The 72089-nt window shown below is 42.0% G+C and overlaps 3 protein-coding genes and 1 long non-coding RNA gene across 5 annotated transcripts in view; 2 read left to right on the forward strand and 2 right to left on the reverse strand.

Annotated features, from left to right (window-relative positions):
• LOC113036871 (ATP-binding cassette sub-family G member 4-like) overlaps positions 1 to 7570 on the reverse strand; it is a 21603-nt gene extending 14033 nt beyond the window's left edge. The window contains exons 1-2 of one of the 2 annotated variants that reach the window (XM_026193444.2): positions 7442 to 7570; positions 6652 to 6788 (exon numbers count right to left, since the gene is read on the reverse strand). The gene's annotated coding sequence lies outside the window, so the exon portion shown is untranslated. The remainder of the gene's footprint in view (positions 1 to 6651; positions 6789 to 7441) is intronic. The other variant, XM_080288700.1, reaches the window with a different exon arrangement.
• A 14095-nt stretch (positions 7571 to 21665) lies between these two features.
• LOC113036242 (cobalamin binding intrinsic factor-like) lies at positions 21666 to 24304 on the forward strand. Its single transcript, XM_026192453.2, has 4 exons — positions 21666 to 21809; positions 21903 to 22044; positions 23869 to 24005; positions 24109 to 24304. The coding sequence occupies exons 1-4, from the start codon at positions 21737 to 21739 to the stop codon at positions 24168 to 24170; spliced, it is 414 nt and encodes a 137-aa protein (XP_026048238.1). The 5' UTR covers positions 21666 to 21736; the 3' UTR covers positions 24171 to 24304.
• Positions 24305 to 48394: 24090 nt separating this feature from the next.
• LOC145420239 (uncharacterized) lies at positions 48395 to 51207 on the forward strand. Its single transcript, XR_013901558.1, has 4 exons — positions 48395 to 48739; positions 49222 to 49330; positions 49545 to 49647; positions 51118 to 51207. It is a non-coding gene; the product is annotated as an uncharacterized LOC145420239 (long non-coding RNA).
• Positions 51208 to 52976: 1769 nt separating this feature from the next.
• Positions 52977 to 55616, reverse strand: LOC145419965 (uncharacterized). The gene is made up of 3 exons (XM_080288528.1): positions 55590 to 55616; positions 54807 to 54851; positions 52977 to 54714 (listed from the first exon to the last, which is right to left on the reverse strand). The coding sequence occupies exons 2-3, from the start codon at positions 54844 to 54846 to the stop codon at positions 53879 to 53881; spliced, it is 876 nt and encodes a 291-aa protein (XP_080144654.1). The 5' UTR covers positions 54847 to 54851; positions 55590 to 55616; the 3' UTR covers positions 52977 to 53878.
• Positions 55617 to 72089: the final 16473 nt, after the last annotated feature.

A 72089-nucleotide genomic window follows, 5' to 3' on the forward strand; every position in this document is an offset into this window, starting at 1 on the left:
GGTAAAAAAATAAATCAGCGATGTTATACCACAGAAATGTACCTGGTTAGGTTTACATCAGGACTTGTGTCATAATCCATAGTAAACCTGTATGTTAAAGGAGCATGTTGGGAGTGACAGCCACTAACGCCACTGCACCAGCACAAGTCACAACATGGCACAAACACAGCACTGGAAGCATTCTTCTGATGATGTCATTCCAAACATCTGAGGTTGTATAATGTTCATTATTTATAAAGATTTGCTTTATGTGAATGGGTTACATTTAATTAGGCATAGAGATATAATTATGACTGAGCCTGGAATATCATCTACAAGAGAGTTAAAAAAAATTGAATATGCATCAGAGAGCAGGGCCAGGGAGTCTTCCTCTTCCTCCTCACATGTATTCATCATCAAAAAATGGGGAAAAACAGAAGTCAGAACATGCTGTGGAAGAGAGACAGAGGTTAATAACAGATATGATTCAATGCAGAGAGGTCTGTTAACACATAGTGAGTGAGAAAGGTGACTGGAAAGGAAAAACTCAATGCATCATGGGAATCCCCGGCAGCCTACGTCTATTGCAGCATAACTAAGGGAGGATTCAGGGTCACCTGGTCCAGCCCTAACTATATGCTTTAGCAAAAAGGAAAGTTTGAAGCCTAATCTTGAAAGTAGAGATAGTGTCTGTCTCCTGAATCCAAACTGGAAGCTGGTTCCACAGAAGAGGGGCCTGAAAACTGAAGGCTCTGCCTCCCATTCTACTTTTAAATACTCTAGGAACAACAAGTAGGCCTGCAGAGCGAGAGCGAAGTGCTCTAATAGGGTGATATGGTACTACAAGGTCATTAAGATAAGATGCGTCTGAAAAGTAAGAGTGTGTCCAAAAACTTTGCTCCAAAACTCTGAAACAGCTCGCCACCCTCTCTTTTGCACCCTGTAACGTCCCTAAAAGTTAATGTGTGCGTTCCGGCTCTGCTTTGAGTTTTGTTGTTTCACAGGTTCGCGTGTGTGTGTGTTCATTCTTGCACAAGCTTTGATTAAGTAATTTCTTTATTTCTTTATTTGTTGAGATCCCTGTATTAATTAGGGGCTGATTTCTTGCTCTGAAAAGCACTAATAAATAAATGTTACTTGCTAGGTTATATACTGCTAAGTATTTCTTTGTAAATACTTTCATTTTACGTAAAGTACATGGAAATTCAATTTAATTCTAAGGAAATTAAAGCCTTAGTCCTGAGCGGTGTTATAAAATGTTATTAATAATATTATTAATGCTTCAGGTTCAGCAAGAGGATACTGATAGTTTGCAATCAGTATGAATTTTGTATTTGTAGCAGCTAACAATTAGTATGATCTATTAATCTCTCAGGTTTATATTTTATTAATACTTTCAGTCTTTTGATCTATGTAATGTGATGCAATTAATGTTCCATTTTAATGTTGAAGTTAACTAATCTATGAGTTGTGTTTTTTTAAAGTCCATTTCCCCAAACGCGAGAATCACACAGAAATAATAAAAAAAAATGATGGTTAGTAACAAAGACTGTCTCATCCACTTGGTTTATATCAATCTGTCTTCTCAACATTGACACTCATGCAAATTAGAAATGTCAGGTGATTATTTTAATACTTGCTCTTCCAGGCAGTGATGTTGATCCAGTCTGCAGCACGTATAAAATGCCTGTAATTCCACTTCCTCTCCACTATCAGTTATAACATAAATTACATCCTGGTTGTTCTTCAAAGTTTCATGAGCAGGTTGCTTTATATTAATCATATCATTTCCTTTTGATGCATTTCAGCCCATGATGAATTATATCTTTGTGTTAAAGTTAAGATAATCCCGGGATCTGTAACAACAACAAGTTCTGGATCACAACAAGTGTCAACATTTGTTTTAATTTTCATGTCATCTATACAGAGGAAATTTCATGAAACACTGTAGTATCTAAAAACTACGCTGCAGATAAACAGTGACTCCCAAAGTATCCAAAACTAATACGAGGGTTTCTTCCTGCTACAGTAGGTGTCACCATGGCAACTGACTGGTGAAAAAAACACCACCCACAACTGGTAACAATGGGTGCTTATGAGCTGGCGTTCATCCCCATGGTAACCAAAGGAGGTGATGCTGAAGACGAGAGACCACAAAATCAGCACTTACTGATTTCCTACATAATGAATTTATCGACCAATCAGTTCCAAGAATTATTAGATTAACCGTGTTCCTATTTTTTACCTGTTGGCTACATTCAGTTAAGTTTTATTTATCTGGTGCAGTTGCTTCAGCCTGTATCATGTTTTTAACCTCTCGATATTTTTCTGATATTATAGTTTGTAAAATCAGCTCCTCGGCTGCTGGTAGACCGTTCTATGACCGGGTTAGGTTAATTAGGTTCTGCCAAAAACCCGCCCTTTGATCTGAACACCACATTAGGAATATTGTAACTTATTGGGAAACCCTGGGCTGAGTGACCAGTTGATAAACACCTTTATGTGACCACATGATTCCTGATGTTAATGAAGCCGTATCCAGAAAAAGAAAATATATGTATGCTGAACTTGCTTTGTAGTACATGTACTTGGAGAGCTACGTCATGTCAACAACAGGTTTCCTGTGTAGTTTGAAGTAAGTGCCCAGTTTTGATTAATTATCTGTGGACAATAAGGAATACCCACACTATCCTAGAAAGGTATTACAGCAAGACTGTAACGTTCATTTTTTCCACTACCAAATTTGTTTTATTGGATTGTTGATCCAATTCCCCTTCATATGGTTTAGTGCAGTGGTTCCCAACCCCGGGGCCACGGACCGGTATCAGTCGTTTGGTACCGGGCCGTGAGAGTTGAGGCTTGGGTGTGAAATCTATGGTTTTCAGGATTTTTATCGGTTTTTAGCTTTAACTTGGTTTCCCTGGGTCTTTTCTCGTGTGTTATGAATAAATCTTCTTCTTTTTTTTACCGGTACTGGTTTGTATTTATCTGCGACACCTTAAAGGCCGGTCTGTGAAAACATTGTCGGACGAAAAAGGTTGGCGATCACTGGGTTAGCGCACTAGAAAAGCTTTCTGACAGAAGGTAAAGATCTCCCGTGTGCAATAACCTTATTCTCAGTTGTCAAAGTTGAGATCACTTGGGTGATAAGTCCCAGCCCGTCTGAAGCACTGACAGTAAAGACAGAATCAAGGGTTGCTTATGCTGCCTTGTTTTAAACGATCTCGCAGCGTTGCAGTTTGACTGTTTGAACACAGATAGAGATCCCTGTGTAATTAACACTGTTTTTCTGTCCTGATCTTAATTCCATGTTACAAATACCAGAAATTAGATGAAGAAGATTGATGCTAATCTTACAACTGTATTCTATGAAGTAGGACACCGAACAATAGCTTGGTGTAAGTTCTGAAATCAGTGAGAAAAAACTGTCCTGGGTTACTCCTAAGACGGTTGGCTGCTTTACTGAATACTGCTTCATATTTCCAACTGATATTGCTTTTGTTCAGTTTTGTACATAATGCATCGCTATTCTAAAACACACCAGGACTCACATTAGCCAGAACGTTTTTGATTTCACCATTCAAAAACCTGAAGTACAACGCTGCCTCTGACTGTCTCCCATTCATTAAGCCAAGTATAAAACAAGACATGGCTTGTATGTTTCTTCAGTAAGATGTAGAAGTATTGCTGTTGTGCTCTGAAGTATTACTTGAGGAGCGCAAAAGCTATTGATTTAATCAGTGACAACTGATAATTCAGTATAACTAAGTTGGAAATGTCCTGAATAGATTTTCTTGTGATTATTAGTTCATTAGTCTAGATTAAATGTAAACATCTGTACATTTCATGGGAAAAGACAGCTTAGGCACGACCAGCGTCACACAAAACCCACTTCTACTATCCATGCAGAACTTTAAGCAGCAGAAATATGCAATCTCCTGACGTGACTAATGATCACTGAAACTGAGATACGTCTAATCTACTTTGTTCTGCACACACAACTGTAAAAATGGTTCCCAAGTCTGAGGTGGTACAGTAATTTGTCCTTTTTGAGACAGAAGCCTCATTTAATCACTCATGGGGTTCTTAATCCGCTTGGGGATTAAAATGAACTTTCTTTTATTTCCTTGATCTGCAGGAGGGGCTGTAGTTACTGCCTTGGGAAAAATCTGCAGAGTCAGGCACACTACCAAGCACCCAACCGAGGTAACGTATGGGAATCGACTGCTCCTCTACGTGCCTTCCACGCACATGGGAGAAACCAGAGGTCTTGGTGTCAAAGGGTACAAATGAGAAATGAGACATGTTATGTATGCCAACGTGTCACGAGTCAGCTTGGATGGTCCTGTACCGCTCTGGAGAGAGGGAAGGTCCACGGAGGGAAGAGAGGATAAGGAAAGAACTCCATGACCTGGGATTAGACTGCTTTAGATTATCTACTGTACTGCAGTTACACTTTTTTCTGACTCCAAGGCTTACAGTTAGATGAAATAACTCTCGCTCTGCAGGCCTACTTGTTGTTCCTAGAGTATTTAAAAGTAGAATGGGAGGCAGAGCCTTCAGTTTTCAGGCCCCTCTTCTGTGGAACCAGCTTCCAGTTTGGATTCAGGAGACGGACACTATCTCTACTTTCAAGATTAGGCTTCAAACCTTCCATTTGATAATGCCTGTAGTTATGCATTATCAAAACCCTTTCCTAGAGTCTCCTGTCTGTACCACATAATTTCTCTAAAAACTCTACTTTCAGGATGTTCCACTTTATTCATGCTTTGTTAGCCTTTGGCTTTGTTATAGCTTCAAGGTGACAATTTTTTGACTCACCATTCAAAAGCATGTGTGGAGCACGAAAAAATAGTAATCAAAGTCTCTAATCAATGATATACATAAGTGAAAAGTACACAAGTATCTTTTCTTTGTAGGAAAACTCATATCTTTAATAACACTCCAATAAGTGTCAGTGAATTTGTTTTGAGCTGGTCTACTGTAGTCTGCTTTTGTTGCCTTGAGATTGCAGGTTAAATCTAAGTGGTTTTTCCTCCACGTGCTGGTCCTTCTGACCCCGGGATGATGGATTGCCTAGTTGGCGTTGATGAACCTTGTTCTGCTAATGAGAACTTTCAGCAGGTGAGGACTGCCTCATGCGCCGCTGCACTGAGAACGAGGTGAAGTACACCTACACGATGAGAAACTCACTGGAGAGAAAGACTTTTTATATGTATCGGGAAACAAATCACACCAACAACTGTCTAAAAATAATTTGTATTATAATATTAAGGAGACAATCAGATGACCAAGGACTTAGCAACAGCGAGAAGTAAAAACTCTTTTAACTGTGAGAAACGTGCAGCCACAGCAGGTTCAGAGACGGACTTTTCAGGAAACAGACAGACAGATGGTTTAACTGATTTTTATCATTGGGCTTCATGGATAAACACAACTGGGTATCACCTGCAAAGCAATGACAAAGTTTGGTGTGTTCTGTAATAATAATGTTTAAGGAAGTAAGAAGTAATGTAAAAAGTGCAGGTCCCAGCACAGAACCTTGTGGAATCCCATGACTAACATTTGCACTCATGAAAAATTGTGTGTGGTTGTTTTTAAGCACACGACACTTCCAACACCCATGAACACCACTACAACCACACATACAGAGAGAGAGACCCAAAGAACCAAATAGTGGTGCAAACACATAAACAGACTCGAAACATAAAGAAATTGAAAATGACAACAAAGAGAACAAAACAACAACAAACTGAATCAAACAGTGATGGAGAAATGACCGCAGCAAAGCTGGATCTGTTTGCCTCATAATCCATCCACATCTCACACAAGCAGATCAACCCATTAAAAATAAATAAAGCTTTTAATACATGGCATTACACTTGAGCCAACGAGCATTGTAACACCCATCTGTGGTTGAAATGCCAAAGTACTTGTACTATTGCTCCTGTCTCCTACAAGCAGACATATTTTCTACCAGGGCTGATTAAAGGATCTGAGTTCTCTTTTTTAAAAATGTAAGACTTGCAATTAAAGATATCAAAACTTTAGTGGATAAAAATGTCACTTTCTATACAGTAAGGATAGCTCGCATTATTGCACATGAACAAGTCGTCGAAGAGAAAGGAAAGAGTACTACTAAAAAAGCCACAACAGCTTTTCTGTGTGTTGCATCTCTGTGAAATATGACAGATCCTTACATCTGCTGGAAAAACAGGATTTCTCTTTGGAACTTAAACATGGTCGGATTGTTCTGCTAAAGCTTATAGTAGAGCAGGCTGTTCTTACATGACATGAGAACAGTGACCATAAGGATAAGTTCCAACCCAAGAAAGTATGTTAATACTACTGGTCTCCCACGACTTTGAAAGAATGAGAACTAAATCACTGAAAAGGCTTTGGCTGAGAAAAAAAACATGAAAGCTTGTGCACATTCCTACAGTTACAGCACAGAGAGGCTGATAAGCTATAATAATTTTTACATGTAGGGACTTGAAATTATTTGAGTGAAAACATGAATATGAATCTTCTTTTTTCTTCCTGTAATATGAGAAAATTCAGCTAATCAATTTACTTCTAAGCAAACTTGTTTTCTTTCAGGGCTTCACTTCAGTTTTTACCCAACAGTTCATGTTTGAGCTGCTTTTCCATCCATATCCGTCTTACACTTACCCAATTCAGGGTTGCAGGAGCGCTGCAATTTCACTAAGATTGAGTTCAAATATTCTTCCACCAGTTTTCCTTTCTGTACTTGCATTTCAGTTGCAGATTCAGACAAGTCAGTGTTTAGCTTCCATCTATGATTTTAGCTGAAACACATTAATGAACAAAATATACATCTTATTTTGAAAGTTGTATCCAAGTTTGCATTACTTCCCTGATTAGTACATCCTTGCTGAGCAACATGTTAGCATAACTGCAATTATTGTAAGCAGGAGTAATAAAAATACATAAACTGTGTTTTCATACGTTTTGATTTTCTTTAAATGTTTCTGACCAGGTTTGACTCTAAATGCAGAGTCGGTGTACAAACCGATGCAGCTTAAATTCATGGTAAGGCATCAATAAACCACAATATGTTATTCAATGAAGAGAAATCACCTGACATGCCACTGATACACAGGTATCGTCAGCTTGTTGTCTGTAGATGCAAATCATTAAATATACTAAAATTTTTGTAACAGGCTTTGTTGTAGAACAAAATCTGCTTAGTGTCACTAATGTTAGCTATTGATTATGTTAGACACAGGTTAGCTTTATGAAGCAGGATAAAACTGTCATTTTTGGCTAGGCCCATTCAAAATACAATGCTCTAGCTAAATGTTACACAATACCAACCCGGTTCAAAAAGACATTTTAAGTATTTTAAGTAAGCTTTAATATAAAGAGTGCAACACAGATTAAGACATGGGCAGCCTGTCAGCAGGAGACACGGAGAGAAGAGGGCAAACAAAAAGCTTACAATGACTGCTGTCGGGTGACTGTCCTTCTCGGTGTCTGTCAGTATGTTGTTATCTCTCCGGCTGCAGCATCCACTACCAAACACCTTCCAGTCTGCCGCATCTACAGCATCTCTGCACGCTGAGCAGAGCAGAGCAGACTGGGAGGGGCGGGGTGGGGTGGGGCCTGGTGAACTGATGGAGGAGGGACACTGGATCTGACAGGGGAGGAAAATTCTCCTTTACTTCGTAGAAACGTGGATTTCTGCATTTCTAAGCTTTATCATGAGAGACAGGTGCCGGCTTATGTTTCTGTAACCCACATTTCCAAAGCCTGTAGCCTTATTTTACACTAACCCCTGCTTCACAATGTGCAAAGTGAAGTCATTGGGAAGGTAAAGAGATGATTTAAAGATGATTTATGGTATTTGCAGGTCCTGCTGAACACTAAACAGTAGTAGCCTGTAACTGTGCAGCCTACGTATAATGTAGAGATACAGCAGATCAGAATCAGAATCAGAATCAGAATACTTTATTGATCCCTGGGGGAAATTATTTTTTGTTACAGTGCTCCATTTTAAACCAACATTAAGACAAGACAGACAATACGCTAACTAAGAATAGTACAATATATACATATATATACATACATACATACATAAGTCACTTATAAATAAATATTTGGAAAGAAACATGTGTAGTTGTAGCAGCAAACAGTGTGTTAAGTGGATGCGTTGTACAGGGAGATGGCCACAGGCAGGAATGATTTCCTGTGTCGTTCAGTGGTGCTTTTCGGTAATCTCAGTCTCTCACTGAACGAGCTCCTGTGACTGACCAACATGTCATGGAGTGGGTGGGAGGTGTTATCCAACATTGTCTTTATCTTGGACAGCATCCGCCTCTCCGACACCACCTTGAGGGAGTCCAGCTCCATCCCCACAACATTGCTGGCCTTACGGATCAGTTTATTAAGTCTGTTGGCATCTGCGACCCTCAGCCTGCTCCCCCAGCATGCAACAGCATAGAGCATATATGCCACCGTATCTACTGAGTGAAAGTCAAGGATGGGAATTTTTCAGAGTCTTCAAAGATGTGACAAGTACAGCAACAATGGATAGTCTTAAAATCAAGAAATCATTATCTAAAAAGTGCATTTTGTATTTACTCAGGTTATCTTTGCCTAATATTAAAATTTGCTTGATGATCTGAAATGTGAGTGTGACAAATGTGCAAAAAGAAAGAAAGAAAGTGTCAAATACCTTTTCACAGCACATCCCTCTCTACCTGGGACATGCCCTGAACACACCTGGTGTCAAACAGGGACGACGGGGCCCTTCAGACGTGTTGCTTCACTCCCAACAGTGACGAGATTTAAACACAACAGAAAAAAAGGCGACTTGCAAAGAGACATTTTGAAAACCTGTGTTTACAAAGTGAATGAAAACTTTATTGACTGAGTCAATTTCAGGTGAGAAGTTGCATTTCCACACTCTGCAGTTAAGATTTGTTTTCAACACCGTCATACAAAGGACGCACCAGGAAAATGACTAAGGCTTCCCCTAAAAAGAAGCGAATACTGAGAGATTAGCTCATTTTTGATAGGAGCAAGCTATGCAAGCAGTCATTGTTGCTGTGTGTTACTTTGGACACTAAATGAAGTTTAGAAGGAAGAGTAAAAATCCACACATGTATGTAATCTGTCAAATTCTCCTCATAAAACAACATATACATTAAATATTTTCTGTAAATCCTTGTAGAAAACACTGGTCACAGTTTCCAGGCTTATGTGTCCTCTGTACCCTCATAAAGATGTAACATGTGAAAATGTCACTCAACAAGAGTCTGAAAATAGTTTTGTACTAACTGTCATAAAAGTAATAAAAAATATTTATTTAGTAAAAACTTACAACCCTATTTAAGTAATGTATCATTCAGTTTTTAAATGCACATAGAGTACCCAGTATTAGTAGATCATTATATAGAATCACAAACATGATTTTATTGATTGATTCATGAGTCACTTTAATGCTGTAGCTAGATATTATTTTATTTAATACACTTACTGATGCAATAATACATCAACATATAGCAGTACACCTATAGTTTTAAATCTGTAAAATTATAAGTAAATGAATGCTGTGGTGTATAAGCTACAGTATTCAAGTCCAAAATATTGGGGGGGAAGAAGAACAGCATTACTGCACCACTGTATTCCATCATAGATCCTGTTCATGCTTTCACGACGCTCTAGTCCAGTGGCAGTGATAGCGATGACAATGGTGGGTGTGGTGGGAGGATCTTATTTCATAGTTGATGGTGCCAGCCCGATTTCTCCTCTTCCAAACCATCAGGCAGCTCACACTAGGCGGATTTCTGTCCGCGTCTGGTGTGGATGGAGTGCTGCTGACCTCAAATGAGGATCTAATCGGGTAGTGTAAGAAACACAGGGTCTACAGAGCTAGCAGAGATGACAGAGTCTGGAGATGAAGGAGAGGTCACCAAGGCAGTTAAACTCCAGTGGCTGTGCCCCTTGAGTTCACTCCAATGAGACTGTGGGGCTGCACTGGTTTACCTGCTTATTCAGGTCATTGTGTCCTTGCCTGGCAAACTAGGTGGTTGTCTCTGTTTTCAAGAATTCTTCAGACTCCCTTTGTCAAAAAGGGGCCGGAGGCCGGTAACTTGAACTGAACCCAAGTGCAGTAACCCAGACTGGAGGAGGAACGAACGTTTTATAACAATGTTTATTAAACGAACACAATGTAACTGTCCTGGGTCATTTTTTAAAATATTTTTATTAGGATTTTTTTCATAGAAACAGACAATGACAAAAGAAAACAAACACAAGAACCAGGACAGAACTAAGCTCAGGAAATACAAGATTCTGAGGTAAACCACAACCCCTCAAAACAAATCACAGTAAGACCAATAGTCAGGCAAATTAATTCAGTTTGGGAAAGCCCCGCAACAAGGAGGATGACAGTACAGGTCCAACATATTTCAGATATGGGTCCCAGGTTCTGTGGAAAGAGTCCAAGGTGGAGTTGAGCATACAAGTTATATATTCATTGGGAATACAGTCCATACAATGTTATGCCAGGATTTCTTAGTTGGGATTGCTGGCCTGCCCCAGAGGAGCAGGACATTCTTCCTGGCCGCAAAGAATAACAGCTGGAACAGTCTATTGTGCTTGCCTTTGATAACCAGATTGTCCATTATTCCCAGTGTAAGACACAGAGGGACCACAGGAACAACAGAGTTGAAAATAACTGAAAGCACCTTTGCAACATCAGACCAGAACTGTTGAATTTTCACACATGACCTAAAACAATGCATAAAGTCACCGTCCTCAGCATTAAACTTCGAGCATAAGGGGAGGAGTTTCCATCTATTATACTTTTTTAAAGAGGGTGTGATGTATACCCGATGAACAATTTTTAACTGAATCCATTTAGCCTGATTACAGACAGATATCTTAGAGGCACACGTCCAAATCTCCTGCCAGTCTGGATGTCATGGTCTGCGGTGGGTGGCTGGAATTTCCGTAAGGCTCCTGAACCTACCTGGGATCCGTCCCTGGGCAGGGCCACCTCCTCCAGCTCCTGCACACCTGGAGCCAATGGCAGGAAATCAAGCCAGAGGGATTTAAGCCACACGTTGATGTGCATTCACCACCAGTTTGTCATCAACCCATGTTGATAACAGGCCCTTATGCTTCAAGTTCTCTCTGTGATTTATCTTGTTAACATGACTTTCTTGTGCTGCAGTTACTGGATTCATCTTGGCTCACGCTCTACCTCCGGACTCAGGATACCAAGCAATGATTTTAAAAATCACTCTGTGCCTCACCTGCCTGCCCTCCTGCCATCACACTCCATCTGAAGAACTAAGATCTCAGGTCAGCCTTGCCACGCCACTCAGCTCCCCTGGATTCTCGTCACTCCCCTCTCAACACTTTGTGTCCCTCACTGCAGCTAAGAATTGCTATACTTACTACTTACCACTTCAGCGCTACCTCCACTACTTCCCTAACTCCGCTGTCTTCTCTCTTCAGGGTGACTGTTCCCTGTTCAGCTCCACTCTGCATCTCAGGCCCCGTTCCCTCGCCCTAGCCACGTTTCCCAGGCCACGCCACGTCAGACTCTACGTCTTATTGTTTTTTGTCCTTGCTACGTTTCTAGCGCTTAAGCCTAATAAAATATTGTTAAACCATCTGCTGTCTCTGCTCTGGGTTTCTGCGCCTGAGTTCAGTTCAGTACAGACCACTCGGTCCCGTGACACTAGATCATTTATGGAGCGGCCTAGGTCTCTTTCCTGCCAGGGAGGATGTCAAATGGGCCCGGCCCTCCAAAGCATGGATAGACCTCCAGGCCTTGACAGAGCATAGAGTAATAGGATTGTTGGAGAATTTTTTTCAATTCACTAATCTCTAAAGAGATTTTAGATGCCTCTGATGTTGGCGCCGGCGCCGTCCTTTCTCAACATGGCCCAGATGGAAAACTTCACCCATGCTGCTATTTCTCAAGGAAGTTTTCTCCCACGCAGCAATGGTACGGTGTCGGGGACCGGGGACTCCTGACCATCGAGTGGGCCTCAGAAGAATGGCAGCATTGGCTTCTGGGAGCGAAGGACCCTTTTCTGATCTGGACTGATCATCAGAACCTGATCCATATCCGGACTGCCAAGCAGCTCAACCCAAGGCAGACTCGTTGGGCCCTGTTCTTTGAGTCTTACAATTTCCACCTCGCCTACCGTCCTGGTTCCAAGAACGCTAAGGTGGACACCCTCTCCAGACAGTTTGCCCAGGACGGCCTCAAATCGGACCCTGGACCCATCCTACCTGCTCATCGGCTTGCTGCCCTCCTTCTGTGGCCTCTGGAGGACTCCATCCGGAGGAGCTGGTCACCGAACCAGCTCCTCCTGACACCCCTGCAGGGAGGTTCTATGTCCCCTCCCGGTGCCGTCAGGAGGCCTTGCTCTGGGCCCACTCCTCTCCACTCTCTGGTCACCCGGGGCCCAACAGGACCCTCCAACTCCTCCGTCGTGCCTTCTTGTGGCCCTCCATGACTCGGGACGTCCGTGAATTTGTTTCCGCCTGTGACACCTGTGCTCGGCCTAAGTCCTCGACTCAGCCTTCAGCTGGCGACCCTCTCCCTGTGCCCAGACGTCCCTGGTCCCATGTCGGCCTTGACTTTGTTACCGGCCTCCCGTCCGTGGACGGTCTCGACACCATCCTCACCTTTGTGGACCGGTTTTCAAAGGCGGTGCACCTGGTTGCACTGGCTGGCCTCCTTTCTGCTAGGCGGACGGCCGAGCTCTTCTTGGAACATGTCGTTCGGCTTCATGGGTTCCCCAAGGACATCGTCTCCGACAGGGGCCCCAGTTCACTGCCAGGTCCTGGAAAGCCTTTTGCCGTCTGATTGGAGCCTCTCCCAGCCTCTCGTCCGGCTACCACCCTCAGACCAACAGGCAGGTCGAACGGACCAATCAACAGCTGGGGCGCTTTTTTGAGGTGCTTCGTCTCCGCCCAACCGTCGCTTTGGACTCGTTACCTGCTGTGGGCTGAGCTGTCTCATAACCTTCACATCTCTTCGGCCACCGGTCTCACGCCCTTTGAAGTCTGTCGTGGTTTCCATCCTCCTGTCTTCGACCATCAGGAGGTGGAGGTTGAAGTACCTGCTACTGAACGGATGGTCCGCCACTGTCGTCTGGCCTGGATCAAGGCTCGGGCTGCCATTTCCCGATCCAAAGCTCTGTACGCCAAGCAACATCGTCGGCGCCACCGTCCGGGTCATCCTTTTCGGCCGGCGGATCGTGTCTGGCTCTCCATGAGGCACCTGAGGCTCCGTACCGAGTCCAGGAAGCTCACTCCCAGGTTCGTTGGCCCATACGAGATCACTGCCAGGCTCAACCCCGTTGCTTATCGTCTCTGGCTTCAATCCGCCATGACGGTCCATCCTGTTTTCCACATCTCGTAGCTTAAGCGGTACGTTACCTCCCCGCTGGCGCCTCCCTCCCCGGCTAAATGTTTTTTTTAAAGTAACGCAATAGTTACTTTTCAAGTAATTAATTACTTTTAGAATATTGTAACTCAGTTACTAACTCAGGTTACTTTTTTGAAGAAGTAACTAGTAACTATAGTTAATTACTTTTTCAAAGTAACTTGCCCAACACTGGTTAAATGTGTTTGTAAGCTAATCCGTAACTTAGGTCCTTAGCTAGCTACCTAGCTAGCTAAGATGAGCACTCAGCTGTTTTGTAAAGTTCGTTTAGCTAACCCGTGCAGGTGAATGAATTTACCCCGTCTAAAGAAATCAAAGGAAATGCACTGGGCTGCTCAGTAACTAACTAACCACGGTTACTGTACTTTTATTATGAGTATTATACTGTAAGAGCAACAGGCTGGACTCTGCTTCTGCTCCTGTGTACAGCTTATTATTGAATATGTGTTTTCTGTCGCTTGCCACATGTGGAAGGACATTAACACCAACTTTTAAAAACCTGGCACTTCAGTAACCCCTCATTAGTCAGTAGCTACGGATTAAATAGCAAAGCCTGATATTTATGTACTGAAACCAACAACTTCCGCTTGGCAGCTTAAGTTAAAATGTTTAATTTTTTCCTTTGATTATTTCTTTTAGCACTGACTCTGTATATTTTTTGTTTGTTGCAAATATTCAGGTTAAAAAACTGTCTAAATTATTGTTAATGAGTTATGCTATCACGGTGAATCAGAGCAAACACAAACCCAGGAGGGGAGGAATGTCCCATCTGCCGGATACACGATGGATGGGTGGCATAACTGGAGGGTCGTGTGCCTGGCGGGACTGTCGATCGAAGACGCTGAAGATATCTACCTATTCGGAACCATGATAACAGGGTTTTTGCTGATCGGAGCTGGCTGGGCCCTGGCTTATCGAAGATTAAAGAAAGCAGAATCGGCTGTTCAAACCCTCACAAGGCTGGGATTGAAACAATGGGACGAGTCGTGAGTTCTCAAAATGGGCTCATTGAGTGCAGCACGGATAAGATCTTGGAGAAGCTACGGCTGCCATGAACACTCAGAATAAGACCTCTGAGCGCAAATTGGATTACATCTTGGAGAAGCTCAATGTGGTCGTGAGTTCTCAGAATCTGCTCTTTGAGCACAAGAATGACAAGATCACGGAGCGTAAGGTTGATAACATCATGGAGAAGCTCGCGGCTCTCCAACGGGAGATTGAGAGGCCAGTGTTGGAGTGTTAGAACAGCTTTGAAATTCACATGAGTTGTTCGCACTAAAGTATAAACCACCATCACTTCATGCGGAGACCACTTCGGCGCCTACTGCGCTCTCAAGGCTGGAGCTGAACAACAACACCCTGATAACGACTGTGTTGAGTCTGTTCCTTCCCACTCAAGGCCACCTGGGTTGGCTGGAAGACTGTTTACTTAGCCTGGCAGGGCGAAGGACACTGTCTCAGCTGAACTCTGGACACACACACACACATACACTGATACACACTGATCCCCCCTCCCTTTCCAAACGGCTTCGATGCTTGTCCCCTCCCGGGGAAGATGGCGGTCGACTGGACCAGCGCAGACATGCTGCAGGACCGGATGCGCTGTCTACACCGGCTCTCTTACCCTTTACCCACCCTGTTGCTTATCTTGTGTTTCATGGTGTATTGATAGTCATGTGCTTTTTGTGCTGAGGTGTTTTTTTTCTGTTATCAAACTGTTCTCCCACTAGGAGCTCAGTCTGAGTGGAGTTTTTTCTCCTCCTCTTACCTCATGTTATGTATTGTCGTTGTTTTTTCCTATCAGCCTACCTCTCTGACATGTCTTCCCAATGTGTTGTTTGTGTAAGTCTGGTCAGAAGGTTCCTTTGTAAGTGTGCATGCGCCATTAGCGTGCTGCCTGCTGTAACCTATAATTTCCTTCGGGATTAATAAAGTATTCTGATTCTGATTTATCATAAAGTAATTCAGAGTCATTCATACCAGAGTAACCAGAGAGCACAACATATATTTAACTTTCTACAGGACTTAAAGATATTATGTAAAAGTCCAGACCCTCTGAGGATTATCTGAGTACTTCTAACATTACACAAAGCAAAGGTCTCCATCAGTGTTCATGAAATGCTGGGTTTATCCATCTTCTGGGGTGGGCCTACAGTGGAACTCAGAAGACTTCAATGTGAGGGAGCTGCTGGTGAAGATCACGAGCCCTGCTTGATCCCTGCGATGAGCTTCAGTGTTCCTGGTGTTTCTCAAATGATGCCTCTTATTGTGAGTCAACAGAACATCTGGCACAGGATAACTGTAATGAAATAAAGGGAAGAAATTTTTAAAAAAAATCTCGGAAATGACCTACAGAAATAACTTTTAAAAATGCTGATTTTTTATTTACTTTTTTTTTTGCCAATCAAGATAACTAAAAGTATAATTTTCACCATATAATTACTAACCTTGTCATCTCCTGCACTGTCTGTTTTGGGCTCTGGGCTTGTCCTTCCCAGCGCTCATGAGTAGGGATGCGTATCGTTTAGGTTTTATCCGATACCGGTGCCAAACCGGTACTTTTGAAATGGTGCCGGTGCTTAAACGGTGCTCAAACCGGTGCTTAAAGAATGGAGAACACAAACTTTGTCCTAAACCTCTCATGTTTAACTGTTTTCCAGTTTTTCTTTGGTCATTTTAGCCTTTTTAGCCAGGGTGAAGGGAGTATCTGCCATCAAACAAGAGGACAGCCGCATGTAGCTATGATGATGTTTGCTAGTTCACCTTACATGCATTAATGTAATAACGTGGTTAGCCTACTCAACGTAAATTACACACGAACAACGTTAAGCTACTCGCGCAGAGAAGAACGGCTGCTGCTGCATCATCATCCTCATCATTTCTGCTACACTGGCAGGGCTAGGGGCCAGGGCTCTCGGTGTGAGGTCTCGCAGCAAGCTATCAAATACGGCGCATTTCTGGGCTTTTAAAAAAAAAAACGCTATGCGTCGCCAGGTGTTTCATCGGATTCGAGGTGTTACCTCCTTTGACAGTATCACAGTATCAGCTTAAAGCACTTGTTGCTGCTGAGTTTGCATTCTTTGCTGTGAAGTACAGCCAGACTTTTGACCGCTTCGCCTTGGACATTTTTAATCTGTAGCTCTGCTCTAAAAGAACGTACGTACCTGGCCCCGCCTACTATCCTCGGACACGTAAAATGATTGGCTAGAAGTGTATCACAGCTCAGGAAAAAAAAGCACCGAAATAAAGCACCGAAATGTGCGCTGCTTTTCGGTCTGGTTACTACCGTTTATGTCAGAACCGGTACCCATCCCTACTCATGAGACTGCTTTTGCTGCACTGTGGTATGAGGTGCTAACCTGTTGACAATGTTGGGAAGGTTACTTTTAAAATGTATTCCATTACACATTACAGAAGTAACGTATTCTGAATACGTTACAACTACATGAATGTCCTATTGCTGTGTGATTTATTACTATTACTGAAGGTTACTCGCCATACCAATACCAACTAGATGTTTAAATCTTAATATAAATGAGTAACAGTAGGTGGACATTAGGTAAGGCTGCACTTTTTGCAGCGATCTCGTATAGAAAACTATTCCTCGCGTATATACAACAGGTCCGCGGCTCCGAACCGTAGTAAAGGGACCTCTGGCTAATATGTCGGGTTCGCGTCGGGCTCGTAGCTGAAAAGTATGCCGTTATTTTTGTGCCACTATTCTGACGCATGTAAAAAAAATTCGAGTGCACGTAAAAAAATTTTGCAGGTGCAAGTGTTGCATTTTGAGGAGAAATTTATTATGAGCGAAGAAAAGCTAAATTTGAGTGAAAAAAACTCATTGCTGCGTGCAAAAAATGTATTTCAGTGTTTGCTATTATCCACACACACACACAGCAGCCCCTCTCGCTCAATTTTTCATTCTGGGATATTGCATTTTGTCATTTTGAGCTGAGACCAGCCAATCAGATTTTTTTGCATCCAAGTCTGTGATTGGCTGGTTTTGTGGCACAAATATAACGGTGTAGAGAAAGAGTTGAACGCGCACGGACAGAAATGTTGTGAGCGCGAGCAACACATTGCGAGCGAACGCAAATGCAAAAACTGAGCGAGAGGGGCTGCTGTGTGTGTGTGTGGATAACAACAAACACTGAAATACATTTTTTAGCAATGAATTTTGTTCACTCAAATTCAGCTTTTCTTCGCTCAAAATAAATTTCTCCTCAAAATACAACACTTGCACCTGCATTTTTTTTTTACGTGCGCTCAGAATGGCGGCACAAAAATAACGCCATAGAAAAATAGCTTTACTTTGTTGTCTGGGTCAACTTTGCTAGCGAGAGACAGAGAGAGGCGTTGAAAGGCTGCTCCAACAAAACTAATTGTTTCGGAGGAAAACAGGAACACGGTGTACAGTCGAGTCTTAATAGCTTACTTACAACTGGGCTCGTCAGGCTCTCTTCTTGGCTGCAGTGGTTATTATTATATTTACATGCTTCCAGCTCCCGTTTCTGCTCCGTGACAGCTCGTACTTTTCCTTTTTCTCCCTCCTCGCTCACAGACACATAACAGGTATGGCAGTCCATTCTCCCTGCAGCACGGACTACACTGCCCATGAGGCTACATTCTTTAGGGCTATGCCTGTAACACTCTGCCTTTTGCCTTCATATTAAATCATTTGTGCATAATAATTTTTAAAAATATTTCTTCACTCACTGCCGTAAGTAGTGGTGACATGGGCTGCGAGATTGAGACACAGGCGTTAGAGCTTCTTATTGTGTGTTTTGTTTGGGTTTCCACCGGGTGTTCTGGGAATCCATCCTACCTGACAAACCATCCTGTTTCTGCGAAATTAAGTGCCAAACCATACCTTTGTGAATGTTACCTACAAGCATACTTTAACGGGTAAAATGAAGCGGCAAACCATTCAGGCTTTATGAATATGAGCTACAAGCACACTCTGATGGGCAAAGTTAAGTGGCAGTGCTGGAATTACTCTGTGACAGCAGAAATGTGCATAAACTACTTACAGTAGGACGTTTTGCCAAAGTAGGATGGTTTATCAGAACTGCGTGGAATTAACAAAAATAGATTGGGGGCAGCCTAACATATGAAACAGGAAAAGACCGCCATGTAATCCACTTATTTCAACAAAGTAACTGTATTCGGAATACCACCTTTTTAAATGGTAACTGTAACAGATTACAGTTACTCATATTTTGTATTTTAAATGCATAATGTCGGTACATGTATTCTGTTACTCCCCAACACTGCAGGACATACCTGCTGCAGCCGCACATATTACAGATGACACTGTAAACACTAGACTGTGCACCACAAACCTCATTGCACAGGTATCATTAGGTACAGATGGTGAATATGAAAGTACTCTTGGGACTTCTTTGAACCTCTTTGAATGAGGTTTAGGAAGGTGATAAGCACATGTTGTAATGTGGACTGTGGTAGCTAAACTAATACATACAGTCTGGTACAAATGTATTCGGACGATGACACAATGTTTGGAATTTGCCTCTGTACACCATCACGGTGGATTTTAAATCAAACAAACAGGATGTGATTAAAGTGAAGACCTTTAGGTTTAGTTCAGATGGTTTAACAAACAATCTGAAGCATTACATTTATTCAGGAATTATAGACATTTTTATACATAAACCCACAATTTTATAAGCTCAGATGTATTCAGTCAATCGATCAACAAACAAATTAATGTTTAGCTGAGACATTTTCCCTTCATTTTTCCATTCAAGCAGAATGACCTGAAAGACAATAAAAGACAACTGAAGTGGATAATTCGAAATTTTCGTCCTTGTTAAAAAAATAAAAACAAGACAAGACAAAACATCTTGAGGAGTTAGATCTATCATTATATTCATGGATGGAAAAACAACGTCTTTTTTCCCATTGATATTGATGATTTAGTTTACTTTATGTACAGTTTGATGTTCTATAATGCTCTGCCATATAGTTTGCTATAAATGCCCTTTTATTGTCATCATCTCATGCTGCTGCAACTAAAGATTGTTGAAATCTGAAAAAAACAAGATTAAAACTGGGCAAATTAATAAATGAGACAACTGAGCTAAAACCTGTTAATGTACATCCTCAATGAGCGATGCAGTTCTTTGCAAGCCCGCTGCTATCCCTAATATTAGTCTGCCTGCTGTTCACTATTGTACCACACACTTTTTGCATTGTCTGTTGGTTTTGTTCCTTCTTGAGTTGCTCGATTATGTGTTATCTGCCTGTCTGATGCAGTATTTGTGTTAGATTGGATGTTATTCGTGAAGTGTGTTTTCACATGGTTTGTTTGGTGGGACTTTATGTAAATTAGGGTGTGTTGAGATGTTTAAGGATGTGTGCAGCTTAACTTTGAACTTTTATATCTTTCTTTTTAGCCTTTGCCATATTTTCTCATGAGGCTTGGCTGTTTGGCAGGCCACCATGGTAAATAACCGTGTGCTCTTAATAACTTGCCTCGTTAAATGATTAACATAAATGATGTGTTCTCACATGGTTTGTTTGGTGTGACTGTATGTAGAAAAGGACGTGTTGAGATGCATACGGATGTGTGCTGCTGATCTTTGAACCTTTTATATTTCTTTTTAGCCTTTGCCATATTTTCTCAATAGGCTTGGCTGTTTGGCAGGCCACCATGGTAAATAGCCGTGTGCTCTTAATAACTTGCCTGGTTAAATAATTATAATAGGCAAAGGTACAATAACCTTATTGAACTTCCTTTGCAAGCACATGGTTAATGATTGCAGTTCTGAAGTGTCAAGCAGCATTCATGTATATGGATAAGGACTGTGTAGAATAAAAGATGAAATTTGTCATTTAATATTTAATGTTACACTGTATATAGAATCATCCAGAAGGATGCAGTATTTTCATAGGAGTGTTATCATTGTTATAGGTACCAACTAGGACATGTAGAGACCATACTGAAAGCAATAATTAAACTTTTTTTGTGTTTTTGGACATAAAGAAATACCCAAGATATTAAGAGAACTTTATTAATAATTTCAAAACCCAAAATAAACCTATCTGAGAGATTGCAAAAACTTTAGGAGTAGACAAATCAATAATCTGGTACATTCTTAAAAAGAAAGAATGCATTGGGCAGCTCAGCAACACCAAAAGACCTGAAAGACCATGAAATAATACTGAAGTGAATCATTCTAAATTTCTTCCTTTTTTAAGAAAAAAAACTTGAGGCCTTACGTCTATCATTGCCAGAGCCTACGATCAGGAGATGTATTCATGAATGAAAATACAACAAGATCAGGAAAACCAGATTTGAGTTTTCCGATAAAGATCTAAAAGAATCTGGCGAGAATCTGAAAACAAAAGAACCTAGTTGGACGCAGCAGATGGCCCCGCCCCTCCCTGAGCCTGGTTCTGCCGGAGGTTTCTTCCTGTTAAAAGGGAGTTTTTCCTTCCCACTGTCGTCAAAGTGCTGCTCATAGGGGGTCATATGATTGTTGGGTTTTTCTCTGTATCTATGAAGCGCCTTGAGGCGACTTTTGTTGTGATTTGACGCTATATAAATAACATTGAATTGAATTGACGATGAAACCAGGATAGCTTTCCTTTTCCAGAATGACTGGAAGCTCATGATCCAAAATATACCATATCATTTGTCTAACATAGCAGAAGCAGTATAATGGCATGGGTATGGGCGTCATGTTCATTAGTGTCAGCTGTGTTCACTGTGTGTTTACACTTCCATCATTACCCTTCTGTGTATTTAAGTCCTCTGTTTCTTTTTGTTCATTGTCAGGTTGTCTGTTTTCCCTTGTCTCATGTTTCTTAGAACAAATGAGATTCCTGATGTTGACTGAAGTGTCAAGCAGCATTCATTTATGTAGATAGGCATTGTGAAACAAAAACAAAATATCCAAGATATTAAGGGTACAGAAATAATAATTTAATAAAAACCCTGTAAAACTGTCATTTTTACACTTTTGTTGTTTTCTTTTTATTTCTTGCTGATGTGCACAAAGTTTAAGCAATGTTAAAAAACAGAAATCCCAATCCAGAAAGGTCATGGGAGAGTTCACTGATGTTGGCACATGATGCAGCATGTTGGTACGTCATTGTTCATTGTACAGTTACAAAGTTATCAGTTCAAACATGATTTCACAACAAGGACTCAAGGTGACATTAGAGTTGGTTCAATGGATAACTTTGTTTGCTTTTTCAAGCCAAGATCAATAAAGTCTGTATGTAAACACTGATCAGTGGAATAAAACATGGGGAGTGAGCATCATCATCAGTGAAGTCGAACTCCTAACAGCCATGATGACAATGATGCCCTCTCTCCTCTCTGCAGCCCTGTTGCTCTCACTGATTCCTTGGACTTTGACTGAAGGTAAGTTTCATAACAATAAGTGTAATTTTTATTAGAATGACTGTCATTATCATTTAATATCTATTTTTAACCTTTTGTCTGTGGCTCATTTAGCACCGCCAATGATTCCCATTGCTATAATGGTGAAGAACACCTTACAAAACAAACCTCTACAAACCTACAAGACTGAAGTGATTAGTGGGGGGATCCTGCTGGGTGTGATGAAGAGACTCAATAACTCCGATGCAGGCTTCATGTGAGATAACAGCATCAGTTGGAACCTCAGTCTTTTAATTTACATGCAGAAATTTATGTTGACACAAGAATTTTAATAATCTTATAACTGCTAGGATGTTTTAAAGGACATGTAATCTCCATTGAGCAACTATGGCTAACATACATCTATGAAATCTGGTGCATACATCTAATATACTAAGATATGCACAGAACATCATGGAACCATGCCTTAATCCCAATATGACGCTCACCATATTTTGAATGAAATTTGCAGCTTTTCATTTTGCACTGAAGGACTGTCTGTGGCAGCTTTGCAGCTGTTTAACTCCTGTCCTCGTGTCAGTATGTTGTTATCAACTGTCACATCATTACTGAGTTTAGTTACAGATTCCACAGAACACATCGTCACAGAAGGCAGTAAAATACTAGTATGCAGTACATCGTTTAAAAAAAAAAAGAAATGGTATCTGTTATGACAGTTGCTAATCCTGTTGTCAGATTTATCCACATTTACAATTTATAGCTTAAGCCTGTTTCAATACATCCCCTTTCCAATAAAACGTAGACTACAACAGATGAGGCAGGGTGTACATTAGGGTGTTGCTGCCATTTAATTGACAGTCCAACCCAGTATCACAGGAAAGAGTGTAACAGAGACGCCAGTCCACTGTGTCCATTTCACGCTTTGCCTCTCCACAGACATGCACGTAGCTCCAGTACATTGCAGTAAGCTTCAGTACCAGAAGAGGGTGATAGTTTATTTCAAGCCAACACCAAAATAATCATGGGAAAGTGTTTAAACACACATGTAAATACATATCATCCACGTAGCATAATTGTTTCTAACATCACCCTGGAAAGGACTTCATACCTTCTTCGGTAACGAGCACTTTATGGCTTTAGATACATTATCTCCTCCTGCTGGTATTTCAGCTTTTGCATGTGCATCTATTTCAGACTCTGGAGAGAAAAAGTGTGAAATGGACACATTGGACCTGTGTGTCCGTTACATGCCCCCAAAAGGCCTTCAGCTTCTGAGTCAGATCCATGCCTTACTCTCCTCTACTCCAATCTGCTCACCGAATAATTTCATCATCATCATCATCGTTTATTTATATAGTACTTTAAAAACACACCTGATAGACCAAAGTGCTGTACAAAACAAATATAAATATAGTAATAAAATAGCAAAAACCAAACATAGCAATAAAAGAAATAAAAATGTCAGTGACCCACACAGTAAAAGCCAGGGAATAAAAATAGGTTTTTAATCTGGACTTGAAATTAATTGTATTTTTAAAATCTATGATAGCCAATTGCCAAACACGTAGCTTTAAAAAACACCACTTTGGTGACATAAGGATCTTCTGTATAGTCTATGCTGTAAGTATTTGAGATTATCTGGACATCAATTGTCTACCCAAATTAACCAATCGGATATACACTTTCTTTGAAGTTAGAGTGACCCGTAGCAGCCATACTAATTATACTGAGCTGATGTAGTTGCAGAGCCATAACTCAGCACTGAGAGGAGGTCTTGGTGATGTTTGGGACAGGAAGGCTGCTGTTTGTTTTCAAAACTGATGGTCAGTGTTTTGTCTTTGGCCGTTTCTAACTTTAAGTGGCTGTTTATACTCTTATACATGATGACTTTCATCGTCATGTTACACATACATAACACCAAACCAAGATCGTTCCCTCACCCGAACCACGTTAGTCCAAACAAGAAAGAAGAAATGCAAACACAGCTGCCACGTAACAGGAAATTTGCTGAGGAAGTGAGCTCAAATACTGAGCCTGACTGCTGTTGTTGATCATTTACAAGGTCTTTTCTTTCTCACAGATTCACCTACAGTGACAATGATAACTATGGGCCATATCTGGAGAGTGTGAATGGCGTGGCTGGGAATAATGAAGCTCGTACCTACTGGCAGCTGCTGGCCAATGTCACAAACAGTGAATTCAAACCAACCGAAGTTGGTAAGCTCACTGTAAAATGTTCCATCACATTTCTTGTTGTATTCAACTTATCATACTTTATTGATACATCTATTGAATATTTCTAATACTGAACTGTTTGCAGGTATCGGCTGTATCATTCCCAGCCCATATCAGCAAATTATCCTGAACTTTACAGTGTGGTAAATATTCATCAGTCTGAATGCAACAGAATGACTTCAAAGGCTAATCCTGGAAGTGACTGCAGAGGAATTGATTTCATAGATCAGTAACATGTAGCTGTTTGTTGCTGAGTGACAATAAATTTGAATAAAGCATCATTACAAGTGTTGGTGTTGTTAGTCTGCAAGAGGCATACAGCATTACTGACACGGCAACACCTGACATCTTTGAATTTATCATCATCACTTACAACAATTATATGTATGCAACACAGTTATACAGATGTGCTGAAGGCAGCAACCTGAAAAAAATGCAATATATGTTCTCAAGAACAGATCCTGGCAGAGAAAAGAAACAAAAGATGCTTTCTGCTTGATTTGGGTGAATGATGTGTCCATGATCGAGTCCATGATGTCTGCTAATTATGACCCAGTGTCGTCACTGAGACGATGCCAGGGCTTTTGCATTTTATTTTAAAACTAAAGAACCACTATATAATTACAGTCTTCTCCCATACGTCCACGAATAACAATAACAATTTTTAACTTTGTTACATTTGAACTTAACAAAAAGTGACACTTCAGTGTCATTTAGCAATAACTATTTCATATTCATACACACAACAAAAACAGCAACATTTTCTTAAATTCAATGTGGTTTCCAGATGTGACAAATAATATTTACGTGATGAAATCAATTAAATGATCATTTATCATTACTGGAACCTCAGTCCAGTCCTCTATAATCCAGACAAGTCCCATCTTAAACCTTCTACCCGTACGAAAACTGAAACTGAGACAAGACTTCTTTATTCTTTCATGTCTTATAAAACCATTTCATGTTACTCCTCCCGCAACCCTGGTAAGGATAACCAGAAGAGACTGGATGCATATTTCATACTAGTATTTACTTCTCCAAGTTCCCACTTGTGCATTATGTGTTGCTTTGTAAATTCTTGTGATGTCTCAAGCTGAAGTTTTACTGCTGCCATCAGTGTTTTGAAACAGGATGTAATAAGTGAAGAGTCAATGTGCTTGAGAAATTTGGAGACGTTTTCTTACTTTAATGAGATGATAATAGACAAAATGAACATGTTCAGACTTGAAATTAGCATCTGACATAATTTAAGCACAAGCAAACACACAGACGTGATGGGAAAGTGCAGTTTGTTACACAGTGTGTCTGTGAACTAAAATAGCAAAGCCCAATATTTATGTACTGACACCAACTACGGCTGTTTGGCAGCTTAAGTTGAAATTTATTTTTAATTTAACCACTGATGACTTTTTCAGCACTGTTTTTTTTTTTTTTTAAAAAAGTTTGTTTCGAACATTCAGGTAAAAAAAACAGTCTGAATGATTTTTAATGACCTTCAGTCTTCCGGATGTTTCTGAAATGATGCCTCTCTCAGTGGGTCAACAGAACATCTGGCACAGGACAGCTGTGATGAAAGAAAGGGAGGAGGTTTTCCCAAAGCTCTGGATCCAGGAAACCCAGTTTGGTCCTGATGGTCTCCCTCACTAGTTTCCCCCCAGGGTGGACGTAGCTGTTGATAATATTGTGGACTCTATTATTAAATGAAAAGAATAAATTACACTTCTATGAAACCTTCTGCTGTGTTTTTAATTTAAAGTTTCCATGTTAGCAGGCTGTAGAGTGCTCTGTAAGTGTAATGGATCTAAAACTGTTTAAATCTTCAGTTTTATATCATCCTCAGTCTTATTTTAAAATCCTAAAGGACAACATTACATTTCTGATATTAACAGTAACTCTGGGCCTCTGTGGAGTGTGCAGCTGATGTCATATCTGTCTAAAAAGGATAAAAAAACAACTAAGGAGTGCTGCATCACTCAAAAATACAGACTATTAGAGTAACGGGTGTATGGCACTGCTAACTAGCTAGCAAAACAAGCCTCTAACACACAGTGTGTATGCTAATGGCTAATCTAGGAAACTAATTAACAACAGAGGGATTTCAGATATTGTAGAATTATAAGATGATAAACTGTGTGTCTTTTTAATAATAGTGATGTGGTTGTATTTACCTTAATTTAGTGAGTCGTCAGTAAAACCATCAGCAGATAAACTGGAGCAGCCTGGCTACGTAAGAAGTGTAGGGGGGGCGTGTTCGCGGTCACATCCAGTGAAGGTACTCAACTAGTGATGGGATTTCCGGCTCCTTTTACAGAACCGGCTCTTTCGGCTCCGAACCGACTCTTCAGGTTGTTTTGTTGCTTTAATTAATTTATTATTAACAATAATATAAAATTACGCACAAAAGGAATACTAATGTAAAAAAAAGTTGTTTTATTTATATATGTTTATATATAATTATAAATATATACAGTGGGGCAAAAAAGTATTTAGTCAGCCACCGATTGTGCAAGTTCCCCCACTTAAAATGATGACAGAGGTCAGTAATTTGCACCAGAGGTACACTTCAACTGTAAGAGACAGAATGTGAAAAAAAAATCCATGAATCCACATGGTAGGATTTGTAAAGAATTTATTCGTAAATCAGGGTGGAAAATAAGTATTTGGTCACCTCAAACATGGAAAATCTCTGGCTCTCACAGACCTGTAACGTCTTCTGTAAGAAGCTTTTCTGTCCCCCACTCGTTACCTGTATGAATGGCACCTGTTTGAACTCATCATCTGTATAAAAGACACCTGTCCACAGCCTCAAACAGTCAGACTCCAAACTCCGCCATGGCCAAGACCAAAGAGCTTTCGAAGGACACCAGGAAAAGTATTGTAGACCTGCACCAGACTGGGAAGAGTGAATCTACAATAGGCAAGCAGCTTGGTGTGAAAAAATCAACTGTGGGAGCAATCATCAGAAAATGGAAGACATACAAGACCACTGATAATCTCCCTCGATCTGGGGCTCCACGCAAGATCTCATCCCGTGGGGTCAAAATGATCATGAGAACGGTGAGCAAAGATCCCAGAACCACACGGGGGGACCTGGTGAATGACCTGCAGAGAGCTGGGACCAAAGTAACAAAGGTCACCATCAGTAACACACTACAACGGCAGGGAATCAAATCCCGCAGTGCCAGACGTGTTCCGCTGCTGAAGCCAGTGCATGTCCAGGCCCGTCTGAAGTTTGCCAGAGAGCACATGGATGATACAGCAGAGGATTGGGAGAATGTCATGTGGTCAGATGAAACCAAAGTAGAACTTTTTGGTATAAACTCAACTCGTCGTGTTTGGAGGAAGAAGAATACTGAGTTGCATCCCAAGAACACCATACCTACTGTGAAGCATGGGGGTGGAAACATCATGCTATGGGGCTGTTTTTCTGCCAAGGGGACAGGACGACTGATCCGTGTTAAGGACAGAATGAATGGGGCCATGTATCGTGAGATTTTGAGCCAAAACCTCCTTCCATCAGTGAGAACTTTGAAGATGAAACGAGGCTGGGTCTTCCAACATGACAATGATCCAAAACACACCGCCCGGGCAACAAAGGAGTGGCTCCGTAAGAAGCATTTGAAAGTCCTGGAGTGGCCTAGCCAGTCTCCAGACCTCAACCCCGTAGAAAATCTGTGGCGGGAGTTGAAAGTCCGTGTTGCTCGGCGACAGCCCCAAAACATCACTGCTCTCGAGAAGATCTGCATGGAGGAATGGGCCAAAATACCAGCTACTGTGTGTGCAAACCTGGTAAAGACCTATAGTAAACATTTGACCTCTGTTATTGCCAACAGAGGTTATGTTACAAAGTATTGAGTTGTATTTTTGTTATTGACCAAATACTTATTTTCCACCCTGATTTACGAATAAATTCTTTACAAATCCTACCATGTGGATTCATGGTTTTTTTTTCACATTCTGTCTCTCACAGTTGAAGTGTACCTCTGGTGCAAATTACTGACCTCTGTCATCATTTTAAGTGGGGGAACTTGCACAATCGGTGGCTGACTAAATACTTTTTTGCCCCACTGTATATTCGTCACTTTTTGCTATATCTGCCATAATCTTGCATGGGCATCATGCAAATCCGCTACAGTAGAGACACTCTGGTTTCTATTGGTCTGCAATACACGAACATTTCACCATGTTTAACTCCGGACCTAACCTGGCCAAAGGAGATCCTGAGAGAGAACAAAGGACGCGACCCTAAGCGACGGCCTCGAGGGAAACGAGCCGGCATCAGGAACAGGCCACGGGCTTGCGCACACCGCGCACCCATGCCCATTATCCTGCCAATGTTTAATCCATTGAGAACAAGCTTGATGACCTCAGAGACAGAATCAAGTTCCAGAGAGACATTCGGGACTGCAACCTCCTCTGCTTCACCGAGACTTGGCTGAACCTAGCGATACCAGACCACGCCGTGCAGCCGGCGGGATTCTTTTCGGTTTACCGCATGGACAGGACAATGGAGTCGGGGAAGAAAAGAGGTGGTGGAGTGTGTTTGATGGTGAACAACAGATGGTGCGACAGCACAAACATCTCCCCACTCACACGCTCTTGCTCGCCCAATCTGGAGCTTTTGATCGTTAAGTGTCGCCCTTTCTATCTCCCTCGGGAATTCACTGCGGTCATTGCCTGCACTGTTTACATTCCGCCTCACGCAGACTCGGACACTGCCTTATGTGAGCTACATGAGGCTCTCACACATCAACAAACACTTCACCGAGATGCCGCACTCATTGTTATGGGAGATTTTAACAGATTGAATCTCAAACGGACATTTCACAACCTTCACCAGCACATCAACTGCCCCACCCGGGGCACCACTGCTACACCCCGTTCAAGAACTGTTACAAGGCTCAGCCCCTGCCGGCATTTGGAAAATCGGACCATGCCGCCATCTTCCTCATACCTGCTTACAAACAAAGGCTAAAGCAGCAACCACCAATCAGGAGGGAGGTCGCTCGCTGGACGGTCCAATCGGTGGCCGCGCTGCAGGACGCACTGGATGACGCAGACTGGGACATGTTTCGGCGCAGCTCTGATGACATCAACATGTTTACGGAAGCGGTTGTGGGATTTATCGGGAAACTAGCGGACGACACAGCAGAAAGAACTATCATCCGAATGTTTCCCAACCAGAAGCCGTGGGTGGATAAAAACATCCGCGACGCTCTGAGATCACGCACCGCTGCCTACAATGAAGGGCTTGTCTCCGGTAATATGGACCTATACAAGGCTGCGTCCTACAACGTGCGCAGCGCGGTCCGAAAGGCAAAGCGGAGCTACGGGGAAAAACTAGAGTCACAGCTACGACAGTGCGACTCTAGGAGCCTGTGGAAAGGACTGCGGACTATAACGGACTATAAACGACCAGCTTCTTCAATGATGAATGCCGATGCTTCACTGGCTGATGAGCTGAACACGTTTTATGCTCGCTTCGACGCCGCAGCAATTAAAACAACAAACGGCTGCGCGCGCTCGGAGTGCACCAGTGAAGAAAATGCATTCGTCATCACAGAGCATGCCGTGAGGAACACCTTCAGGAGGGTGAACACCAGGAAGGCAGCAGGACCAGATGCAATCCCTGGCCGGGTCCTTAGAGCCTGCGCTGATCAACTAGCACCGGTGTTCACGGAGATCTTCAACCTCTCCCTGGCCCAAGCTGTGGTTCCCACGTGCTTCAAACAGTCCATTATTGTCCCTGTTCCAAAGAAACAACAGCCCGCTTGCCACAATGACTACCGTCCAGTAGCACTGACTTCAATTGTGATGAAGTGTTTTGAAAGACTGATGAGAGATCACATCACTTCTTCACTTCCTCCCACCATCGACTCACTTCAGTTTGCTTACCGGACTAATCGTTCCACAGACGACGCCATATCTCACCTGCTCCACACATCCCTGAGTCACCTGGACACTGGCAGAGGGAATTATGTTAGGATGCTGTTCGAGGACTACAGTTCAGCATTCAACACAATAATTCCCTCTAAGCTTTTCACCAAGTTGACGGATCTAGGACTCAGCTCATCACTGTGTCAGTGGATCCTCACCTTCCTCACAGACAGACCCCAATCAGTGAGGGTGGGAAAACAAGTCTCCCCCTCCATCTCACTCAGCACTGGAGTGCCTCAGGGCTGTGTTTTAAGCCCCCTGCTATACTCACTGTACACTTATGACTGTGTAGCCACATCCGACACCACCTCCATTGTCAAGTTTGCTGACGACACTGCTGTTGTGGGCCTGATCTCCGACAACATCGAGACGGCCTACCTGGAGGAGATTAGGAACCTGGAGACCTGGTGCCAGGAGAATAATCTCCTCCTAAACATCAGCAAGACTAAGGAGCTGATCGTGGACTTCACTACAAAGCAGGCGAGGAATTACAAGCCCCTCATCATCAGTGGCACGCCGGTGGAGAGAGTGGACATCATTGGGTTTAACGAACTTAAAGGTTTCCAGAGACGACCTGTGGCACACACATGTGGGTGTGTACTGGAGCTGTCGATAAATTATGACAGCTATCCTGACTTCAGATCAGAGATGAACAGTATGTTGGAATCAAATGTGTGGGTTATGGACATTATATAAAGGTTTGATTCACGGACAATGGCTTAAAAGCTATTGTTGTTTTACAACAGATTATATTTGAGTTGTGAACTAAGACTAAAGTGTTCCCATGTGAATGTCACAGCAAAGGTTTCAGGTGTTTAGAAACTGAGTTCCAAGAAAAAGTCTTTGGTGAAATACCACTGTAATGCAATTTGAGGTACTTCTTTGTGTTTCTGTGTTTTCCTATTACAACTGAGGCAATATTTTTCTAAACACTTGTGAAATGCATTTCTGCAGAGGTCTCAGAGTGGCAGTCTGGAGACCATTTATAAGCATTCCCATTTCCTCAGTCAGCATGTGTGCATGTGAACAATGAAAGCAGTTTTTCCACCTTTTATTCATTTTTTCTATTATTTGAATCCAAAATCAACTTTAAAAAATGCATTAGGTTCATTTTAATTTGTCAAATTTTATTACTGTAATGTCACAAGATGACATGTATTGTAGTGGTTCACCAGAAAGTTAGAGATTGAGACCCCTGCAATATATAGTATACAGTACATGTAGGAGATATTGCATATATCTCCTACATGTTTTATCATCGTGCACACATTTTACAGTTTACAAGTCAGGTTTTACTGTATCATTGTATTTTATTACAGTTATGTTTTTACAGTTCTGTTTAGCCATCTGGGTTATGGTGACTTTTGCTAAATTGAATGGCCATAAGGCACACCTATATGCTTTTATTTTGGATTTCTGTGAAATCAGCAATTGCTTAGCTGAAGGTGGATTTTTGGTTGGCTTTTCCTCATTTTTGTAATGGAAAAAAACCCTTGTGTATCATAGCGCCCTTTTTCAAAACTGAATAGCCGATGGGGTAGTTATTTAAAAGATATTTTCCTATATTTCTGTTTTCATGTTTGAGCCTAATGTATTTGCTTCATAGTGGTTTTAGACCACATGTTCTTATTCTTTAATTGTAGGATATTGTTATAAGATCTTGCCATATTATCCTCAATCTCTTTTTATTGTCCTATTCTGTTTGTATTTTTAATAATAATTGAATTTTTGCACAACATATTGCATATTTTTGTTGAGTGTATTGTCGTACTTTTATTGTGGACCTGTTAGCTATCTGCCAAGCTAGAAACCAGCATCACACCTTAGTGAGGGCAGAATAGTAAAAAGGCATCGTCCCAACACGGCTACCTACAGAAAAGTGGATCTGCGTGAAAACACAGTTTCTTCTGTTTCTTCTAAGCTAGAATAGAATAGAATAGAATAGCCTTTATTGTCATTGTACAGAGTACAACGAAATTGGAGTGCCACTCCCTTGGTGCAAGTTTCAATAATAAATGTAAAATATAAAAAGTACAAAAAAAACAATCGTAAGTACTCAAACAATAGTATGTACAATATATACAGGATAGCAGCATTAATATGATGACAGTATGAATAGCAGCATAATATAATGACAGTGACGGTATGGAATAGGTTCAATTGTTTTTGTGCTTATTTACTACGGTGATAGCTCTGGGAAAGAAGCTATCCCTGAATCTGTTTGTCCTGGTTTTATGTGACCTGTACCGTCGGCCTGACGGTAATAGTTCAAACAGTTGGTTGCTGGGGTGAGAGTGGTCCTTGATGATATTGCCAGCTCTGCTGAGGTACCGAGAGTTTGCAGTGACCTCCAGGCTGGGCAGAGAGCAGCCAGTGATCTTCTGGGCTGTGTTGATGACCCTCTGCAGTACTTTCCTGTCCGCAGCTGAGCACCCTGCATACCATGTTGTTATGCCGTACGTTAGGATGCTCTCTATGGTGGCTCTGTAAAATGTCACCAGCAGCCTCTCCTCCAGGTTGTTCCTCCTGAGCACTCTCAGAAAGTGGAGACGCTGCTGGGCCTTTTTAACCACCGCTGTAGTATTTGCAGTCCAGGAGAGGTCATCAGATATCTGCACGCCCAGAAACCTCATGGAGTGTACCCTCTCCACACAGCTCCCGTGAATGTAAAGTGGGGCCGGGTCTGCTCTGCCCTTCCTGAAGTCCAAGATAAGTTCTTTAGTTTTCGTGGTGTTCAGTTGGAGGTTGTTAACTGAACACCACTCAGTCAGTCTGTTGACCTCATCTCTGTAGTCCGACTCATCCCCCCTTGAGATGAGTCCAACCACTGTGGTGTCATCCGCGAACTTTATGATGGTGTTTGAGAGATGGGTAGGGGAGCAGTCGGATGTGTAGAGCGTAAACAGGAGGGGACTCAAAACACATCCTTGTGGAGACCCGGTGCTGAGTGTGATGGTGCTGGACCGGTGGGGGCCGAGTCTGACAGACTGTGGTCTATTTGTCAGGAAGTCCTTGATCCAGAGGCAGCTACAATGGATAGTAACGACGACACGCTTGAGACGCGGTCAATATGCTCCAACACCTCACGTGCCAGTCAGCGCTCTTCAGCCAGTGCCATTGCAGCCAGAGCACGGGCAAAAGCAGAGGCTGCACGTGCTCAAGCACTATTTGCACAAAAAGAGGCAGATATGTTAAAAGCACAAGCATATATTGAGGAAGAACAACAAAAAGCAGCAGCTGAGGCTGCTAGGAAGAAAGCAGAGCTGCAAGCCAGTTTGCATACCTTGAGGCTTGAGAGCGCGGCTGCAGCTGCTATTGCTGAAGCGAATGTCCTTGAAGCAGCTGTTGAGAACGAATTTGGGGAGTTAGATCGGGTTAGCCTGAAAAATTAATACGTTGAGCATAATCCAAGCCCTGAACCTCAGCAAAACTCAGAGCTACCAGAACTCATGCCAACTCTGATGCACCAACTACCAGTCGACAGTGATGAGATCAGCAAATACGACTTGCCTGTTCAGAGAACACCCAAATTGAGTCAAGATGCCACTCCCTATTACCCTCGTACTCAAAGCCCCTGCAGGACAGCCCCGTTCAAGCAAGAACATGCACACAGCTTAAATCCATCCAGGGATACCCACAGACACCAGACACAGTCACATGATATGAGACAATACAGCAGTAGCTACCAACTGCCTAAGTCTCATACAGGTGCTGCCAGGACTGACGAGCCCACTTCATCATCGACCACAGACTTGGCCAAGTATCTAATACGGCGAGAGATGATAAGCTCTGGGTTGTTAAGGTTCAACGATCAGCCAGAAAATTATTGGGCCTGGAAGCAATCTTTCCACAGTTCTACAGAGGACTTAAAACTGACGTCAAGAGAGGAGCTTGATCTGCTATGTAAATGGCTGGGACCAAAGTCATCAGAGCATGCTAAGAGGATACGAGCAGTCCACATACACGATGCAGCTGCAGGTGTAAGAATGGTATGGCAAAGGTTGGAAGACTGCTATGGATCGCCAGAAGCAATTGAAGAAGCTCTCCTAAAGAAACTGGATGATTTTCCAAGAATCTCAAATCGAGAAAATCAAAAGCTGAGAGAGCTGGGAGACATTCTCTTGGAGCTTGAAGCCGCCAGGGCCGATGGGTTCCTACCAGGCCTCAGTTACCTGGACACATCTCGGGGCATCACTCCAATCGTCCAAAAGTTGCCATACTCCCTGCATGACAAGTGGGTCTCTTTAGCATCTCGTTACAAAGAAAATCATCAAGCGTCTTACCCACTGTTCTCCTTCTTTGCAAAGTTTGTTTGTGATCAAGCCAAAACGCTCAATGATCCAAGCTTTGCCCCTCTTACAAGTGGTTGGAGGACAGGGAAGCCAGAACACCCCTTCAAATCAAACATGAAAATACCCATTTCTGTCAAAAAGACAGAAGTCTCCTCAAACTCTAAAAGCATGCAAGCCAGCCCCTCAGGGAAGAGGAGGGCCGAACCAGATGAACAATGCCCACTCCATAACAAACCACACCCCCTCAGAAACTGTCGTGGGTTTAGGAGTTAGTCTTTGGATGAAAGGAAAGCTTATCTTAGAGACAATAATATTTGCTTTAATTGCTGCGCTTCGTTCACTCATCTAGCAAAAGACTGCCACAAAAACGTTCAGTGCAGAGAGTGCAAGAGTGAGAACCATCCTATTGCGCTACACCCAGGGCTGGCCCCCTGGATATCAGAGACTCCTGTAACCGCAAGAGAGCAAGGCGGGGAGCAAGGAGAAGAAGCTCCTCAAGCTGTCACAGCAAAATGCACAGACATTTGTGGGTCTACCGTCAGAGCAAAGTCGTGCTCCAAAATCTGTCTTGTCAGAGTTTATCCAGCTGGCCAGAGAGAGAAAGCTGTTAAGGCGTACGTTGTTCTCGACGAGCAAAGCAATAAGTCCTTGGCAAGAACAGAGTTTTTTGAGCTCTTTGGAGTTACAGAGGGCACGGCAGCATACACCTTGAAGACCTGCTCAGGAGTTATGGAAACAACAGGGCGCCGAGCTAACAATTTTATCATGGAGTCATTAGATGGTAAGACTCACATTCCACTCCCCACCTTAATCGAATGTGACATGCTTCCTGTCTGCGACCGGCTATTGCAGTTAATAATACAACAGCTTCTTGCCATTTTTTGTGTTTCTTTTTATCGCTGTGTGACTGATTTCAATTGAAAGCCTGCGTGCGCTAGTACCTCTTGCCACGAGTTCCCAGAATTCTTTGCGGTTTTACCCCTGAGTGACGTCACATTTTCAATCTCTATCCACAGTATTTCTGATTTCGCGCCATTACCCCGATTCATAGCGGAAGCCGGTTTTTTACTTCCGCTTGCGCTGTTGTTGACAGTTGCGGGGTTACACCTTCACTGTTGATAAAGATTTCTCTCACTGCAGTTTGTTTTACCTGGAGTAAATGGCAACACATTGAAGGTGGATACACAGTAAAGATGTTTTAAAAAGCAGCGAGGACAGTTCAGTTGCAGTGCCTCACCCGTCACTTCTCACGGAGTGGGTAGATGACATGAAACTATGGCCCGATGTTAGCTACATCGACATTATTAATTACCTTGTATTTTCCGAAGGCGTTGATGGCGAGGAATTACGTAATTACAAGAGCACCGAGGCGTATAATTACCTGCACAGCAACAAAATTGATAAAGTACTGCTCAACAAACAAGGCGACTTTATTTTTCTTAAAGCAGCTGTAGAGCCGAGCCAGAGTATTAATCAAGCGAAACACTTAGCATGGGCAATGCTAAGAGAAAGTGGAGTAGTGGAGACAGTCGGCTGTTCCTGTATCGCCGGATTAGGGAGATCATGTAGCCATGCGGCTGCTATTCTGTGGAAGGTATATCACTTATCTGGATATCACAATGTTTAAATCACTGAAACAGAATGTTACACCCCGGCCTAGGCAACCGGCGTGCAACGTATGAAAATAGAAATAAGAAAAAAACACACACGAGAAAAAAACTAAAGCTCTCCACCAAAATCCCAAAACGAAGGTGTCTCAAACGAAAATATTAACAAACCCATTCACAGCTATTTACAACAGACTATTTATTTACAACAAAACACCAAACTATTTACAACACGGGGGAGATCGCGACCATGACACACTGAAACACAGGGTTTAAATACCTAGAGGGAGCAATCAGGAAAATGGACAACAAGAGGGAAACACAGCTGGGGCAACTCAGAACTGACGAGACAGGGAAACGTAAACTGAAAAGACTAAGATAACACAGACTTTCAAAGTAAAACAGGAAACACATAACAGTCACGCCAAAAACAAAACACTGACAACACCGAAACGTAACACAGAAACACTGGACTGGTCAAAGGCTGTGATTAAGGAGTCACGCTACTGCCATCTAGCCAAGTATTACGTGGAGCACTGTTTACATGTGAAAGCCACTCGTTAACTTTGTGTGGGCTGTATGCTGTACAATCACATGAAGATAAAATATAAAAAAAAATAAAAGACTGCACATTAAGGTCAATTTACAAGACAAGAACAACTATAGTTATAAGAAGTGACACAGAGTAGTATAATACATGTTTGTTTATATATATGTATATTTGTACACACACACTACTAAAATTAGACTGTGAATGTATATTTCTGCATCAAAAAGTAACTGACTATTAATATGAAATGGATAATATGGGTGACTTTGCCAGTGTTTATATCTGTTTTGGATATGATTCAGGTGTATTGACCCAGGGTCATATCTATAACATGCAGGACACCAACCGTGTACTGCTTTTGTTAGTGTAAACTTCCTCATTATGTTAAATCTTGAGTATTGACAGTGAGAAAAAACTATTAATGTTTGTTACAGGTGCAGAATGCTGCGATCAGTGGAAAGACAGGGCTTGCGTGTACAGACGAGCAGCGCAGGTGGAATGCAGGGACAGCAAAGAACCTTGAACCTAAACGTCTAAGCCAGATAAACTTCAGACATCACAGGGCAGAGCAGCAGTACGATGTGAACTCCCGGACTGCAGTGACACAATCTCTCCCTAACACACCATATCACCTTACACATCAAGACTTTATTGACAGTGTTAGCAAAGCACCAGTGAAGCCACTTTTCCTCCTCAAGAACACATTAATTGGAAAGTGTTACAATGCCTCGCCATCTGCAGGTCCTCACCGCAACAGTAAAGTTGATGAGCAATTTTTTCAGCCACACCAAGCACACAGTTACAAACTAAGCTGTAATCCATGCAGGGCATTCTACCAGGCATACATTCAAGTTTCTGAAGAGCAAGCAGAACAATTACAAGAAGAAACAAAAGAGCAAAGTGCATCTGATTTGTGGCACAACTGCAGGAAAATCAGACTTACAGCAAGCTCTGCTAAAAAAGTTCCAGTACGTGCCACCACAAAAAATGACAAATTTTTATCTGAGCACATGTACCCTTCCTTTCGTGGGAATTATGAAACAAACTATGGTAAAGAAAATGAAGTTAAAGCTTGTCATCAGCTGAAAGAACAGGGTATGAACATCCTTCACATGGGTAGTGTTATTAGCATCCAGGAGCCATGGCTCTCTGCGAGTCCTGACGGGGTCATTGACTCAGATGTGCTTCTAGAAATAAAATGTCCTGTACAGACTTATCCTTCACTCACGGAGCAGCTTACCCAGAAATGCAGCGATATCAAACTGGTAGATGGAGAACTGCAGCTGCAGAAAACTGGCAGCAGAGGCTATTACATGCAAGTGCAACTTACAATGTTTTGCACAGGGCTCAAGACTGCCACACTTGTGATCTGGACACCTACTGAGCATGTTTCATTTACAGTGCAATATGATGAAGCATTTGTAAAGGAACAAGTAAAACGCTTGAGAGGGTTTTACTTCTCATATTTCTTACCTCGACTTGTAGAGGAGTATGCAGCAGGACGGTTTCAGTTAAATGAGAGATACTTGAAGATAATGGGCAAGCTTTAATACATGTTACAACTATAAATGGGACAGTCAGACACCAACATGTCTGCAGAGTTTGGTCTCTGTCTTGTGAATGAAAGGAGACATTCAATATGAAATCTGTTAAATATTTCAATACAACTAAAATGTACGTAGTTGTAACATATGGTGGGAAATGAATGACAAACTGACAACATTAAATGTTGTGAATAGTTCTGTATTTCTGTAATCTTCCAACACAAAAAAATGTCAAGAATGCACAACTAATTATTGTAGATTTGAGAAAAACATTTTTTTTTCATTTAAGAAATTTATCACATTGTGGTTGAATAAAAAAGTAATAATTGTTCAATTGATTGATTGCAATTGTTTTATATATACACATACATACATACATACATACGCACACACACACTGTATCACATAACCTTTCATCTAGAACACAAGATAAAAAAGTGAGACCTGGAATTATTTACTCTCTACATATATGTACATCAAATTTGAAAATAATCACATTACACTACACAACTTTATGTCCTGAGTAACCATCTTAATATCCCCGAGTCCACAATTGTTCATAACATACACAATTATTGTGTATCACGAATGAGATCCTCTCTTAAGTTCACTAGAGCAGCACATATTCTCAGTATCTTGTCTACTTTAGGAGCCATGCTTATAGGAACAATTTGTGAAAGTATTTTGTAGACTTTCAAGCGTCTGATTGCTCTTTCAACATGGATTCTTACATTTGCAATCCGACGTGTGTATGTTACCTGTTCCTCAGTTAGCGGTCTACGTTTTTTTGTGAAAGCGGGTATTACTAATCTAACTTTTCTCTCAAAGAGTAAGTCTTTAATTGTAAAACCTCTATCTGCCATGACTTCATCACCAGGTTTTAGGTATGTTAATATTCCAGAGTCCATTGTGATAAATTTGTCACTACATCGGCCGCCATATGCCGCAGACACAAACATGATTAGTCCACATGGTGCAACAGCAACCAAATATTTGACTGTGTTGTGTGAATAATAATGGCTGTATGATTCCCCTCATGAGCCCAGATTTCTGGGTTTCTGTAAAAGGGTCTCACTGCAGTCTATAATGCATGTACTATTTGGAAAGTTCTTCTTGAAGGCTTCAGGCATAGTTGCTTGAATAGTTTCTTTTGGCAGCCATGGAATTAATGGTCGGAGAACTTCCTCCAGCTTGTCTAACCAGTGTGAGATGATCTTGCTGGCCATGCTTTGTGATATATGAAACTGGTGGCTTAGGTCACCTATTACACGGTTACTCTTTAATTTCATAAGTGTCATGAGGACTTGATCTCGGACAGGCATGGTAAATTCATTGTTGTCATATCCTTCCAGTGTCGACACAAGTGTGTTAAATGTTTCTAAGGCTATCCCAGTGTACAGCAAAGCGTCTGCATCATTTTGAAGAATGAAATATGCAACTTCTTCACACTGAGTCATCTTATCCTGCACATCTTTTCTGCGAGACCTGTTGCAGTATTGATGGTCTTGTTGCGAAGGATCCTCCCACTGTGTGTGGACTGAGTGCAGATGTGGCTCAGGGGGTTGTGTGGAGATGCTGGCCTGGTCTAATTCCACTGAACAGAACACTGTGGAGTCTGAATAAGACAAAAATATGATGTACAGTCAAACTGTTAGCATAAGAGAAACTGTAAAGTGTCACTTAGCTTATTATATTTTTGAGTGAAATTTCTCATTCTACATTTTTTCACACAAATGCAAAATCATAAATGTCAACATAAAATGTTCCTAAGTCCCCTAAAAATTTGTCACAATTTTATTCAATTAATGTGATTAGATTTTATTTTACATTCTAAAAAAAGTCACAACTGTTGGTATTTTGCAAAGGTTGCCTTTAACGTTTTTACTTGAGTTTTCTCGACTTGAAAAAACATGTTCTTTATAAACACAAACCTAAGACTTTTACAGCCCTTGGAGCTAATCTTTTGGCATTATTATTATTATTATAAACTTTCGTTAAAATTTAGACTTTGCTGCTAATAACCAGCTAGTGCTGATACTAACGCCATTCACCATAGGCTATTATTTAGTAAAAGCAAAGAATTGCGTGTTTAAAATGCGAAACGGTGGCAAACCACATTTACACTTTCACTTACCGGGTACAGATTCTGTGTTTTTGTTCGTATTACTGGAAGCTGTCACACTCAAAGTGGTCCGAGTGAGCCTTCTTCTTTTCTTCGGTGGGGGTCGGTCATAGCCCAGATAAAGCTCCGGGTCGGGGTGTAGCTCTGTGGGCTTTTTATCGATAAAATGAAAGGAGCAAACATAAACTCTCTTTGGAGGGTGTTTGAGTCTTAAAGCTGCCAGCCACGCCAGTTTCCGATCCTCCTTCCGCGGCACCGCGGTAAAGTGAGCCGTCATTTGTGAGCCGCGGTCAAGCCAGCCGCCTCCTATCCGCCGCATGAATTCCCTTGCGCTTTTACACCAGTCTTTACGGTAGCGTCTTTTCGCTTTATATCCTGATTGAAAGCCTAGACTCGCGCGTGAACAGTCACACGCACGCGCGCACACAAATTACAATGGAACAGCCCAATACAGCCATCGTGACAGTCTGGTTGCATATTCAAAAATTCATTAAAAATCATTCTTAAAAGTTGATGCCAAGCTTTCAACACAATCCTCTTCTCGGACACCTACTTTACCTCTGGGCCAGTTTTTACCCAGATTTACTGTAATATTACTCAGAAATCACAGTAAACTCATATTCAGTGCAATACAGTCAATGCACTACAATTATGTTTATTTCAAAAATTCATTAAAAGTCATCCTGAATAGTTGATGTCCAACTTTCAACACATCCCTCCTCTAGGACACCTACTGTACCTGTGTGCCAATTTTCATCCAGATTTACTGTAGAATTCCTCAGAAATTAAAGGGTACTTGTATCCAATGCAGTCGGCCAATACAGTAGAATTATGTCAATTTTCAAAAATTCATTAGAAATCATCCTGAGTAGTTGATGTACAACTTTCAACACATCCCCCCTCTGGGACACCTACTGTACCTGTGTGCCAAGTTTCATCCAGATTTACTGTAAAATTCCTCAGAAATTAAAGGACATTTATATGCAATTCAATACAGCCAATACACTACAATTATGGAAATTTCAAAAATTCATTAAAAATCACCCATAATAGTTGAGGTCCAACTTTCAACACTTTCTTACTCTGGGCGTCCTACCGTACCTCTGGGCCAAGTTACATCTCAATTCACTGTAATCTTTATCAAAAATTGAAAGAACAATTATATGTCAATGCTGGATGTGTGTCCTTTCAAAGTGACACTAAATAACAGAACTCAGGCACATCAGGGAATAATCCAAAAGGCGGATTTATTAAACAAAAATAACATACAAAATATCTCTAACCCATACTACATAACCTAAAAAGAAACAAAGGGACACTTAGAAGCACAAGGAAACAATACTGAAAGGGCAAGAGACACAGTCCAAACATAATCCACAACTAAAATGCCAAAAGAACAAGTCATCCCACATAGCAGACGGGTCTTGCCTGGATCTGGTGTCAAGCCGGCACTGCTGGCTGACTTCTGGCATGGTAAGATGGCACTGTTTATGTGATGGCATGCCACATTTGGCCTGATTGGGTGAATGTGACATGTTGTATAGAGCACTTTGAGTAATATGGGTGAGTAAAAAGGTGCTGTATAAGAATCAGTCCATTCACTGTCTGAACAGAGTTTCGTCATGTTACTTTTGCACTATTATGTTCCAACACATGTTGTTATTACATGGCTTACATGGCTAAGGTACACATTAGGCTGACATCTGGGGCCAGAGCTGAAACTGTTCCTGGCCAGCACAGGGCCAGCAGTGTGTCTGCAACTGGCCTTGTGCTGGCTCATGTGTGGGCCACCTCTGGTAAACCAGATCTGGGCCACCATAGGGCCGTCATTCTTTGCGGTACGCAGGCCATGTGTAAGCACATTGTGTGGGACAGATCCAGGCCATACCAATTTTGCTATGTGGGAGGAATTATGTAAAAATAGAAACATCATAAAAATGAAAATGAACATGAAGTAAAATGTACTGAAAAGAACATCAGTATGGCCATCATTATTTGCTTGGAAAGTCTAAAGTTCCATGGCTTTGAACAGCCAGAGAACGCAATGCCCAGCTTAGAATGACTAAAAGTAACTTCTTTTAACATTCTGTCATTCTGCTTCTATATCAAACATCCACTAAAAATAGTCATTTGAAAAAAAATATTCGCCACTTCTCATCAGTTTGGGTTCCTCTGTTTATAGCAATTTTTAGAAAAGAACCCAATACCTTTGTCACTATACAGTTGTACAGTGAGATACAGAGCATCTCCTACTCATTGCAAACATGCTGGGAGGGTGGCTCTATCCGCCTTAGTGCAGCTGCTGTACCATACTGTGATGCAGTAAGTTAGTAGGCTCTCAATGGGCGAGTGGTGGAAGGGTGAGCTGTAGTCCACAAAGAGCATTCTGGCGTAGCTCTGCCGCTGTTCTAGGTGACTCAGCACCGAGTGGAGGGTGATGGCATCTTCTGTGAATCTGTTTGCACGGTATGCAAACTGGTGGGGGTCGAATTCTGGGGGGAGGTAATCCTTGGTGTGCTGAAGGACTAGTCTCTCAAAGCATTTCATGATTACCGGTGTGAGGGCCACAGGGCAATAATAGTTCAGGCTGGTGATGGGAGACTTCTTTGGTACTGGGATGATTGTGGCTGATTTTAGACAGGATGGGATGGCTGCTTCATCCAGTGAGAGGTTGAAGATTCTGGTGGAGATGAGGGGGACCTGGTGGGCACATGGTCTTAGCACTTTACCACGTATTCCGTCTGGACGCCTTCCTGGGGTTCACTGCTAGGAACACACATCTGACATCGTGCTCCGTTACAGTGAATGGAGCGGTGCAGGAACCAGGTGAGGATGAGGATGGGAGCAGGGCTGAGGCAGATGAATGCTGCTGTTGTTGTGTTTCAAAGCGGGCAAAGAAGCTGTTTATGTCCTCTGCTAGCTGCACACTCAGGTTTTCTGTTTTCACAGTTCTGCCTCTGTGGTTTATGATGTCTATTATTCCATGCCATGTGTTGTTCCTGGACAGGTGGGACCCCTTTTCAGGTCAGCTCGAGCAGACCTGTACAGAGCTCTGTCAACAGACCTACAGGGAGTGCAGAATTATTAGGCAAGTTGTATTTTTGAGGAATAATTTTATTATTGAACAACAACCATGTTCTCAATGAACCCAAAAAACTCATTAATATCAAAGCTGAATGTTTTTGGAAGTAGTTTTTAGTTTGTTTTTAGTTTTAGTTATTTTAGGGGGATATCTGTGTGTGCAGGTGACTATTACTGTGCAGAATTATTAGGCAACTTAACAAAAAACAAATATATACCCATTTCAATTATTTGTTTTTACCAGTGAAACCAATATAACATCTCCACATTCACAAATATACATCTCAGAATCAGAATCAGAATCAGAATCGTGTTTATTGGCCAAGTATATGTGCAGACACATACAGGGAATTTGGTTCCGGTAGATGGTGGCTCTCAAGCACAGCAATGTAAATCTCACACACACACACAAGTGTCTATATATACACATTACACATACATACACAAAGCTATGTAAACCAACTATAAATAACGAATCTAACCTTATATACATAAAATACAGCAATGAATGAGGTGGAATGAATACTACAAAATGTACATAAGGTGCAGCTGCAGTCTGGCAGTGGGAGCAGTGTGACAGGTCAACTGTTAAGAAGGGAGATGGCGAGGGGAAAGAAACTGTTCCTGTGTCGGGTGGTCCTGGTCTGCAGGCTTCTGTACCGTCTGCCAGAGGGCAGCAGATCAAAAAGTCTGTGTGCAGGGTGTGAGGGGTCTGCGATGATTTTCCCTGCCCGTTTCCTGGTTCTTGAGAGGTACAGATCCTGGATGGAGGGCAGGGGGGGCGCCGATGATCCTTTCTGCTGCCCGTACAGTCCGCTGCAGTCTGCTCCTGTCCTGTTTAGTGGCTGCTCCATACCAGACTGTGATGGAGGAGCACAGGACAGACTCAATGACCGCAGTGTAGAACTGGATCAGCAGCTCCTGTGGAAGACTGTACTCCCCCAGTTGTCTCAGGAAGTACATCCTCTGCTGGGTCTTTTTGAGGATGGAGTTGATGTTGGTCTCCCACTTCAGGTCCTGGGAGATGGTTGTACCCAGGAACTTGAAGGTCTTCACAGTTGACACAGGGCTGTCTGATATGGTGAGGGGGAGCAGAGTTGAGGGATGTCTCCTGAAGTCCACTGTCATCTCTACAGTCTTAAGAGTGTTCAGCTCCAGATTGTGCTGACTGCACCAGAGTACCAGCCGCTCAACTTCCTGCCGGTATGCAGACTCATCACCATCTTGAATGAGGCCAATGACAGTGGTGTCATCTGCAAACTTTAGGAGTTTGACAGCAGAGTTATTGGAGGTGCAGTCGTTAGTGTAGAGGGAGAACAGTAGTGGTGAGAGGACACATCCTTGAGGGGCACCAATACTGAGGGACCGAGTTTCAGAGGTGATCTCCCCCAGCCTCACTTGTTGCTTTCTGTCTGTCAGGAAGCTGGTGATCCACTGACAGGTAGCTGGTGACACGCTGAGCTGGGAGAGTTTGGAGGAGAGAAGTTCAGGCACAATGGTGTTAAAAGCCGAACTAAAGTCCACAAACAGGACCTTGGCATAAGTTCCCGGGCGGTCGAGGTGTTGCAGGATGTAATGCAGCCCCATGTTCACTGCATCATCCACTGACCTGTTTGCCCGGTAGGCAAACTGCAGAGGGTCCAGCTGGTGGCCTGTAATGTCTTTCAGATGGGCTAACACCAGTCGTTCGAAGGATTTCATGACCACAGACGTCAAGGCGACAGGTCTGTAGTCATCCAGTCCTGTGATGGTGGGTTTCTTGGGAACAGGGATGATGGTGGAGCGTTTGAAGCAGGAGGGAACTTCACACAGCTCCAGGGATCTGTTGAAGATGCGAGTAAAGATGGGAGCCAGCTGTTCAGCACAGGTTTTGAGGCAGGAGGGTGAGACGCCATCTGGTCCGGGGGCTTTCCTGGGCTTCTGTTTCTGGAATAGTCGGCTCACATCCTGAGTGTGTATTCTTAGTTTCAGGGAGGAGGAAAGGGGGGTGAGAGGTGTGGTGGAGGTCGTTGAGTCTGGGATGGAGAGGGTGGTGGTGGTCGTTGAGTCTGGATTGGGGAGGGTGGGGGTGGTCGTTGAGTCTTGATTGGGGAGGGGCAGGGTGAAGGGGGGAGAGGTGGAAGGTGTGTTGGGGGTCAATGTCTGAAGCAATGTCCCTGGGGAGGGGAGGGTGGGGCGTGGGAGTCTGTCCGTCTCAAACCTGCAGTAGAAAGTGTTTAACTCGTTGGCCAGGTCTTTGTTTGCTTCAATAGTGGGTGGGGGGCGTCTGTAGCTGGTGATTTCCTGCAGGCCCCTCCACACTGACGCAGGGTCGTTGGCTGAGAGCCGTTCTTCCAGCTTCTGGGAGTAGATCCTTTTAGCTGCTTTGATCTCCTTGGTCAGTGTGTTCCTGGCTTGCTTGTACAGGGCCCTGTCACCACTTCTGTAGGCGTCCTCCTTGGCCTTACGAAGATGTTGGAGTTTAGGAGTGAACCATGGTTTATTGTTGTTGTATGTGCAAAAGGTCTTTGTTGGCACACACACGTCTTCACAGAAACTGATGTATGATGTCACAGTGTCCGTGAGCTCATCTAGGTTCTTAGATGCAGCTTCAAAAACAGTCCAATCAGTGGAGTCAAAACAGTCCTGCAGTTCCTGCTTTGCTGCGTTAGTCCACTTCTTCACAGTTTTGACTACAGGCTTGGCACGTTTGAGTTTTTGCCTATAAACTGGAATAAGATGGACCATGCAGTGATCAGAATGTCCCAAAGCTGCCCGGGGCACAGAGCGATAGGCATCTTTTAGAGTGGTGTAGCAGTGATCCAGTATGATGTTGTCCCTGGTGGGGCAGTCTATATGCTGTCTGTATTTAGGGAGTTCGTAGTTTAGGTTTGCTCTGTTAAAATCCCCAAGAATAATTGTAAAGGAATCCGGGAATTTCCTCTCCAGGGTAGTAATCTGGTCAGCCAGCTCGCACAGTGCGTTGTTCGCGTTGGCCTGTGGAGGGATGTAAACTCTGACCAGCATGAAGGAAGAAAACTCCCGCGGTGAATAAAAAGGTTTACAGTTGATGAGAAAACTTTCCAAGTGTGGGCTGCAGTGTTTCTGTAACACTGTGACATCAGTACACCAACCTTCATTAATGTAGAAGCAGACTCCACCACCCTTTGTTTTCCCTGAGAGCTCTGTTTCGCGGTCCGCCCGGTGAAGTTGGAAGCCCGGCAGATTTAAGACAGCGTCTGGGACTCGCTCACTGAGCCAGGTTTCAATGAAGCAGAGGGCAGCAGAGCGTGCAAAGTCCTTGTTAGTCCGGTTTAAGAGCAGTAATTCGTCGACTTTGTTTGGAAGAGAGCGGAGATTCGCGAGGTGAATGGAGTGGAGTGCCGTGCGGAATCCTCGCCGACATTCAAAAACAAAACAACAACAAATCAGCGACCAATATAGCCACCTTTCTTTGCAAGGACACTCAAAAGCCTGCCATCCATGGATTCTGTCAGTGTTTTGATCTGTTCACCATCAACATTGCGTGCAGCAGCAACCACAGCCTCCCAGACACTGTTCAGAGAGGTGTACTGTTTTCCCTCCTTGTAAATCTCACATTTGATGATGGACCACAGGTTCTCAATGGGGTTCAGATCAGGTGAACAAGGAGGCCATGTCATTAGTTTTTCTTCTTTTATACCCTTTCTTGCCAGCCGCGCTGTGGAGTACTTGGACGCGTGTGATGGAGCATTGTCCTGCATGAAAATCATGTTTTTCTTGAAGGATGCAGACTTCTTCCTGTACCACTGCTTGAAGAAGGTGTCTTCCAGAAACTGGCAGTAGGACTGGGAGTTGAGCTTGACTCCATCCTCAACCCGAAAAGGCCCCACAAGCTCATCTTTAATGATACCAGCCCAAACCAGTACTCCACCTCCACCTTGCTGGCGTCTGAGTCAGACTGGAGCTCTCTGCCCTTTACCAATCTGGCCACGGGCCCATCCATCTGGCCCATCAAGACTCACTCTCATTTCATCAGTCCATAAAACCTTACAAAAACCAGTCTTGAGATATTTCTTGGCCCAGTCTTGACATTTCAGCTTGTGTGTCTTGTTCAGTGGTGGTCGTCTTTCAGCCTTTCTTGCACTGAACATAAGTTCCCTGCAATTTCTGAAGAATATTACAGTAAATCTGGCTGAAACTTGGCCCAGACGTACAGCAGGTTTCCCGGAGGAGGGATGTGTTGAAAGTTGGACCTCAACTACTCAGGATGATTTTTAATGAATTTCTGAAATTTCCATAATTGTAGTGTATTGGCTGTATTGAATTGCATATAAATGTCCATTAATTTCTGAGTAATTCTACAGTAAATCTGGATGTAACTTGGCCCAGAGGTACGGTAGGACGCCCAGAGTAAGAAAGTGTTGAAAGTTGGACCTCAACTATTATGGGTGATTTTTAATGAATTTTTGAAATTTCCATAATTGTAGTGTATTGGCTGTATTGAATTGCATATAAATGTCCTTTAATTTCTGAGGAATTTTACAGTAAATCTGGATGAAACTTGGCACACAGGTACAGTAGGTGTCCCAGAGGGGGGATGTGTTGAAAGTTGTACATCAACTACTCAGGATGATTTCTAATGAATTTTTGAAAATTGACATAATTCTACTGTATTGGCCGACTGCATTGGATACAAGTACCCTTTAATTTCTGAGGAATTCTACAGTAAATCTGGATGAAAATTGGCACACAGGTACAGTAGGTGTCCTAGAGGAGGGATGTGTTGAAAGTTGGACATCAACTATTCAGGATGACTTTTAATGAATTTTTGAAATAAACATAATTGTAGTGCATTGACTGTATTGCACTGAATATGAGTTTACTGTGATTTCTGAGTAATATTACAGTAAATCTGGGTAAAAACTGGCCCAGAGGTAAAGTAGGTGTCCGAGAAGAGGATTGTGTTGAAAGCTTGGCATCAACTTTTAAGAATGATTTTTAATGAATTTTTGAATATGCAACCAGACTGTCACGATGGCTGTATTGGGCTGTTCCATTGTAATTTGTGTGCGCGCGTGCGTGTGACTGTTCACGCGCGAGTCTAGGCTTTCAATCAGGATATAAAGCGAAAAGACGCTACCGTAAAGACTGGTGTAAAAGCGCAAGGGAATTCATGCGGCGGATAGGAGGCGGCTGGCTTGACCGCGGCTCACAAATGACGGCTCACTTTACCGCAGTTCCGCGGCATAGAGTGCAGTGCGTAGGGCGGTGGGCACGGACAGGCCTTTCTAAGTTGTTGATGCTCAAGGCAAAATGTTTCTAATGCGTTTTTCAGTTTTCTTGAATTATTGTGGCAGCCGACGACAGCACACGTTGAACCCGAGCTCATCTTCGAACAGGTAAAGCCACTTATTACCGCACAAAGTAACTGATTTTGTTGTTAGCAACGACTGAACGCTGGGTCTCGCTTTGAGTAACCGGAAGTATAAAACCGGACAACGGAAGTAGTGGTCTGTCATGGCAGCCTACGTACGCTCTTACAGAAACCTGTGGATAGCCAAACTGTTGTCTGTTCCACTTTTTGTTTACTTTTTCTTGCTGAGCCTGAGAGAGCACATGCCTGTAAGTAGTTGCTATCTATTTTGTAAGCTTTCCCGCGATAGTTTTGTGTAGCAGTTTAGAGGTTTGTGTGGAAAACTTTCTTTTGTGAGGAAAAACGGCCGCGATGCTAACACGTTAGCCCGTCTATGGGATTTCCCATGTAATGTTAGCATTAAGCTAATCGCTAATAACCAGTGAAAGGGTTTGGATAAGCTTGTGTTTATGTGTTATATACATTGTAGTGCATGGCTTAATGTTTGATGTTGTAAAGAAAATGTAATTACAGCAGAAATGTAATATTTTATTTTTGTTTCTGTACCAGTTTTACAGTGCTTCAACAGTAAACATCTAAAACGTATCCGCTGAGTCCTGGATGTTTATTGTGGACCTGTTAGCTATCTGCCAAGCTAGAAACCAGCTTCACACCCTAGTGAGGGCAGAATAAGTACAGAGGTGTATCTCATGTGTTTACTGTTGCGCGTCATCTGCGTCCTCATGTTTAGCCTGCCGCGGCCGTTGGTTGGAGGAGCCGCAATAGTTTGGAAAGGAAGGAAGCAGTAAGGTCAGTTTCCATTCTGGGTTTTCAGCATTAATAAAGAAACCTGCAACAAGGTGAGTAATGTTTGAGGTCCAAAAGAAATCAACACAGAGACATTTTTACAGTGCTTTTCTACTCTACCTGAACATTCAAAGCGCTCTATACAGGTTGCCTCATTCACACCTGTTCATAGAAGCCCTTTTTCTGTGCTTTCTATCTAACATTCACACACGTTCATACTCTGATGAATGCATCAGAGAGTGACTTGGGGTTAATGTCTTGCCCAAGGACAGTTAGCATGCAGTCTGGAGCAGCCAGGGATCGACCCAAAAACCATCTGATTAGTAGATGACCTGCTCCACCTCCTGAGCCACAGCCGCCCCTTTTAGAGGTAAAGAATAATTTAGAAAGTAAGTACTAGGTCTGCTCGATTATGGCAAAAATGATAATCACGATTATTTTCACTGAAATTGAGATCGCGATTATTTGACGATATTTATTTAACCCTTTAAGACCTACTATAGAACCAAGTCCGCCAGAGCTTATATTATTTTTTTACATGTTGTAGTGCCGTTTGTGGGAGCATTTCAATTTGCTATGCAACTGTTATAGCCCATATTTTAATAATATGTATGCATTAAGTCCATAGTAATTACATTAATTGCAAAAAAGTGCAATAAACTACAAAAAAATTGAAAATAGTTTTTGTTTTTTGTTTTTTACATATATTTCTACTTGGAGAAATTTAAGAGGTTTATCCCTCAAAACTTTAAATACAAAAAAGTTGCAAAAAATAGTTTCCCACCACAGGAAATTTATTTTGAGTGTCTTCATAGTTTTATTTTGGAGATACAGCAATTTTTATATACTGCAGGAAAAACGAAAAAACAATCCTATGATGCAAATTTGCAAAGAAAACAGCAGGTGCATCAAAATAAACTATTTCCAGCAGTGCAATTCGAGTTCTAAGCATCCCAGAAACTATTCAGAAAGGTCAAACATGAGCAGTATAGGCTTTTAAGGCCTACAAGTAAAAAACTACAATTTCCGCGAAAATGACGTCACTTCCGGTTTCGGGCAGGAAATGGCGGACATGCGATCGTTCGCGCTGACATCTGTTTCACTGTGGGAAGTGTTACGAACAGCTGATCGGATCGGCAAAGCGTGTTTCTGGAATATTATGTTTTTGTTCCTGCAAGAGCTTTTTATGCAGTTTTTGCAAAGCTTTATGTGGAAGGAAACCGTGACCGAGGACAAGCTGATGGCATCAGATGTAAGTACAACTCCTCCGGTTTCATATGCAAAACAAATTATTGCGCTAGCTTACACGGTTCAGGTTCTACAGGGATTTAAAAATAGTTACACAACACGGAGCGTGCTGCTCTGACCGGCTTTAAAGGGTTAACAATGACTTTAAAAAATAATATAAAATAGTGTGCAACACCACTGAAGTTTTTTTACCTCTCTTTTCAACCAGCGGCAGTCACTCTCCTCTCCAAATAACTTCTGCTTAGCTTTCCGAGCTTCCCTCGGGTCCTCTTAATCAGCGGTCTCCAACCTTTTTTGTGCCACAGACCGGTTTATGCCCGACAATATTTTCACGGACCGGCCTTTAAGGTGTCGCGGATAAATGAGGGAGGGGCTAATAATTGGCTCGGTCATTTTTAATGATCGTTGAAAGCCCAGATCGTAATCGTGATTAAAATTCGATTAATTGAGCAGCCCTAGTAAGTACAGTAATTTTTTGAGGTGATTTGATTAAAAAAAATCATTTTTGCTTCTAATTACATAATTAAGGTGTAATTACATCTTCCAGCAAATTGATACATAAACGTATCATTTATCTACTAAAAATACATAGGAGCTGGCGTCATGTTGTGGAAGCTGCCATCTTGCCCCACCATCATACACTGGCTGAGATGGGCATCGCTGCTGCGCCTTTTCACGTTTTATGTAAGTGGATTTATACATTACTTTGAATTTAAAGATGTCAAATAGCTCTTTCACACTACATATGACCATTTCACATTTGTACATGTATATTTTGGTGATCTCTTTCTCAGTATGTTTTTCTTCTTATGGAAATAAGCTAAGATTAAACCGGTTAATGTTAGGCTCCAGTGTCCTAAAAAAATCACACCTTTCCCCTGATAAACAAATTGATTGGATTCTCACATTGTGTGGGAATTGATTATCAATTACAACTTCAATGAGCCACTTCAAAGAAAGTTTCACCTGCGTGGGCAGCAACAGAAAGTCCAGATGTGGAAACAGAAGGTTTCCACATTAAAATATCGATATTTTAATCATTTTGGGTGAAATTGTAGTTTTTCATTAACAGGAACACAGTGGAAAGAAACTATCATTCAGATTGTCTACATTGGAAAGAACTACTCCCTCTTCCGCCTTTTATAGTCATGTGTGAAATACGGCTGTATAAATGTGTGGCAGCCTGTGGCGTGCGCAGTCACAACAATGGCTGAGCGTAACTGGAGTCACGTGCGCACGTATTTTACATCCACAAACAGCCGAGACGTGGTTTGCGATACATGTGGCAAGAAAATGAGGTGTTGTGGCAACACCACTAACCTTGTCAAACACCTCAAAGTAAATAGTATCACAGAATATGACGAGCTTATGTTGAGGTGAACTGAAGAGGAGGAGAAGGACAGGTGCTGCTAGGGCGAGACAGACGTCTCTCACGGAGTCCTTTAGTGCTGCAGGCAGGCAAGGTGTTCACATAGTGCACAACTTCAGGTTTGTATTTCTATATGATGAACTCTGCATTATTACGTGATAAGAACAAGTAATCTGATGTCCTGTAATCATTATGACGCTATAATTTGAGATACAATAAAAGAGTAAAGTTTTTGTACACAGTATCGGATCAGTATCGTCGATACCACCCTGAATTTTACTTGGTATCGGATCGGAAAGGAAATCAGTGGTATCACACATCACTAGTGAGCAAACGTCAGGCCAAGCTGGAACTGATTCCTGTCTTCTGTGACTTCTACAACACTGTCCAATAGAGACACATGAATGAAATGCAGCGTCATTAAAAACACTGACGATCTTTATTTAAAAATGTAATATATTTACATCCGAATAAACTTTTAGGCATTACGCTGACGGACGGATGGATGGACCATGAATGCTTCCTCATCCTTCTTGTCATGCACCATGGAAGTGTCTGAGGGGCTTTTCCACTTGGAATGGGGATACTGTGTCCACACTTCAGAGGTGGAGTTTCCAGCATCTCACCTGAGCCTCATCTGCAAATAATCAGCAGGAGGGCTTCTTAAACCAGCGCTGCCTGCTACTCCTCGCCAGTTTGTTCTGCCATCTCCAGTGGTAACTAGGCTTCGCCTCTGCTCCAGTTCTGGCGTGCTCCTTCCCTGTGTTTAACCTTGTTTTCCCTGTGTTTAGGTCTCCTCTGCCAACATACTCATCCTACCCTCAAACTCCCTTACCCGTCCAGCAACAACTTCTCCCTCTGTTGCAGAATTCCCGTTGGATTGTTCCCATCAGGAGCCAGGTGTTCAGTCTCTCGATAGCTTTTCCTCTGGTTCCTGCTCTCTGCTGACACTCCTAGCTCGAGCCACGTTCTCCATTCCCTCTCTTTAAACAAAGTCTCATAAATAGTTTAACCATGTGCATTGAATCTGCATTTGGGTCTAAGCTTTCTATGGAGGCAAGAAATCATCACAGTGACATCTATTCAATTTTTTAATTCAATTTTATTTAAAGAGCGCCAAATGACAGCAACAGTCACCTGAAGGCGCTTTATATTGTAAGATATACTTACAAAGAAAACCCCAACAATCATATGACCCCCTATGAGCAAGCACTTTGGCGACAGTGGGAAGGAAAAACTCCCTTTTAACAGGAAGAAACCTCCGGCAGAACCAGGCTCAGGGAGGGGCGGCCATCTGCTGCGACCGGTTGGGGAGGGGCAAGGAAAACAGGATAAAGACATGCTGTGGAAGAGAGACAGAGGTTAATAACAAGTACCATTCAGTGCAGAGAGGTCTGTTAAACATAGTGGGTGAAGAAGAAACACCCAGTGCATCATGGGAATCCCCCGGCAGCCTAATGCTGGGCATACACTGTGCGATTTTTGGCCCATTTCGAGCCGATTTTTCAGTCGTGCGACAGTTTTGGGGGTCGTCCCGAGTTTGGCCTTGATCGTGTGTCGTGCATCGTCTACATAACGAGGGTAACGGGGTAACGAGAAGCGATTAAAACCTCACGACCAGCTCCCGATCACCAATCAGGAGCTGGTCGTAAGAAATCGTAAGAAAATCAAACCTGCTTGAAATCCTGTGGGTCGTCCTGAGGGTGTCACCGCAGCGTCTCACACCGCGCACGCGCAAACGCAGAAATGAGAGCGAAGAGACGGAGTAGAACGGCGGTGCGGCGTGTGATCGGGACACAAGCGATGGAGGCACAAACTTCTCACCCCTGCGAGTCAATCGTACAGTTTGAGCAGGAGCTGAATAACGCGACTGAAAGAAATCGCACAGTGTATGCCCAGCTTATTGCAGCATGGAGGATTCAGGGTCACCTGAGTAGGCCATCAGCCTACTAAAAGGATACTGAAGAAACCCGTCGAAATAGTGTTAGTCTTCATCACTGCTGTTGCTGGACTCATTTGAACACCTCCGAAGTTTGCAAACAGGCAAGTATTCCTCTTCTTCCTCAAAGTCCTCTCGGGAACGCTTCCTCGAGCCTCCAGCTTCATGGTTGTCAAGCTCTTCGTGTGCATCTTCAAAAAGTTCATCACTGCTGCTCTCAGAGTGATCGCACACAGCTGAGCTGGTCCCCGAATCAGAGTTTGCAAGCCTGGATTTTTTGCTACTACGCTCTTCTTCGTCTACATCTTCCTCTCTGGACCTTTTCGTGGATCCACCAGGCTGCGGTGCTTCTTCTGTTACCTGCTGATTGATGTCCTCATCGGCAATATTACCAGCATGAGGACAGCCCTCGCTATCAGTGTCAGAAGCAGAGAAGAAGTCAGAGTCATCATCGCTCCATCTGATTCTTTTGTTTGGTTCCAAATCTTCCTCATCCATCTCTCTAGACCTCCTCCTGGAAACACCTGGCTGAGGGTCCTCTTCTGGGATGTACTGGTGAACATCCACACGGTCTTCAAATGCCTCCTCATTTTCAATGCCAACAACAACCACAGCATTATGATCCTGGTGCTGTTCATTGTTGTCAGCATTGGCATTATTGTCCCTCACATTAATATTTTGAGCGTTGACATTGTTGTCATTGTCATCGTCATCGCTACCGTAGAAGTCATCATATTGTCCCAGTGCTGAAGCTATTAGCTCATGCAGAAACCAACGAATATCACGGAGAGCGAGATACAGGCTCACGAAGCCTCCATTAACTGCTTCATTAGCAGGTTGCTGATCTCCATTTGCAAACCTTTGTGGGTTAACCTGTCGGCCTGCAAGATCATTAAATCTTTTAATTAACATCCATAACTATCTGCTGAAAATCAGTTTTTCATCAATTTCAAGACTGAGCACATGTGCTTACCGTTTTGGTTATTTTGTGGTCCGTCTCCACTTGCACTCATTTTGACTACAAGGAACACAAAACAACAATGATCAGTAAACCTCAACTAAGAATCTTCAGAGAATTTGCTTTTTTTGTGATGACTTCAGGCTGCGTCCGAACGTACACGCCTATGTTTGAAAACGCACGTTTTCCTTTTTCGTTTAAAAAAAGAAAAAAAAATCCAGTCCACATGTGCAGTTTTGAAAAAATATCTCCTTCCACATCTAAACGCTAAAAACAAAGTGAAACGCTGTCAAGAACACGCCAAATCTTAACTTAATGTTGGCCAATCAGAAGTCTAGAAGCCTGGGTGGGAAAACCTCATAAAACCTTACGTACTTCTGAGAAGTTTTTGTCTTTTTCTGGAAAAGCAGCTAATTTTGTGTTACTTTCACGTGCCTTCATCGTTTCAAATGTTAATAACTAAAGACAGCTTTTTGGCTGGAACAGACTCACAACTTTGGAATGGACAAAATGCATACAGCATACATAAATGTCATTTTTTTAAATGACATTTATTCCAAACCGACGTCAGGATTTGGGTTGGGAGAGCGTCTGTGTTGAATGTAGAAGCCACGTCTGATGCCTCTGTGTTTCTAAATGGAGGCACAGTAACTGTGTGTATATGTAAGCGTGTAAAAACTGCAGATACTAAGAGTAACAGACACAGTATGTTGTCTACAGCTGCCATTGTAGAAACTGATCTCATGTAAACACTAACGTGGCCACAGCGTCAACAGCGGCGCACACTTTTGACATTACCTGAGTAAATGTCCGTTTTCCTCGTCCACACCTAAACACAAAAACCTCACCTTTCAGTGACTCAATCTGCTGTTTAGGTGTGGAAGAAAGGCCCAAATGCAGAGACAAAGCTGCGCTTTCAGAAATGTGGACGCAGCCTCAGGTTCTCAGAAATTCTAATAGTTTGAGAACAAAACTTAAGTCTTCTCTATTTTCCTAAATGAACAAAATAGTCTCAGAAATAATCGTGTTAAAAAGAGCTTCTGTCACTCTGAGATATGATTAAGAACATTTTCTCATTTATGTACATTTGTTTTCCTGAATAATAGATCCACATCATCCTCTCTATGATGGAAAATATAGTCTAGTCTTGCACAATGTAAAGTACATAAATACTGTCCTGGCAGGCAGGAAAATCAGGCTTTATATATTTAAGTAAATGCTCTTAAGTTTATAAAGTGAAATTTGAGCTTACTTTAGTTCTTGGTAAATTACAGAGCAGTTAATTCTCAGGGAAACGTCGAAATGTCACTAAATAGTGGTCTGCTTTCATACGGTTGCAGTGTCTCTTCAGTTTTGTGTTCATATGCTGATGTTTTCATTCAAAACATGCTTAAATGCTGTGATGTCACTTTAGCAGCAAAGACTGTGGAATGTGCAGAGATTCTTTTTACATTTGCTCAGAGTTTGATATCTTTTAAATGGAGACAAAACAAAACAGACAGAAGTGAATCTAAAAGACTAAAGCAGTCAAAGTGTTATTATTTTCATTTATTCTGATAGTTCCTGTAAAGTTCTACTCTAAGAGATTCATCTCGGCCTTCATGCAGGATTAAAGCTCAATAACACACAAAATATAAAACATTTCTTTATGGTTGTTAGGCAAAGTTATCAAAGCATATAACCACTAATATGCTCTCATTCTTGCTCTGCTCCCTAATTTTTCCCTGGAGGCATCGCTATGGCAACAAAACAACAAGCTGTTTCCAGAGCTTAATATTGAACATGTCTTTGTTATAAACTTTATTTGTACAAATGTGTGATGTTGATGTGCACAACGTGGGATTTAGACCTCGGAGGGTTAATCAACAAATCACGAAAAATTAGCTTTAAATTTGTGTTCATGACGGTGCAGATTTCTGACATTTTGTGTACTTTAAGCATTTAACAATTTGATTGTTTTCTAATAAAAACTGTGTGAAACTCAAGTTAGACCTGTGTTTGTAAATGAACCGCCCATGTTGTGTAGCTTTCTGGATTTTATACTTATTGGGCTACATATTAATTTACTATACAGTAGATACAATCTAAACTCACATGTTTTGTGTAAGTAAAGTGTTTAATCATGTGGGCTACAGACAGTAATCCAGTTATGGACTATATTGATATGAGAAACGTGCACACTTACTGCATTTGAATCATTTTAACCATATGTAACCAGCTGCATGTCATGGTCCCGGGACTTCTACCTGGTTTTTGGTGTCTTGTATTGTTGTTGTTTGACGTCAGTTTTAGGGTCCCTCGGTTGTTCTGTTAAGATGTTGCTTATTTGATTTCCCCTCGTGACTTCACCCCCTGTGTGTCCCCTCTGTGTATCTGCCAGTCCCCATGCCTCGTTTCTCCTCCTTGTGTTTTATTCCATGTTTTCCCAGCCCGCTATGTCTGCGTCTCTGTGTGCTTCCTGTTTTACTTTGATAGTCTCGCGTCAGTGTTGTGTTACTCCTGCCGTGTCTCGTTATGATTATCAGTGTCACCTGTGTTCCCCGTGTGCTCCCACTTCCCTCAGTAACCAACCCTCTGTGTATTTGTGTCTGCGTCTCCTACATTTCCTACATAATAGAGCTATAATAAATGTTTGTTTGGGGTTTTTTAAGGTACAGAAATCAGCTGCTAAAATAATTGTTTTGACTTTTGGTGTTGGGAATGCTTTACGGTCTGTTCTGTAGGAACGCTGAATTAATATATTGACTGTCTGGCCCCTTCTGGCTATTTAATAGTTGCTGAAGGAGATTTTGTTCATCCCCAGCTGATCTCATCCATATTTATATAAAATCTAGCATACTCCACACCACACAAAGTCAGAAGCCAGTTAAAATCTGTACGTGGTACCTGAGGCGGTGCTGCACTGGCCAGTTGTTTCTGGCTATTTGCTGGTTCAGCCTGCCTATCACTGCAACTCTTGGCTCTTATTGGTCAGGCTGACGGCATGCTCACTCAACACAATATGAAACAGAGAACAATAGAAACATTAGTGCTGTTAGTCTGCTCCACTATAGCTACAGCGGTATGAAAACTGCCTTTTCCTTGTCACTCACTCACTAGTTTTCACCTTCCCAGTTTATCACCCTCTATTTTCAGCATACCCCCTATGTAGCACTATATGGTGTGTGTGTGTGTGTGTGTGTACAGAGAGGCAGCCAGGTTCATAATGGATATGAGGAAGTGTGTTTTTAAAAAAAAAAAAAAAAAAGCAGCCACATTCAGGTAAAAGTGTAAAATCAAATGATCCATCAATAAAGGATAATGTTGGATCAGTGTTTCAATATTTATATCCTTTATTAGATGTTCATGTGGTTTGGTTATTTGCCTTTTGGTTGAAAGTACACTGAGAGGACTTTTTCATTAGTGATCTTAATAGTATTTTTTTCATATTAATGTAATTTTTCATCTAATTGAATACAATCTATTTGTGTATGATTGTCAGTCCAAAGAGGGAACGTGAGGAGAAAGTACAAGGTCAGGAAGAGCCGGAAATCCCATCACTAGCGCTTTTGGTGCGAGCCTTCCTCTGCTCTTCCTCGTGTTGTGCCTCAGTGTGTGATGAGAGCAGTTCTTTTCCACTTGGTGGTACTGTCTGACTACCAATCAGTGTAACTTTTGCGACAAGTGGGCAAGCGAGTGATGTTGGAGACTTGCCTACGCAGGTGCTATAGTACATGCCGTGCGCTAAGAGACAGAGCTGCAGTGAAGCTTTGCTGGTCCAGCAGCGGCCCTCCCCTCCGCTGTAGTGATGGGATTTCCGGCTCTTTTTAGAGAACCGACTCTTTCGGCTCCAAACCGGCTCTTCAGGTTGTTTTGTTGCTTTAATTTATTTATTATTAACAATAATATAAAATTATGCACAAAAGGAATTACTAACGTAAAAAAAAAAAAAAGTGGTTTTATTTATATATGTTTACATATAAATATATACGGTGGCCCCTAGAGACAAAACACGTACAAACTCCAAAACACATTTCTAGCATGAACTGAACTTCCAAAGCAGAGCTACTAGATCACTTAAATTACACAATTGAAAGCATGTGTGTGTTGTTTGTGTATTTATACACAGGCACTCGTATATATTCAAATAATTTAAAAAAAAGTTCATTTACCTGTTACTACCACACACCAAATCCGGTCGTTGGTACTTGCTGGCTTGTGTAGCCACAAGATAACAAAAGCTCAACACTGCCCCCTAGCATCCTGGAGCACTGCTGTTGTGTTTGTACGTGTTTTGTCTGTAGGGGCCACCGTAACTATATTTTTATTTATTCACTCCACATAAAATGTAATAAATAAATCATAATACAAAAATCAACTATTCACATTTCAACTTTTAACTATTTAAATTTTCAGCTTTTTCCTTTTAAACAAATTTAAAGTGAAAGAACACAAAACACTGCAAACCACAACACAATTAAATATAAATTAAAATATGAAAACAAAAAGAACATGCACATTCTCTGTCATATGGACCTGCATGAATAAACTTTCTGAATCCTTTATCATCTGCAACTGAAAATAGTTGTGGATGATTACTATACCTTTCTAATGTGATGTTGTTGTCCCTGCTCTCTCTCTCTCTCCCTCCTGCTCTGTTCCTGAGCTACTGAGTGTAACTACCGCCCCTCCCCCCTCTGCTCAGCGTAAAGCACAAGGCTCGCTGTGGAGTGAAGCGGGAAAAAGAGAGAGAGAGAGAGAGAGAGAGAGAGAGAGAGAGAGAGAGAGAGAGAGAGAGAGAGAGAGAGAGAGAGAGAGAGAAAAAACAAAACAAACAAACCCCATGGCTCGCGATAAGGAGCCGGCTCTAAGAGCCGTTTCGTTCGCGAACGACCCATCACTACTCCGCTGAAACTGCTAGCTGACTGCGAGATGCTCTTCTCAGCCCGTTCTCAAGAGTGACACGTTTGTGCGCTCGCTCTAGTGGTTCCCCCTCAGAGAAAGCTCAATTAAATAAAGACAGGATCCGCTGCATTCCCAGTGCTCACTTATATTTCAGAGGCACTCAGCAGCCATCTGTAGTCCACTAGTCTAGTCTCCTTGATGGTGCTCATATTGCTTTCATAATTTCTGTGTATGCCCTCTCTCAGTGGGCCACTGCTGCTGTTCTAGTTTCCTATTATTTTGCTGTATCAGTTAACCAATCAGAAAAATATTATTTTTTCAATTCACTCTCGTCAGCCAGCAGGTCATCAGCTGTTCACTTGGTTTTGGGCACCACCAGTATTTCGTCACCGTCTTGGATGCTGTAGGATTGGAGAGCTCGCGTGTTGTACTTCATTTCCTCTGGACCGAAGGCACTGCCCTTGTCGATGTTGTAGAGCCTCATGCTGTTGGTAGACAGCTGGACCACTGCTCGCCTGCTCCCTCCAGGCAGCTATGGAGCTGCCCAGCACAGCGTCCGTAGGAAGCTGAGTAAGCCGAGGGTTGCTCCGAATGATGGCATCTACAGCGCTTAGCCCAACTGCCATGGTCCTCAAATCGTTGGCCTGAGCAATGCGGTCCAGGAGCTTAATCATCCGCTCCATCTCAGCGTTGAATTCAAAAGCTGAAGAGTCTGCGGGGTCCATGTTCTGGTCGTGATCTTCTGTCATGGAGCAGCTGTGTGCAGGCAGGAGTGGAAGTAGAAGGACCCAAAGTGCAGACACTCGGAGGCGGAAAGTAACTCAAAACTCAGCTTTTATTGCTGGATGGCAAAACGTGGCAAACGTAACAAAAATCCAAATAAACTTACATGAACAGGCAGATGGACCACACAGCATAAATGAGAATAGATCCTGACACAGAAACACAGGGCTTAAATACACAGAGGGACCAATCAGGGAATGGGTAACAGGAGGGAAACACAGCTGGGGCAAATCAGGCCTGACGAGACAAGGGGAAGCAAAACCAGACACATTAACATCAGACATGGACTTTCAAAGTAAAACAGGAAACACAGACTCACAAGCAGGCATTATAACAAAGGGAACAGAGACGTGGGACCAGGGCAGACACTGACTGGACGTGGGGATACAGCAGACAGAGGAGACAGCAACTATGGAACACAGACAGAAAAGCAGAACACTAAAACTCTAACCAAACCCACCCAGAGACCCTAAACTAAGAATAATCCTAAAACCCATAAAGCAAAGCTAGAATATAATGAAATAACAAAATAAACCAAAAACACAAAACACTGGGTCAACGACCCAGGGACCCTAACACTATCAGCAACTCCCTCTACATTACATGCAGCTGTGGGGTTTATTGGTAATATAAAAATACTGATTCAAGCACCTGTAAACTATGACTGAAATGTCAGTGTTTGGGACAAAAATGCATATTTTTATATAAATTTCACTACGATTGTGTCTAATATATGTGCGATCTTTTGAAAATTTAGGATTTGCAAATAAATGTAAAACTGTATTTTTTGAAGGTTTTGTTGAGTTTTTGTGGGCTTGAACAAACATGTGCACTGATTACATCATTGATAAAGTATACCCAAGCAAAATAAATCATCTCCAGGGTCCTTCACAGCAAAGGTATTTTAAAATGTTAAACTGGTGCTGATTGAACTATTAAAATTGTTTTATAGTACTAGAGTACTAGTACTTTTAACACCGAGTTTTGTAAACTCTGTGTTAAGAGATTTCATCTACTTCTAAATGTCAAGTGCTTAGGCACTAAGGGCAAAGTACAAAGGCATAAGTCATTTACTAAAGTGATTCACAGTGGTATGAGTAGTAGAGAAGGAAAAGAAAGCAACGGTTACATTTTATAAGATTTTATAATTTCCAAAAGGTATTTTTCATTCGAGGATTCTCCAGAACAGCAGATTATTAAATGCCACACTGACCTGTTCTACTTTTTCCTCACAGTGAACCTCCACCTGGGCACGGCAGCGAGGTCGGAGGTCAATCTCAGCAAGTGGTTCAAGCTTGCCATACTTGTTTACGAGGGAATGGTATCGAGGAGGAGAGCAGGGTGTGTCGTCTGTTTTAACAGCACTTACTGTAGCACACATAAACCAACACTCATACCACTGCTCATACAGTGTAAACAAGGGTGTGGGTGTACCTATAAGGCAGCTCCTCTTCAGGGTAGTCTAAGTAGTAACGGATGAAGAACCTCTCTGCGTCCTCTCTCTCACTGTCAGTCACAGCACTGCCGTTTAGCAGTGATACTGAGGGAAGCCTGAAGAGGAGAGATGACATATTGTGCAGGTATCTGTTTATTGACCTTCTGCAGGTCAGAGTACAGCTCAGATCTGTGGATTATTCAAGCTCTCATCAATGTCCTCTACTTGCTGTGTAGGATGTCATTTCTCTCTAATGTCACAGACTTACTGCGCTATCATGAGGCTGCGTCGCTCTGCATTGGTGTAGGCCTGCAGTAAGGGAATGCCCTGCAGGCGCACCTCCTCCAGCCTGGGGAAGAAGTTCAGCTTGTCTACATCTTCCCACTGGTTTAGACCTGACAGTGCACGTGCGCGCACCAGCACACACACAAACACACATAGATGTCATGTTTCAAGCTTGCACACCAAAAAGTCTTTATAGGGATGGGGTGTGAAACTGCATATGTGATGAAAGTTGGACACTGTGCACTATTTTTATTTATTGAGGAAGCTGTGTGATAAATGCCATCAAGTGGAGTCAACTGAGTTGGGATCGGGGATGTAACGTTAAAATTAAGCCAGCTCACCAGACCTCTACAGTCTGGCTCTGTAGTAGCTACTCATGCCCACTTAAGACAGACAACCTGAGCCTACCTTACTTACAAGACATTATATATACAGTATAACAGATGCAATATAATACCACACAAATAACCCTCCATCATATTACACAATATACATATAACATTATGTCACTCTATTTAAACATGATACTTCATGTTAGTTTTAAAATGGTCCTATTGTGCATTTCCCCATTTATATATCTACTATTAGTGATGGATATGCATATTTAACCTGGTCACAGTTTTAAATGGTGTGATCAGAGCATAAACAAATGGATCCTTTGAGCCAGAAGCTCAAGCTCAGACTGCTGTAGCCTAAGCTTTTGTGCCTGACAGTGTTTCCTACCCTTAACTCTGCATGATGTCAATTACAAAGGAGTGTTCTACATTAGCTGATACTAGAACAGCTATATCTGCAGCTGAACCTTCAGAGGTCATGTATTGCAGGAAATCTAGTTGTCAGGTTTTGATAAGGAAGAACCCCGTGCATGTTCATCTATGCTCTCCTTTTTTTCCTCTTCTTTTTACCCTCAACCCCAACAGGACCTGGTAGATGGCCGCTCCTGACTACAGAATCAGAATCAGAGAGACTTTATTTATCCCCAAGGGGCAATTAAGATACAGAGCAGCATGACGTTAAAAATAAGGAAATGCGGGACGAAGAATACGAGAGGGGTCATTGATAATTTTGGCTGCCTGTCTAAGGACCTGTTGGCTGAAAACCTGTGCAAGAGTTCTGACAGGCAGGCCAATGATTTTTGAGCACACTCATGCAGTGTCCTGCAGTCTGCTCCTGTTCTGAAGGCTGAGGGAGTGGAACCAGCAGGTAATGGAGACGGTCATGATGCTTTCCAGGAATACATAGTTAAAAAGTCATCATGATGGGTGTGCTGACTCCAAAGGAGCTGTTTCCTAAGGAGGTATAGCCGTTGGTGGCACCTCCCGAGAATCTCCTCTGTGTTAGCAGAGAATTTCAGGAGGCTGTCAAACCTCCTGAAATTCTTGTTCTTCTTGTTGCTCAGTGTCCAGTCTCACTGGTAACTCGCTATAAGCCTTTTCCTCTGCGACTTCTCTATGCTGTACACATCCAACAGCTAATACACCATCTTTCATTAATAGTTTGATATTCATGGTTACCCGTGTCACACAGTGCTTAAAGTGCTTCTTTTTTTAGATGTAGTAGAGCCTCATGCTGTTGGTAGACAGCTGGACCACTTGTAGCATCCCCGGTTGAAAAGATGGTCTCTCAAACTGATGGTTCACAATCCTTTTATTAAACCGCCGTGTATGTGAACACACCGTAAGAGCTACAACACACAGAATAAAAGACTATTAGTAAATCAAACAGTGTGTTACCTTTAACCTTTTGACTTATTCATTAATCACAAATTAATTCTCTTTACCTTGCATAACAAATAACACTAAAACTTGTAAATTATTGCATATAACAGGGAAATCGTTGCATTGCTGCCTAAACATGATGAGGTACGTTAGCACCCTCTAGTGGGTGAAAACTTAGCCTTTATGCTTAGTAGCGGTCAGCAGCTACATGCTCCGTAAAACAACAGAATATATATCTACAGGACAAACTTTGTTACAAACCTTGTTCCCTCATCAACCAGGTGCTAAGAAACTGCTTTCGACTCAGTGTTGCACCTTAATAGCCGTTCTTTTCCCCATTCCTGTCCATTAACCATAGAGCACACCTCTCTGTGCATTAAAACTCGCGCTTCTGCTTTATGGTTTACGCCACTTGATTTACGGCACCTTGTCGCTCTGTGACTTTCAAAATAAAAGCACCCGCTCCAACAATATAATAGTCACTCATAACTTTACAAAACAATTTACAAAATATTAATGAGGTGATTTACACCACTGTCGTGAACTGCTTTTTCAGCTCAGCCACTGTCTGGTCCAAACGGATGCTCAGCTGGCACAAAGACAAACAATTTCTACGTTTGCGACTTTCAGAGTAACAGCAAGAGCACAGCAGGTTAAAGTTAGGAGCCGTCTGTAGGTTGACAGCTATACTGTTAAAAGTGAACCAACACAACCCAGGTCATGAACTCAAGAAGCTGCAGTTCACGCTGTTACGAACAGACTCTGAAACAGGAAGAGACCGCCGTGTAAGCCGTTTCATTAGTTATATTTAAGAAGAGTTAAGTTATTCACCTAAATGAATGGGGTTTTTTTTTTTTTCATTTTGCATTGTGTTGTACATGTAGAGATCAACAAATCACTAGTCGTACTGAATTTTAAGGTTTAAGCTTGTTTAATTACACGTTCAGCAGACATCAAAGTACATCCTCATCCAGCTCAACTGGTATCTTTTTTTCATCTTATAAATTCCAATCTAAAGTGAATTCACTGCTTGAGCTCAGCTTTGGTCTTAAACTTCCAAAAACAACACGTGGCTCAATAATCTTTGCCTGATGATTGACAGATAGCTCGCCAAGGCTGGAAGTAAAGCAAGAGAAACTCTAACTGAAAGAAAAAATCTAAAGAATGTTGAATTTTTTGAATAAATTATTTTCAGGGAAGGATATTCCCAAAAGTTAAGTTCCTGTGGACCTTTTCCCAAGGGAAGAATGTTTTGTTACTCATGTAAGTGACTTCTTAAGTAATCTGCAGTCACATAGATGAGTGATGAAATGATCTCCCACTAGCTAAAAACGGTAGCTAGCTAGTACTGCTGGGACGCAATATTTTCATAAGCTAAGATGATCTTGAAAGTCCATTCATAGCTGCCGCCACTTCCTCCTCACTAATCCTCGACACTTCCTGACTTTCTTTGTCTCTGTCTCATTTTCTACATTCATGAGCTTCATGTGCTCCAGCTGTTTTCTCAACACACTCCCTTTATTTGTCACTACGTTTTCATTTTTGTCCTTGATTACCTTAATTTGCTGAATATTCCTTCTCTGGTCCTTTTCTTGTTGCTCAGTGTCCAGTCTCACCGGTAACTCGCTATAAGCCTTTTCCTCTGCGACTTCTCCATGCTGTACACTTCTCAGTACTCCTGTATTTTTTCGTCATCTCCCTGACTGACCTTTCTTTCATCCTACAGACCACCATCTGATGCTGCCTTGTTGCATTCTCCTGACACCACCTTGGATTCTCCTGTCTCTTTCAGATTGCATCTTCTGCATAAGCTGTAGTCCACCTGTGTCCACCCTCCTCCTCTCTTATGTAACCCAACGTTCCTCCCTCTCCTGCTGCCTCTGTTCCATCCCATCTATCCAACACCACCTTATCACCTCTGTTCCCTTCACTTCCATGTCCACTGAAGTCTGCTTCCATCACCACTCTCTGCTACTTCATCCGACTTACTCCAGAATTCCTGTCTCTTTTCTGACAACATCCAACAGCTAATGCACCATCTTTCATTAATAGTTTGATATTCATGGTTACCCGTGTCACACAGTGCTTAAAAGCGTTTTAATTAGTTTAAGTCTGCCCCAGGGCAGCTGTGGCTACAACTGTAGCTGCCTCCACCAGTGTATGAATGTGAGAGTGAATGAATAGTGGTATTGTAAAGCGCTTTGGGTGCCTAGAAAAGCGCTATATAAATCCAATCCATTATTATTATTATTATTATTATTATTATTATTAATTCATCTGTGTCAGGCTGTGGGTCTCAAAACCAGAGCAATGCTAAACTGCTCTGTAGAGTTGGCGTGAGGCACAGATGATGATGCCCATTGAACCATTCTGGGAATGTTTCACAACTGCACGTCTGCCATTTCTCCACAAGAGTGAGCCATAAAACAAACTCTTCATTTCCATGACTAAATGCCAGAATGAGTCCATAGATTTTTAGCGCCAGTTCAGCCAGAAAAGTGTGGCTTTAAGTACATCAGACACCAGGTGTTCTCAGGTTGCTCTCCTCCCAAGCGTAGGCAGCTGTCGATAACAAATATGTTTCCATTCTAGCGTCGCGTGATAAACTTGAAACAGGCCTGTACAGTAGAATGCAGAATGTAATGAAATATTCTCGTATTTCCAGTTTGCAGCCAAAAAAGATGATCTGCCTCTGTGGCCTCACTCAACCTCAGCCCAGTGAGCTGCATCCCATCCCATGCAGCCATGCATGCATTTCACCACACCGCTGCGGACATGCTGAGGTACACAGTGTTTATATGTTACTGTAAAACTCAAATCCAAGGTAGTTCAATAAGTTCAACTTAAAAAAATATCTGTTTTTGTTTTTTCATTTGGCTGCACATACTTTGGTCTTGGCCACAAAAGGCTTCTTGTTGGGTTGAGTGAAAAACATTGTGCACTGTTTTTGGAACAGTTATTTGCTGCTGTACATAAATGCACATAAAAGGCTACAGCCTGGACAGATAACCTGAAATGAGCCCATCTCGACATCATGTTGCAGTGTCTGCCTTTTTTTAGCAAATTAAACTGAATCTTTTTTCATAATGTTGAGCAGTTTTGCAGATTAAGTACACACTGCATAAAAGTGTGCATTTGTATTGTTTCAAAGGCAATTTTATTATAGTGAAGATTTCTAACACAAAGAAGCAATGCATGAATCATATTAACCCTTTAAAGCCGGTTGGAACGGCACGCTCCGTTTTGCATAACTATTTTTAAATCCCGGTAGCACTGCAACCACGTAAGCTAGCGCAATAATTTTTTTTGCATATGAAATAGTGATGGGATTTCCGGCTCTTTTTAGAGATCCGGCTCTTTCGGCTCCGAACTGGCTCTTCAGGTTGTTTTGTTGCGTTAATTAATTTAACAATAATATAAAATTGTGCACAAAAGGAATTACTAACGTAAAAAAAAAAAAAAGTGGTTTTGTTTGTACGTGGTTTGTCTCTAGGGGCCACCGCATATATTTATATATAAACATATATAAATAAAACCACTTTTTTTTACATTAGTAATTCCTTTTGTGCATAATTTTATATTATTGTTAATAATAAATTAATTAAAGCAACAAAACAACCTGAAGAGCCGGTTTGGAGCCGAAAGAGCCGGAAATCCCATCACAACTCTGCCCAGCGTAAAGCACAAGGCTCGCGTGCAGGGTGAAGCGGAAAAAAAGTGCAAGAGAGAGGGTGAGAGAAAGAAAAAAAAAATACAACCCACGTGACGGCTCGTGATAAGGATACGGCTTGTGTCGTTCACGTCAAAGAGCCGGTGTTCCAGATCTACTGGCGTTGGTCGAACAGATGTGTGGCAGTCTTGCGTTTCAGGAGCTGCTACTGACAAACCAGCAAAAAAACGCCAAATGTGTCATCTGTGACACTTGTGAGGTTATCTCAAACACACTCCGTCAGTCTTGATGCTGTTGAACAACAAAATGTTTAAAATGTGGCGAGTTTACCTGGTGATATCCTCACGCGCGACGCGATCGCGAAAACAGCAAACAAGTAACACCACGCCGATGTTGTTCACAGGACAGCAAGAGTAAACGATCGGGAGACTCTAGTCGTCGTTATAGTTTCCCTCGCACGGTTTATTTCACCGGTTTCAGCGTTTTTGCTTCACAACTACAGCGAGCAGTTTACTTTGTGCACTAACATGGACTCGAGTCAACCAGCGCCACCTCTGGCCAAGTGCCACAGCCTACAGCCAGATCAGCCTGTGACACATCTGCACCACGTTTGATTTCGTTTCTTGCACAACACATTTGTACCTTTCAATTGTGTCTGTTTGTGCGTCATGCAAATAAACCTTTGAAATGAATGAAATGATATCATATATTCCTTATTGGCCTACATTTGTACAAAATTCCAAATTTTCCACAAAGTCATAAAAATCACCAAATTGGTCATCATGATTTTAATATTCTCTTTTTCCATAACAATGAAATACACCTTGGACAAATATGACACATCAATATTTCATTAGTGTTGTCACATCACATCCTGTAAGCATCGTCTGTCTGTGTCCTTTCTCTGGAAATTAATATTTCCAGCCAATATAGGCAATTCATCAACATGGCTGGAGAGTTGGTAGTTATATATAAAGTCAGTGACTCAGGTGTGTCGCTTGGTTTGTCATCTGTTTGTGAGACTGGAGGAGACGCAATCTTTTGTTTTAAATCTTAGTTAGGAAGATTCCTGTTTGAAAACAAGCACTCTTTGTGAGAAATGCAAGAAGTACATCTGCAGAAAGCACACAGTTACATTCTGTCCATCATGTGGACAAAATCGAAAATGTTGAGCATTGAAAAACTGAGAATGTTGGGCAAGTTCAAAGGAAATGTGTTTGTAAGAACGAAAAACCAAATTGTTCCTAAAATAGTTATGGAAAGTCTAACTGTTGTATGTCTGTGTTCTACATGTTTATCTGATGGGAAATAAAGTTGCTATTGTTTTATTGCAGTTTTTGGATAATTCTGAGTGGATTTACACAGTACGGGTCAAAATGACCCGCAACAAAATCAATGTCATTTTTTTGTTTTTCAACATAATACAAGGGTTCATTTCAACTTGTCTATGATCTTCAATTTGTAGCAGATCCACTATCACACAGCAGCTGGAGCAGTTTCAAATGGAGGTCAGTCCACTGCTACCATAGCCCACTACTAGATTAACTTGTGACACATCTGCACCTGCTGCTATGATCACATTGAGTAGAGGCTGAGTGGCTGCACTTACCCCTGGTACATCCAAATCTACCCACAAACATGTTGACAGATGCAATGCCAGCAATGTGGATTGACAACACTAAAAACAATCAGTAAGCAAAGACAACAGGGATCATTTGTTTCTGTTTATTTAGCACCCACAACATCTGTAGTCGCCTTCTGCACAGGGGACGTCCACACACACCGTGTGGTACCACTTTCCACAGAAGGTGCATTCAGTCTGCAAGATTGAATGAGATTGTCAGAGTCATTGTCTGACTGTTTATTACTATTCACCTGCTGTACATTCACAGTAACTGCCATCTCCTTACAAATGTTCATTAGATTGACCACACTTATACAGACTGTATATCACAACCAACTCTAACATGTTTGTTCGCAGAGTAAAGACACAGACAGACTACGCTAACGACATGTGATGTTACAACACTAGTGAAATATCAGTGTCATTCCATTCTTTTCAAAGGTTTATTTGCATGACGCACAAACAGACACAATTGAAAGGTACAAATGTGTTGTGCAAGAAACGAAATCAAACGTGGTGCAGATGTGTCACAGGTTGATCTGGCTGTAGGCTGTGGCACTTGGCCAGAGGTGGCGCTGGTTGACTCGAGTCCATGTTAGTGCACAAAGTAAACTGCTCGCTGTAGTTGTGAAGCAAAAACGCTGAAACCGGAGAAATAAACCGTGCGAGGGGAACGATAACGACGACAAGAGTCTCCCGATCGTTTACTCTTGCTGTCCTGTGAACAACATCGGCGTGGTGTTAATTGTTTGCTGTTTTCGCGATCGCGTCGCGCATGAGGATATCACCAGGTAAACTCGCCACATTTTAAACATTTTGTTGTTCAACAGCATCAAGACTGACGGAGTGTGTTTGAGACAACCTCACAAGTGTCACAGATGACACATTTGGCGTTTTTTTTGCTGGTTTGTCGGTAGGAGCTCCTGAAACGCAAGACTGCCACACATCTGTTCGACCAACGCCAGTTGATCTAAACGCCAGTAGATCTGGAACACCGGTCCGTGAAAATATTGTCGGGCATAAACCGTCCGTGGCACAAAAAAGGTTGGAGACCGCTGATTAAGAGGACCCGAGGGAAGCTCGGAAAGCTAAGCAGAAGTTATTTGGAGAGGAGAGTGACTGCCGCTGGTTGAAAAGAGAGGTAAAAAAAACTTCAGTGGTGTTGCACACTATTTTATATTATTTTTTAAAGTCATTGTTAACCCTTTAAAGCCGGTCAGAGCAGCACGCTCCGTGTTGTGTAACTATTTTTAAATCCCTGTAGAACCTGAACCGTGTAAGCTAGCGCAATAATTTGTTTTGCATATGAAACCGGAGGAGTTGTACTTACATCTGATGCCATCAGCTTGTCCTCGGTCACGGTTTCCTTCCCCATAAAGCTTTGAAAAAACTGCATAAAAAGCTCTTGCAGGAACAAAAACATAATATTCCAGAAACACGCTTTGCCGATCCGATCAGCTGTTCGTAACACTTCCCACAGTGAAACAGACGTCAGCGCGAACTGTCGCATGTCCGCCATTTCCTGGCCGAAACCGGAAGTGACATCATTTTCGCGGAAATTGTAGTTTTTTAGTTGTAGGCCTTAAAAGCCTATACTGGTCATGTTTGACCTTTCTGAATAGTTTCTGGGATGCTTAGAACTCGAATTGCACAGCTGGAAATAGTTTATTTTGATGCACGTGCTGTTTTCTTTGCAAATTTGCATCATAGGATTGTCTTTTCGTTTTTCCTGCAGTATATAAAAACTGTATCTCCAAAATAAAACTATGAAGACACTCAAAATAAATTTCCTGTTGTTGTAAACTATTTTTTGCAACTTTTTTGTATCCAGAACTGTTTGTAACACTTCCTACGTTGGAATAGACGTCAGCGCGAACTATCACATCTCCGCCATTATCTGCCCAAAACCCGAAGTGACATCATTTCGCGGAAATGTAGTTTTTTTTTTACCTTCAGGGCTTATACAAGTATATACTGGTGTTTTTAAAAGTTATGTTTGACTTTATGACTTTCTGTGTCGTTTCTGGGATGCTTAGAAGTCAAATTGCACTGCTGGAAATAGTTTATTTTGATGCATATGCTGTTTTTTTGCAAATTTGCACTATAATATTTATTTTCATTTTTCCTGCAGTATATAATAATTGGTGTGTTTAAAAAATAAAACTGTGAAGACACTCAAAATAAATTTCATGTGGTGGGAAACTATTTTGTGCAACTTTTTTGTATTTACAGTTTTGAGGGATAAGCCTCTTAAATTTCTCTAACTAGAAATATATGTTAAAAAAGCAAAAATGATTTTCAATTTTTTTGTAGTTTATTGCACTTTCTTGCAATTTATGTAATTACCAGAGGTGGGACCAAGTCATTGTTTTGCAAGTCTCAAGTAAGTCTCAAGTCAAGTCTCAAGTCTTTATCCTCAAGTCTCAAGTCAAGTCTCAAGTAATGTCAGGCAAGTCAGAGTCGAGTCTCAAGTCACTGGTGTAAAAGTCCGAGTCAAGTCACAAGTCTGAAATTTTGAATTTCAAGTCCTTTCGAGTCTTTAAAAAAAAAAAGAAAAAATAATGTTGCAGTTATGCTAAATGTAAATATTAGACCATGTAATTTTAAATCTGTGTTTTTCTCAACACATGACAAAATAGTGAACTTAGAAAATATACACAAATTGTGAAATTGCACCTCTTTAAAATGCAGCTCAATTAAACCTAGCTCCAAGAATAATTTTCACCGACAGTTCTGAGATAAGCTGCATGTTATTCTTGGATGCGGTTGTAGGACCGGCTTTAAAATCGCATGACAAAAATATGATACATATTAAAAAAAACTGCATCACCAACGTAGCCTGGACAACATTTGCTAGTTAGATGAAGTCAGCTATCTCATCGTAGCATATTTATATGCA

The sequence above is a fragment of the Astatotilapia calliptera genome, chromosome 14, assembly GCF_964374335.1.
Source record: "Astatotilapia calliptera chromosome 14, fAstCal68.1, whole genome shotgun sequence".
NCBI lineage: Eukaryota > Metazoa > Chordata > Actinopteri > Cichliformes > Cichlidae > Astatotilapia > Astatotilapia calliptera.

Coding starts and splice junctions, on each gene's coding strand:
- LOC113036242 (XM_026192453.2), top strand. CDS start 21,737: ATGATGACAATGATGCCCTCTCTCCTCTCTGCAGCCCTGTTGCTCTCA. Junction 21,810..21,902: donor TCCTTGGACTTTGACTGAAG/GTAAGTTTCATA, acceptor TGGCTCATTTAG/CACCGCCAATGATTCCCATT. Junction 22,045..23,868: donor AACTCCGATGCAGGCTTCAT/GTGAGATAACAG, acceptor TCTTTCTCACAG/ATTCACCTACAGTGACAATG.
- LOC145419965 (XM_080288528.1), bottom strand. CDS start 54,846: ATGAGTGCAAGTGGAGACGGACCACAAAATAACCAAAACG. Junction 54,715..54,806: donor ACCACAAAATAACCAAAACG/GTAAGCACATGT, acceptor ATGATCTTGCAG/GCCGACAGGTTAACCCACAA.